The sequence below is a fragment of the Lonchura striata genome, chromosome 6, assembly GCF_046129695.1.
Source record: "Lonchura striata isolate bLonStr1 chromosome 6, bLonStr1.mat, whole genome shotgun sequence".
Taxonomy (NCBI): domain Eukaryota; kingdom Metazoa; phylum Chordata; class Aves; order Passeriformes; family Estrildidae; genus Lonchura; species Lonchura striata.
Genome location: NC_134608.1, coordinates 22,710,382 through 22,768,915, shown reverse-complemented (window position 1 = coordinate 22,768,915; position 58,534 = coordinate 22,710,382). Strand labels below are relative to the sequence as shown.

Genomic DNA, 58,534 nt, shown 5'->3' with positions numbered 1-58,534 from the left:
CTCCTCCAAAGTACCAGGTTGTCTTAACTCACCCCAGCTCCCTTTGCATCTGATCTAGATGTCTCTGTTCTGATATACTGGAAATGAGCAAGAGAGATGCCCTTCGCAGTCAGGAAAGTGTCATGCATGCCTGTTACAAGATAGAAATAGTAATTGTTATAGGAGCTCACTATATATGAAGCAAAAGGAAATGTACTGCCATTGTTTTTCTCAAAAAGTCTTGAATTTGATCCTCAGGACCTTATTTATCACTTGGAAATCCTGTTAGGATTTCATTAGAAAACTTGCAAATGCCCCAAGTTTTCTGAATTCTCACAGAGGAGGCTCTTCTGTCTTAGGTGTAAGTTGTTCTGTTGTTCTGTGCCTTGTGTTTGCCCTCTAAACAGGGAAGAGAAATGTTCAGTGCAAGTGTCCCATGCAACCATCAGAAAGCTGCATTTGTGCTGTGTGGGGAAGTGTGGTGGGATGCAGAGGGGGGCTCACCACACAGGCTGTCTCCACCTGCCACTTGTTCTTGTTTGGGTCCGAGGTGCTCCTCAGTCTGAATGTACCTCTGCAGCCTGCTGTACTGTCTGAATTGCCACCAATGAAGTATGCAGGGAAGGAGAAAATGAGGTTGTGCCAACTCTCTCTGCATACACACCTTATCAGAAACCCTGCCAACTCCTGGAAATCTGAGTGCTTTTGTACCTCCAAACTTAAACGTGTGCTTCTCACTCTGTGGGCAGCTGCTGCCAAATGCCCAGTTCATGTTTTGTTTTATGAATCCCTTGCTTCTATGAGGCTTTATTATTATTATTCTTTGAGCTAAAATAGATCCATGACCTTGTGGGACAAGGACATCAGCCTGGCTGGCAGTGTACATGCTTTCTTGTGCTTGCACTCTCCCTCCCCTCCACAATTACTCTTCATGCAGCACAGAAAATAAAGCACTCCAGCAAAATATGACTGCCCCTCTCAATGGGAGGTCACCAAGGCTTGGGCTAGCACAAGAAGAAAGCCCAGGGAAAGAGCTGCTGCTTTTCGATTTATGTGCTGGCTGGGCAAAAGGAGAGACTGCTGAGCGAAAGGAAGGTACTACAGCAGCTGCTAATTGTAATCACAGCTCAGAGCTGTGTAGAAGGTGGCAGGAGCAGCAAGAGAGACCTTCTCTCCTGGCTGGCAGGAGTCCTTGATTTCTCTTCTTGCCATGGGTTTGAGAGGAACAGGACAGGTCTATGTGTCTGGTTTGTGACATTGCATAGCACAGTTGCTGTGCCTCTGCCATAGCCAAGGCTGCCCCTGCATTTGCCTCTTTTCCTTGTATTTCTTTTCAAGCCTTTCTCATACCTGGACAGTTTTATGCACTAGTTGTATACCTGAATAAACAAACACTTTTCTTGTCTCTGTGTCCAGCTCTTGGTGCAAAGAGTTGGGAAGTTGAAGAACTTGCCTACTCCTTGTGCTGGGCATGGGATGCTCATCATGAGAATCCCCTTATGCACACTCCACCATCCTTTCTGTTCACATCTGGACATCGGGGTTTTTGAAGCTGAATTCAGTTTCCTGCAGCCGAGTGCAAGATGCTGCAGTTCCCAGGGTTGTGCAAGGGGGATATGACATTTCCTGGTATGGCTGAGCTCAGACAGGGACCTGCTGTTCCTTGCTCCTGCTTCTGTCCGCTCTGAGCTGGCAGCCACAGAAGATCCTGCCTGAATGTGAATTTCAGGCACATGTTCCACATTGCCACTGAGGTGAACATAATTTCTCAGCACTGGTAATGATCCATTCCCTACATGCTGAATCATATGCTTGATCCCAGGACCATGCTGGAGCTCAGATACTCCAGATAGGAACTTGAGAGGCGGGGTGTGGGCAAGACCTGAACCCATGCCTTTGTCAGTTTTTCTGAACTCCACAAGTCTGGCATAGATTCCCCCGAATCCGAATACCACTCCTCCACCTCTTCCATGGATGAGCAGATATTACTATGATAAGCCTATGTTTTTCTCATACTCAGAAGGAAGGCTATTACTGCACTAGTCATAGCAATCAAGTATGTTTCTGGCTGAGAGGGAGGACAGGCAGAGTCCCTCCAGCATCACTAGAGGTCTCTCTTTATCTGTATGTGCTTGTGTGTAGGCCAATGGGAGAAAAATACACTTGCTCAGAATAATTTCTTTATCTGCTTCTTCACGTGTCACAGCCCTGTAGAACATGCGAGCCCAGGAAGTCCTTGGTTCAGTTTCTCTGGAGAGTGTCTCTGTGATCAGTCTTCTGTTGATCAGCTCTCCCAAGCCCTCATCTTCTCCCATTTCCCTTCTCAGCACTTCAGGGCTCTTGAGCTGGGTGACATTGATAACCTTTTGCCCTCGGTCAGTCCACCCAGGCTCAAGAAGTGACTTGCCAGAACCATGGTCTGAGCTTTCCAGGGTCTAGTGAAGAGCTGGTCTCTCCTGACTCCTCATCCTCTGGACAGGCTGTCAGCAGTGTCCCAGCTTGCCCTTCTGTTCCCATGCCTCTGCAACTCCTGTGTGCTTGATGGATGCTGCACAGTCCTCTAGCATCCCAGCAAAAAGCACCAGTAGCAAAATATTATATTGTTTGGAGTTGACAGCAATGGAAGGAGGGAAACTGTGACAGATCAGGTGTTCTGAATGCTGGAATCCTCTAAGTGTATGAAGCCTGATGGTGATTGTGATATGGAAACCTGCCTTAATGCACTGAAGAGGGAGAGAAATTATGCAATAGCTGTGCACTGCTCCTCTGTGCTTCTTTTTGGAAGGGTGAGATGCAGTGGACCAGATTTGGTCTTGCTGGGTCTCTGCAGCCCAGAGAACTGCTCTGAATTAGGAGCAGAGTGGATGCTGGGATGTGCTACTGTAATTTGTCTTTCTGATAGATTTTTCCCTTGGATAATCTCTGTTTGAGGGAGCTCAAAAGGAGAAAAATTGTTCCTAGGGCAGCTTTTCTTCTGCATACATGTAGCCTCACTCAGGTCAACATTGGGCACATTTACAGAATCAGCCAGCTTAGTAAAGGCTAAGAACATAAACTAGATCTGCAGAGGAGGGGGGTGCTTTGGTTTCCCAGGCAAGAATTCTTGCACAGAGGCCACTGTGTAAAAGTCAGTCCAAACATACCTCCAGAAGAACCTCTGGCAAAACGTTATGTCAGATGGTATTCTTCAATGTCCTGTGGATTCCAAACTCGATGTTTTGCACAGTGAAAGAAAGGAAAGAGAGCTTGAAATACAAATATCATCTGAATTTGTTGCTTGGGAAGTGGACAACTTCCCAAAGAGGGATAAACTGGTACATTAACTGAGATCCAAGACCCAGAAAGGGTGGACACAAGGGATGTGCCAGATCAGTTCTTTTTAATATGGTGCACTGGTATGTAAAATTTGGATATATTTATCCTGTAGCCTCTCATCCACCAGGGAACTGGAGAAATTGCCAAATATATTGTGAGCTGGAGAAAGGATTGTCACCCACAGACCAGGCGCTTGTCTGTCTTTATTTGCTTTCCGTGCAGCGTGGTTTAGGCACAAGTGTATTAATATACCTGTTATGTATGAGAGAAGCAAAAAGAGTGACACCAGCTGCTACTGCTGGTTTCAGTGGGATTTGGAAAGCCTAAAAGCCTGGCTGTAGATCTATTTAACCCTACTCTGCTGTGTCCTTGTGTCTCAGAGATCACTGTACGTGTTTGCAGGCACACAGGCAATTATCTGCCTGCATTTCACTGTATGCTCATGTGTTGGTAGCATCTCTATGCACCCAAGTCTCTGCCTGGGGGTACAGTACAGTGCTGTAACCAGGAATGTCCTGGAGCCTGTAGTAATTACAGCAGATAAACTGCTCTGCTTGAGGGTTGCTGTCCACACCAGACTGCAAGGCAGGCAGCCTGGCTTTACCAGTGAAGTCTATTCATTTTAATAAGAGGGACACCCTGTGTTATTAAGAAGAGTGTTTATTACTGTCGCAGCACGCTGACAGCAGCTTCCATCATCGTTAAAAGGCAGATGCAGGGGAGGAGGGTAGGAAGCGATGTGCTCCTGCCTCAGAGGGTAGGACCCAGCTGGCGAGGAGGCTGAGGGCTTCAGGGCTTTCCCCTTGGCCCAAAAGGAAGTTGCCAGTGGAGAAGAAACCTTCATGGAGGATGGAGAGGGAAGTGTGGGGTTCTGCTCAGTCTAATGCTCAGGTTCCAGCCTAAATAAAGTCTGTTCTGTGTGTGAGAGAGCCTTACCTGCCTGATGCTGTGCAGGGACTGGGAGGCTGCAAGTAGTGGTAGGGAAACTGAGGAGGGCAGCAGCACTGGGTACTTGCTGGGAGAGGAGGGTGTAGGATGTGTGTAGGATGCTGATGTGGCTGCTTGGTCCAGGAAAGAAGTCTCAGCACCTCTCTTCTCTCTCTTATTTAGTGGTGGCACCAGCATTGAGCTGTGTGGTTTGTACAACCCTGTCTGGGCCCCTCACCTGTGACATGTGAGAGGACATCTTAGTGTACAAAAGCAGGCTCTGACTCAGGGAGTGGCACAAGCAGACCTTCACCCATCACTGTCTGGACACACCTCTCATTTTAGCAATTGTCTTATAAATGAGATATCTGGCATAATGCTGGAGTTTGTAGGTCTCAGGGAAGAGTAGGAGGAGTTAGTCAAGAGGTGGTGCTTATGCACAGGGTGAACAGCCAACATTAGTAGATGGCTTTGTTGAAGTTTTCACTATGCAAATTAAACCTGAATTTTAGAGGAGCCACTGCCAGTGCAGAACTGGAGACTTTGCACCAATATAAAAGGTCTGCACACTACATTCTCACTCTGCCCCCAATGCTTTCACATTTCTGAGCACCTGAGACATGGTAGTTCTCAGATACAGATGCTTATGGAGCCAAATCTCTCCTGGTTACTGGGACTCACCTTTCTTATGTTCAGTCAGAAAAAAACTGCACCCAAAGCTGGAAAGGGACTTCATTACTCTGTTCCATGATGCACAAAGGAAAGTCATCAAAGTTTTTGGCTTTCAGCTGAAGAGCTATAATTTCAGATACTACCTTCAGTTTTCAAACAAAAGAAAGAAAATATACTTAAGATTTTCCTGTATTCCTCCCAAATGTTACCTTCTTCCTAATTTCTTCTCCAGTATATTCTAAAACTCCCCTAGTCCTTCTCTCTGGGCTTCCTTCCCATTACTACTCCTTCTGGGTTAAAATTCCTGACTTCTCTTCTAGGTTAAGTACTAGAAGAGTTATAGCACTACTGGGAACATCAGCCATGCCACTTTTCTTCCTGAGGAGTACATGGATGAGGGGAACAAGATGACCTGGGTAGTGACTGTCATAGGACAGAGTTGATGATCCAGATGGATCTTCCTGGTGCCCTTCATCTACTGCAGCACCTGTCATAGGTGTTAGTGGAAAAACACACTCCCTCCTGTGCCCCCTATAAAAGTTAAAGGTCTCTGCAACCCCAAGAAGAGCAATTCTGTCCCAGCAGACGTGTGATGGACCAATCCTTGGTGGAAACTCCAGATGTCCTGTAACTTCATAATGAAAGCAACTGACTGATGTGCCAGTGATTTCATCCTACCAAGCAAGAGGTGAGTGCGAGGGAGTAGATGGAAAAGAGAGGTATGACAGGGCAGTCTGCAGGGGAACAGAAGGCTGGTGGGAAGCTTGGAGGAATATGTCAGTTAGGGAGAAGCCTGCATCCTGAGCCAATGGTGTGTGCTCTGATGTGCACCTCCTGCTGCAGCTGTGCACAGTAGAGATGAAGAAGGGTTCTTGTTCTGTGTGACTTAGTGCCTTGCTGACTGCAGAAGCTTTTGCTGGTCAGATGCCTCTGGTGGCTGGGGACAGCTCTGGCTGCTCCCCTGGCCCTCGCCCACCTCATTGAGGCTCTCCAGCCATGTGTGACATTAAGGCTCCTCTAGGTCTCGGCAGGTTTTGCAAGGTTGATTGGGACCAGCGCGTGTCACTCTCGGCCACTTCCTCATCACCATAACTCTGGGCTGAATAACAAGAGGCCGAGAATCTGCTAACGCAGGCCCCGGCAGAATGCCCCATCACTCTCTTTTATTCCTACTGGAGATTTATGCTGCCTATCTCCCTTCCCTTTGTCCACCAGCCGGGCCCTATAAGTCATGTTCCTGGGCTGACAGGTCACGTGTGCGGTGCTGCTGCCCTGTCACAGTGACTGATGCCAGGGGGTGATTAAAAGAGAGGAGGGGTGAGAGGTCAGCAGCAGGCGGCATGATGCGAGCGGGGGGATGTAATTATCACTCCTGTGACATACTGCTGAGGGCTTTCATGGATCGTCACCCGGGCTGGAGGTGGGGAGGGCGGTGCTGGAGAAGGGAGGGGGAGTGGATGGACACAAGGCAAGAGTGGGCAGTAGGATTATGGGAGGCAGGGACTTTCTGCAACTAGAGCAACCAGAAAGTGTCAAGCTCTGGCTGCTCCCCAAACCGAAAACTTTTGCCATGCAGAAAGACAGAAAGGGCGTTTGGAAAGTTTCTGGGATCAGGAAGCAGCCCTCTGTTTGGAGAGGCTTTTGGCCACTTAAAAATGTTTTAAGTTCCCTCCACTGCTGCATCCCAACCCTTACAACATACCATACACAAGAGTGCCTTCAGACATCCAAAAATCAGATGCATGTGTGCTCTCCCTGGTATAATTTGATGGAGAAACTGGCAGCCTCAGTAACCCAGTGCCTTGTGCTGGCATTGCTCATTTCCTTCTGCAACTCCCCTGTCTGGAGCCTTTTATGGACAAGATGAGACTTTCTGGGTAAATAGTCTCCCAGATACACCATGCAGTCTATATCTTTGGATGTTCCCTTGGAGCCCTGAGGTAGAGTTGGGATCTTCAGCAGAGCAAATAATAAAGAAAAAGTAGTTGAAAACAGACTGAAATGTAAATATCTCTGTCCTGGAAAAGAGGAGTTTAGATGGAACAGGAGAAAACCATTCATAAAGCCATATAAATGAGAGAAATATTTTAGATTCTGACAATAGGAAGATTAAGAATGCTAGCTGGCAGACATGGGCTGGAGAGTCTAAAATGATGCTGAGGATTTTCTTAGCAGTGAGCATAGTTCTGAGTATGGTTAAACTGCAGCACTGCTGAGCTTTGGGGCAAGAGTGAGAAGAGAGTTCACTGTTTCTGTCTCTAGTCTGACTTAGGTAATTCCAGGGTACTAAAATTTTGCTATGGATTGTGTTTGTGCCTTCAAAGGTTTCATTGCTTAAACTTGAATTTCTAATTTGGTCTTGTAACTGGGAACCACTTCATCAAGGTGTTTCCTAAGCTAGGATTTAGATACTCTCAGCCTCTAAGAATATACATGAGACCACTTCCAGTTCCCATGGTTTCAGTGACTCAAACTGTCTCGGTAAGCCACAGACTAGCACAGGTATCTCCCGTTATAAGCCTGAAGTTTAGCATTAGGCTCTTGGACTGTGCCTGGGAAGGTGGTGAAGAACATAGAGTGCTCTCGTGCCCTCAGAATTGTGAGACACAGGAATGCCTCTGTAGGATAGGCAAAGGTGGTTCATCTAGGCCCACAGCCACCCTGTAACAGGAGCTGTCATCTGGGAGTCACAGCAAGATTCATGAGACAGGAAGATGTGCCCCATCACTAAAGTGTTCCCCTAAACTTCTGTAGGTGGATGATGGTGACATGGAAAGCTGTACCTGGTGCCATTTTGAGCCTTTGATTACTGTTTTTACAGTACAGAGAATGACATCTCTTCATATTCAGGAGTGAATATGCACATCAGTGCTGCTCTGGTTGTCTCTCAGAGGTAGAGATTGAACTTTTTTGTGAAATTCCATTGGCCAGAAATAATTTATGTTTAGAGGAAAAATATCACTGAATCAGCTAGGGTAAATATTATTCATGCAGCCTGAATTAAAAGATAAGTATATTCTAAACACTGTCTTTCTCACCAGTTCTGGACAGAATTACTGTCACACCTCATTGAAGCTCAGAACTTAATTTATCATTAAATTACCCACTGCAAATATTGCTGAGTTTCTCTCTAAGTTTAGGTAATCTTCAGGCTCCAAGTTGCCAGGCATCTTTGCCTTTCATGCAGAGAAATTAACATTTCCTTCAGACACATTCCCTCAGATTCTCAGCAGTATCATTGTACATGTATAGTGTATCTTCTCTCTGCTTTGTTTCCTCATAGCCATGCTGGGAGGCATAGACAGGGCTTAGTTAATGCCTCATATTATTATCATCATTCATGTGCTAGTGTGGCTCCAGTGTAGATTTTCAGATAGGTGTCCATTTCTGGAAGGGACGATGGTTATGGGTAGCCTCTGTCACATTAGCAGAATGTTGTCAACATATTTACAGATTCAGAGAAAACATAGAAGGAAAGCATGCTAAACCTTAATCTAATCCAGCCAAAGTATACTTACATTTTTCCTTCCAAATTCTTCTGTACCTTGGTCTTTAAGAAAAATTATACACTTTCGAACCTAATTATTTCTAGACTTTACTACATGTACAACTAAAAAGGTATTTGAGCTTTCTGAATCTCCCTTGATGCAGTTTAAGGCTACAATTTTTTTGTTACCTTCCAAAGGCCATGCTTCTTCAAAGCAGCCTGCTATGGATTTGAAGATTGGCATCCTGTCTCCTCCAGTCTTCTTTTCCTCTAGACTAAGCAAATCTGGTTATAGCCTTTTCTCTGCAGGCCAGGTTTTCTAGATCTTCGACCGTTATTTCTTAACTTCCCTGTGACCTTTTGGATTGTCTGCTTTTCTATTTCAAATTCAGTGAAGAGTGAGGAACAAGGAAGGGTCAAGAAGTCCAACATAGACCTTAGTAACACTAAGGACAGCACAAGGATTAGAGGAAAATATTATACTTTACTGGTAATCAGCTCAGAAGATACTGAAAATTTGAAGGGTGGGAACCAGGAACTGAAAAAGATGAACCTAACCTCATGACTAATCACCTCCTATTTATTGATGCTGGAACAGATACCTTTTTTAATGTGGCTTAAAGAAATCTTGTCACTTCAAGTAGTAGGGACTGAAACTGAATGGGCTTGGGAAATATGAGGCCAAAAGTGCAAGTGTAGAAAGTTACTTGGGTTAAAAAAACCTGTGTGACTACATCCCAGATCTTTTGCAACTCTTAACTCTAATAAAAAGTGTATTCCTTGTGTTCCTTTACTAAAAGAGTTCTAGGTAGTGACATTGACAGGACATGTTTGATGAACTGAAAATTTTAAATCAAGGAGGAGTTCCAGATGTGAAATCTGAGTATTTGTGTTGGAAACCTGGGTTGTAGGGCTGATGTAGGTTATAACAGCATATGGACTAGAAAGACCTCTTCCACACCAAACAAATAAGTTGTAATCTTGCACACTAAGTGCAAAATCCCTTTTTTCTTTAGTCTTCAAACCCAGATTCATTCCTCAAAAACATTTGATGAATTTCAAACAGGGAATACACTTGAGAGAATTCAACTGCAACAAACAAGCTGTCAGTGGAGAAATGGGCTAAATTTGGCAAATAGAGTATTTGCTGGATATTGCTCACTTAGGTTTACAGGGAACTGGAAAGGACATGCCAAAACAGCTGTTCCTAGTCTTTGCACAAAAGATGTTTCCTTGAAGAAGGCATTAGGAGTTTCTTATTCTAGAGGAGAAAAGACAAGTGAAAGCAAAAATTTACAGATGATGAGCTCTGGCAATAGTGATGGGAGGCAAAAAGATATGGTAGTTACAGAGGGACTGGATGATGATAGGCAGGGAGAATGAGAGCAACAGATAGGAGTGGGAGACACCAGAGGGGTGGGAAGCATGGGGGAGGAGGTGAGGAAGTGAGCCAGGAGAAGACAGCGTGACTGTGTCTGATCTACACTGACGAGTACCAATGTTAACTGTCACCTCTCATCTCCAAACTAAATCACGCCTGGAATTGGAGGCAGCAAGGAGCTGATAGAGTCAGCCTTAGAGAGCCGACAAGTCAATCAGAGCGGAGATGCGTGGAGAGACACCAGCTTTATAGGGCTCGGTGCCTTCATTCATCCCAGGATTTACACCTGTCAGGCTCCCGCGGGGGGAGCGCGCTGGGTCTCACTTTGGCACCACTTAAAATGGGACAACAGACACATTACTGCAATCACCCTCTGCTTTCCTGTCCTCTGGAGGGTGTGTTGTATATTACAGGGAGCTCAGCTGCCTTTGTACGTTGAGTTTGAAGATGAACACACCTCTTGCTATGCAGAAAGGGATTACCTGCATTTCAGCACCTGGGGGTCTATTCCCCATGCAAACCTGCAATGCCCCATACCAAAGAGGGAAGGAGGGCTTTGCAGGGCAGGCGGAGATGATGGGGTAACTGTTCACTAACTAAAATGCTTCAGGAGCTGTGTAAGCTGTGCAAACCTCATTACCTGAGTCTGACATAATATCTATTAGAAGAGGTCAGTGGAGAACAGAACAAGAGCTCGGCCTTCCTGTCTTCTTCCCAGCTCTTCTCAAATACCTGCAGTGCTCCATAAAGATTCTTCTCTCCTTTCAAAAGAGTGCCCAGATCAGAACTCTTCCCTGCTGGCTAAATCCTGGGTACCAAAGCTTGTGATACAGGCTTTGAGCTGCCTGATCTCTTAATCCAGCTGTGTGTATTCATTTGAAACTGAAAGCAGCTCCTTTTTGTCGTCTGCTTCTCAGCATTAACTTCTCTTTGATGTAATTCTTGCTTCCGATGCTCTCTCCCTTCATGGGGAAGATTAGTGTGAAATTGGCCTGCTTCTCCAGAGACTGCAGTGTTAAGCCTTCAACACTTGGTCCTTATTGGAAATCCTTAAACCACATCGAGAAGAGGGGGAGGGAAGGAAAGTGTAAGAGTTCCAGATTTGACTCTGCCAGAGCTCTGATGCCTCCTTTCCCTTCAATGCTTTGGGAGTGGGGAGCATGGATGTTGAAGGACTTAGGGATGTTCTCTGAATGATCCATGTATTTTAAAACAGGAACTAAGATGCCTAGCTGCTAGGCATATATACTCTCAGGTTTAGAAGTGAGGATAGCAATGCAGAGGTAATCAGAGGGAACTGTGAGCATGCAAACAGTTAAGGCCAGGTTGGTCAGAGTGACACGTTTTGGGAATTAAGCCACAACATTGTTGCTAATCTGCTTTGAGGAAGTACACTTGGAGATGGATTTCCTATGTCCATGTGGTGCAAGAGAGTGAATGTCTCTCTTCTTGGACAGATGTGGGTGCAGGGCTGCCTTAGACTTCAGTGGAGCGTTTTCCTCATGAGAAGTCTGATGGACTCAGTGGGGAGAGACTTCGGTGAGTTCCAGTCTGCATTTCCTAAGTATCTATGCCTTAGACAAGTTGCTTGTGAGTGTTTTCCCTTCCCCACAGTGACAGGACTCTTTTTACCCTGCTTCTTGCTCCTGCCTCCCCCTTATGTCTGCTTTCTGCTTGTCTTCCATCATCCCGTTATTACATGAACTTCTACTTTAACTTTACCAACCACTTCCATCAGCCCTTGGACCTGTGCCTACTCCTTCCTCCTCTGTCAGTTTCTTCTGCACCCACTGTTCCTCCTGATGGCTCTTCCCTATTCCCCACACTCTCAGGTCCTGACTTTTGTTGCATTCCTGCTCCACTATCCCCTCCTGCTTGGTCCTGCTCCATTGCCCTTCCAACAAACACATGTGCCATTATCTAAGGAAGGGCCTTGAGCACCCCTCTTGGTTTAGCCTTGTGCTTCCTCTTGCTTGGTCACCCCCCTCCCCTACCCAGGTCTGCAAATCACTCCTTCCCATGTCAGCCAGCAAATTGGTTTATCCTCCCCCCATCCCAGCTTTCATTACCTTGCCGAAATGAAGCGATATCTCCTCGGCGGAGGCTTCCCGTCGCTGCAGCCAGTACCCAAATCATGAGAGCTGGCATAATAAATGAAGACAAAGTGCCGGCGGCCCGGGCCATCTCTCCCACTGCGCCACTAGCCGCTGCCAGCTTCATTATTCGCTTAAGTTGCCGGAGAAAATTACTTAACCCTGACCCGTGTATTAGGGCCCTGTATTAATGCTGCGACAGGCGTCTCTTACAGCAAAGAACAATTTATTAGAGCCGAAACAGGCTGCTTTTCTCTGTCATTTTTCCAATCTGAGCTTTGAACACACATCATTAAACTTGTCTGACTCTCTCCCCTTCTCCATCATTCCTTTTTTATTTTTTTAAACAGAAAGTGCTGTAGAGAATAGAGATTGTTCTGAACTCACTGAGTGCTTCAGACTTTGCCCCTCCTTTCTCCCGTTATGCTCTTTCCTCCAAACATGTCTCCATCTCTCTCTGTCTAATTCACCCTTACTCTTCTCCCTTTGTAGTTGCATATCTGTTTTTCAAACTCTTCTTCCTGAAGTTCTCTCACATTCTCTGCTTGCTTACCTGCCCCTCTTTGTGTGGGTGTCACACTTTCTTTCACTCCATAACTTTAGCTAATCTCACTTTTTTCTCTGGGCCAAACTAGAATAAATATGCTGGAAAAGATATGTTCCTAATGTCAGAGTAGGGTCTGTCCCACTTTTGTTCTGGGATTTCCTGGAACAGCAGAAATCATCAGAGCATGGAGTTGCTTTATGAACTCATTTTCAGTACCACCATCCTTATCCCCTTCTCTCCAAGGACTCACCTGACCATTGTGGGGCCTCTACATCACCCCACAGTCCCCAGGCAGTGTGAGCACCAGGAAGGGTTTCAGAGGACTAGCTGGGGCAGGGGTGGGGGGAGCTTGCTAAAATATATCCAAATGCTTTGGTGGTATTCAGTTACGCTTTCTTCTTTAAATCTGACTCTAGTCATTGAATTGACAGTGCACAGCCTTTGCTGTGGATAGATTTAGTTGGATGCTACCATGCAATTTCTTCCTTTCTCTATTTTTGATGGGCTACAGTGGGAGAGAGACAGAGAGGGAGAGATGAGAAGCAGCCATACAAGCTCTTCCTCAGACTTCACTGCTGAAGCCTTGCAAACCTGGTGACAGAATACTGTCTAAGGAAGAAAACAGATAGTAGCAGAGCATTTTTCAATACTCAATCACTTTTCATTTGTGCAAGGCCTAGACTTACTCACTTGAAGAGAACCTGGACAATATGAGTGCAGAATAATAGCTCAGACTGGATATCCAAAGCTGGAGGCTACCAATTTATAGCGTTCTCAGTGGATTCTCAGCTGTGTAAGGCTTGGTGAGAGGGTATTTGGGTTCAACAGCCAGGACTGAGTGCTTAGCCCCTGCATCAGACTGCCTGTTGTGCTGTTGTAGTTTGTCTCCAGAACCCCCCTGGCCATAGGCCAGACTAGCTGAGGGGCTGGCATGAAGCCTATGTTGGCCTTATTATCAATTTTATCATTGCAGAGCTACCTCTTCATAAAGAGGAAGATTCTGTATGAATTAGTTGACTGGTGATAATAGAAATTTTAGGCTAAGGCTTCAGCATCATTAGAAAGAGACAACATGAATAACCCAGAATTTCAACACGCAAGCTATTTATGACATTCTTTTCCATTTTACTGATTTGCACAAGAAAACAGCAAGAAATGTACACTTTGTTTAAAAAAGCTAAATATACAGACTTTCATAAATCATTCTGGCTTGATAGGTTCTGACTCTGGTTCTGGACGTGCTCTTAACTGTCTGTAAATTATTTCCTCATTGCCAACAATTTTCTCATGGGAATACGTGCATGAAGAGAACCTGCCAAGGATTGAATGCATCTTGGTGATCACCATGCCCTCCAATTTGCTTTCCAAGAGACCATATATTCCTGAACACGTCCTTTATTTGTCAACAATGGAACTTGATGCTTAATGGGAGGCCTTGCCTTATGTGGAGGGTCTGCTTCTCTCTGCTTCTGTCTGGATTGCCCTGAGGAACTGGAGATTACTAGAACTCAACACATGGTCACACATAGATGGGATTAACCTAAGAAGGGGTAGGAGATCTGCCTGGTTTGGGAGTTTGGAGAGATTATTTGTGCTACTGTATGCAGAACTTTATACATGGTGACAGTGAGCACTTCTGTCTGCCTTCATGGTCTCCTGTGTGATCTAGGTGAGAAGTATTTCTAGTTTTACATCAATTTATTGTAAGTCTTATGCTGGATTGATTTTCCTGCAGTCTATAGAGTAGGGGCAATCTGCCCCTTGTCTTGAATCTAGAGGAATGGATTTGCCAAAGGAAGATGAAAGCTCAGACCCCATAGTTTTTTCAATCTGCAGCTGCTCAGTTGACATTCTGACTTCTCTGTTGCATCTTTTCTCTCCCATATAGACCTTGCCAAAGGCCCTTTGTAATCTCAAAACCAGATATTTGACAGTCTCAAGCACATTATTAGCAATAAACAATAAAAACTATACAAAAAATTATAATAACTAAAGCATTAACTATTATTAACTGTGAGAGTAATAGGTCATATTACTCTAGCAGAAGTATTATTATCTTCCTGTCCACTCAAAATTTGTCTAGGATACCAAAGTTTTATATTGAAAAAGGAATGAAAATTAAAGCGCTGGAGTTTTTTCATAGAATCGTTCACATTCAAGGTGGGAGTTCAACTTTTTATCCTAGTCTCATCGCCTAGTGCTTATGTGGGCTGGATAAATTTTCAAGGCTGCTTACCTTCACAAAAAGGGAGAAAGTTATTTCTAGCAATGTCAGGAATCAAGGGGATTCTGTAGCTATTTGTCAGGGGAGTGATTGTGAGCTGAAGGACAGGAAATTCATGAAGAAATAAACATGGTACATGAGATGGCTTGGGGGCCAGCAGGGTGGCTGGGAACTGTCCCCCGCCTGTCGCTGTGCCCAGAGCACGCGCAGAAGTTGGTGCAGAGACACAGCCAGAGTGGTGCTGAGGTGGCGGCTCACGCTACAGCAGCACCATGGCTGGCGATGGCTCCTGGCTGCCTCTGAGCATCTGCGTGCTCCTGATACTGGCCCTGCCCCTCAGCCCTTCCAGCCACCCTGAGGGGGACATGGGCACCTTGGCCTTGCTCCCTGAGGAAAGGGAGCAGCCAGCCACGAGCCCTGAGACGACCCCCTGGTGGGGGCTGGTGGGCTGTATCACAGCAGTGATACTTCTAGAATAGAGGAAACATCTCAGGAGATGCACACAGGAAGAGTGGTGCAAAAGGCTGGATCACAATACAGTATGGGGTAGTTTTCCTCCCCTTTTACATAATTTCTGTGAGTCATTCAGTCAGAGGTCCTAGTTTTTAGCCACCTGTTGAGGGATCAGCTAATGCTGGACACTGAATATCCATGCATGACCTCATCATGTAGCTGGGAGGGAGGCCAACACTTTTGCTTCTTCTTCTTTGGCCATCAGGGAAAAGCATTTAAGATGGGCTGTCAGCTGGCCCTTTAGGAGCTGAACATCTCCAGTGGGCTTTTGTTTAGAGTGTGCAGGCTCTGCCACCACATTAAGCATCTCTTCAGCCACTAAAACTGCTGATCTGTAGAACTTCATTGCTTTTTCCTGAGATGTGAGTAAGGGGTCACTGGTTCTGACATAGAGAAGAGGGGTGGAGGAGATGGCAGTGAGGGTGAGAGGGGATGGTTGGTTGGTGCAGCTGCCCTTCTGCAGAGAGTCCCTCCCGAATTCCCTGCCACTCTCCTGCTTAGCCTGATAGCTCCTCCAAGTTCTCTAATCACCTTCTTGCTGTAATGAGCCTCTCATCTCACTGATGGAAATCAGGGTATTTGGTTATGAAAGGGACACTGTTAATAACACGATCTCTCTCTTCTCCACTCCATCCCCCACTCCCCCATCAACCCCCCTTCTAGTTCTCCACACAATTCTCTCAATTAATGATAGGCAGAAATTAATTTTTCCCCTGGACTGAAACAATTGCTTGGCGGAGGATTGCCAGCTCGGTTCCAGATAGGGACCTTTCCCAGCAGAGCCCAGAGAAAGGAGGAGAGACCAAGGCGATAAGCAGGGCCCTATCAGCAGCCACAGGACGCAGTAATACAAATGTTATCCTTAGAAATGTATTTAAAGAGGATATGTTTATAATTCGAAGGGGATTGTCAGGACTGCTCCCCTCCCCCTCCCCACAGATCCATGCTGCTGTGTTCTTCCTTACCATGAACTGCTCTCAACCCTCCGAAGCTTGGCAATGTCAGCACCCCAGCTCCCCCAGCCACAGTATGAGGTAGGAGAAGGGGGTGCCTGGGTGTAGTGCTGGGAATGACTGTGGAAGGCCACAGCACCCAGCAGGCAAAAGCCAGGAAAGACAGTGAGCAGGATCTTCTCCAGAGGTAGGGACTTGCAGCAGTTCTACTTGGATTTTGAGCAACAAGAGGCAAGGAGTAGACAAATACAAATATGCAGTGCTGAAAGAAAGCAGTGGTAGAATAATGAACACTTACTTGGAGATAAGGGAGGTGAGCCCTAGCTGCAGGCTGGTCTGGAGGGCAGGGAGAGGTTAAGCACAGCCTAAGGCAGGGATGTAGTTGCTGTTGCATGTGACTCAGAAAATGCTGTCCACTTGGTTGCTTTCTAAAACTACACATTGATGGATCCCATATGTAAAAAAGCTCCATGTTTAAAAAAAAGCCATCTGGCCCAGCCCAACCTACAGATGCCAGCCAACAAGTGTGCTCCTGGTTGAAACACCAAGCCCAGTTCACACACCCATGGAATGGGACACCTTCACCTTCCCCTGAAATAAGGAATGACAATGCACTCAATATGGCCTTCTGGCAATCCCTGCCTGCCCATTTCATGCAGACTTGTGACATGCCCCACAGCTCTATATAAGACCTGCTGTTCTTCTTTGTACCAGTTGATCTCACTGAAACAAACAGGCAGATAATCACAAGGCACAAGGGCAACAGGAGAGGAATGAACAAGGGAGGCCATAGAGGACTTTCAGGAAGCAAAACCTGCAATCATTATGACTGCAAAAGACATAATTCCAGCCTCCTCGAGGCTTTACCTGTCCTTGTGGGTGATGCCCACACTTGGCTGTGCTGGGTTGCTTTGAGGTCTACAGATTTTGAAACACCACTTGTTCTTGCTGAGGGCAAGCTAGCACTCAGTTCTGCCCAACCACATTAACATCCACAATGCTCCAGCCCTCACCAGCATCACTGGTGCCACTGCTTGCTCTCTGCTGCCATGGCAAATGTACTTATTTCCTGAACATTGTAGCATCCTCAGGGGATTTAGTCAGATCCCTGCAGCTGGCTGGTAGACTGCTAAGTGCCCCTCTGGGTGTCTCTGAGGCTGCTGTTTTTACACCACCAATGACAGGTAGATAGGCACTCCAGTAAGAGCCTACATCTTTCAAGTCCTACAGAAATCCTTGATCAACTGTCAAACAAAGCAAAATTATAAAATAAAACATGCTAGATAAGAGATGACCAGACTGCATGATCAGACTTTCTGGTTGCAAGATTAAGAGGAATCCCACAATTTATTTAGTAGTTCTTTAGTTCCTGCCTTGCTAGCCCTCTGTTTCTCTTTTCATTTAGTTCTTGCTTTCAAACTACAGCATTAACATCCTTCTTGCAGTTTTCTCCATGGAAGAATCCAGGCAAAGCTAATTTCATTTTATTAATTTATTTCTGAAGGAACTCTGCATCTGTGACACCTTGTCTCTCGCCTGTCACAGTAACAATCACGTTTGTTTTATGTTGCCTCACACCTATATTTAGTGTACTCTTCACAGCAATCAGGAGTTTGGTTTGACCATATCAGCAGGTGTGGCACCTTGTCACAAGTCCTGACACTGTATCCTGCACCTGGTAATTGCTCAGCCAACTGCTAGCAGTGATGGAGTCCTCATGAATCCTCCCTGAGGAAGGATCTGCATTGCTATTCAATGCTCAGCACACAATACTGGAAGGAGGGTTCATACACACCAGGCCCCAAAAACCTTCTGGCTCTCCTCACTTCAGCTCACTCTGTCTCCACCAGGCAGACTTTGTCAATCCACTGCCACATGTCTGAAGGCAGGCACCAGTCACAGAAGGTCCAGAGCATCTACTGGGGCAGAGAGGGTGGGAGAGGATTTGGTAGACCCTACTGGCCTTCCAGTGCAGGAAAGCAGTGTTAGACCAGAGAAGATCTGTTTCTGTGAGTCTGAAGAAAAGATACATGTTTTAAAACAAACAAATTATTATTGTACAGCCTGAAAACCTCTTTCTTTTGCTGGGCACAAGTCTTTTGGCCTCATGTAGAAGTGCTGTGGTAAAACAATTATACCTAAAATCCAGACCACATTTCATGGAACTAGACTGACTCACTGCAAGATTAAAATACAACTTTTGCAGACAAGCCAGCCCCACTTTCTATATTACTTCATGTTCATAGATAGAAAGTTCTTTCAAACATCTCTGTGGAGTCTATTAGGGACATTGGAAATTAAGCACAGGCCTGTCAGAGGATGTTGAAATACAGGTCATCCCTAATCATTGGGACTATCAGGAATCCTTAAAATCTACATTAAATGTATGCCAAAGATGCTGGCAGCTGATTACATAAATGTAGACCTGAGTTTCACTGCACCCTCAAAGACACTTGGGAACCAGATCATATTAGGGAAACACCATCTGGTGCTTGTAGAACAGTAACCAGAAATAAACTGACCCTGTTTGTTCCACAACTTCTGGCAAGAGTCCTGATGCTGGGCCAAAAGCAAGAGCTTTGCCGGTAGAGAAAAAATTATTTACTGTTGTGGTCTGTAAAAGAATGCCAATGGGATATTTGCCCTGCAAATGACACCAAAGAAGACAAAACACCAATTTTTTTTTTCCCTACTGTCTCTCTCCACTTCTGCCCTTACTCCCTCAGCAGCTTGGTTTCTCCACCCATTCCTAGTGCTGCCAAACGATTGCCTCAGATCAGCACACACTGATACTGGTGGTGTTGGGGTAACCTGTGTCACAGGAGCATGTGGTGACTCATTTTTCCATGGGACTCACTTATTTGAACTGGATTTGGCTTCTTTGGCAACACTTATGAAATGACATGGGAATGTGAAGTTAGGATATGATGCACTCTGTAGGGGAAGGACACAGAACCGTCTCTGCAATCGACTGATTTGCTTGAGCATCTGCATTGAAGTTCCTGGGTTCTCTGCATGTCATTTGTTCCCTTCCCTCAGTGTTTCTCACTGTTGCCAAACTGATAATCCTCACTGATATGGTGGAGACACCTATTCTGGTGACAGTGGAATTCTTCCCCTTTTTCATCATATTTGGTAGTACTAAAATATTCTTAATTGATAGTGGCTTGCCCAGTTACTCAGAAAAGGCTACTATGAGGTCCACCACTAAAGCTATCGCTAGATCAGTTTGCATGGCCTTTACTAGCAGGAGTTTGCATGAACCCAGTGGTACAAAACACCAGGAAAAGAAGCTGAGCTCTGTGTGTTTGGATTATCCTCCCTAGCTATGTTCTTGGGGCTCATAAGCAGTGATTGTTGCCTTACACACATAGCCAGAGACTCCATGACAACCTTCTCTTCCTCCTTGCCCTTTTCTCCAAGCTTTGGTCACTGAGCTGTTCGTGCTGAGCCATCCTGGCTTCACCTCACACAAATGTCAATGTTGGTGGACTGGCACCTTCAGATGGGAGCAGTCCAAGGCAGACTGTACCAGCTCCCAGGGAGAAGTTCCTAGAAGGGTCTTTGATGTTCCCCCTCTCACACAGCCCCCTGAATAATCAGGCTAGCCCAGAGATCTGAGGCTGTGAGGGGAGGAATATCAGGAGATGGCAAAGATTTCCAAAAGAGGCTCTTACCCTGAGATATGTTGGTTCAGCTCTCTTTATTCTGTGATGTCCAAGTGGAGAGCGGGGCAAAAGAGGATGAACAGGAAATGTCAGGGGTTTATCTAGACTTTGAAAGGGTGGGCTTCCCTGGCTCTCCGCCAACCCCGTTGGGGCAGGAAGGAGGGGTCCAGGGTTATCTTGATCAGTCACAGGGTCCCGGGGAAGGGGGCACAGAGTGCCCATGAGCTCACTGTAACAGGTCTTCACATGTGCAGAGCCTCCCAGATGCCATTTCTGTCACTTTCAGGTGCTGTTTCAACTTGGACTTGGAAAAATGGGCTTTGAAGGCATCTGAGGGATTGTTCTTCCAAGACAAGTAGACACCGCTGGCTGGTTAGTCAAACCAAGATGCTGGTGAGTGTTCAGCAAAGATACACAGAGAAGTTCTCTCCCTCTGGCCAACGTGCACCTATTTCTGGTAAGGACTGGATCTCTGAGAGTGGGTACATCCTGCCACACCCACACAGCTGGACCAAATTGACGGCCCAAGATTTTCCAGTGGGCAACTTGCAACTTGACAGCCAATGTCTTCAGAAACTCCTTCCGGGTGGTGGGGCAGGAAGGAAGCGTGGCAGTACAGCCTTGTCCACTGTGCGCTTCTCCCTCCCTTGCTCCCTCCCTCCTTTTCAGCCCTGTCCTTTCTCAATACCCAGGAAAGATTAACTCCTCTTCGCACACCAGAGAAAGTTATTATCATTAATGAAGAATTAAAAGAGAGTGATTAATAAAGAGCCCTTATCTGGCCATGAGGAGGAGGCTGGACAATGGAAGGAAGATGGAGAAAATGAAAAACAATAAATATGAAGCGTAAAAGGAGGCGAGCACTGCTCCCACTTGTTAGATCGCAGCTGCATCTCCTGAGGGGGGAAGGCTCCAAATTGCTAATTACTGCCTCTGAAAAGACCTCGCTCTGATATGTTTTCTGCTGAAAGGTTCCCATTAATGAAGCAGCGATGATGCCGTTTCCCTTTGACTTGCCTTCAATTCCCTCCCTGAGCTTCCTCCCAAGCCGGGAACAATGAGGCCCTGGGAGCTGGCGGCTCCCACAGGCCTCTCGGAGACTGGGCCGGGGGCAGCCGAGTGAGGGGAGCCGAGCCGGCTGTGAAATATGGAGGGGGGAGATAAGGCAAAGACAGAGGAAAGAGGCTCACTCCCAGGAGCCCAGGGAAAATTTGCAGTTATTATGAAGGAGATGAGACAGATTAAAAGCCCTTGTGTTCTGCGCTGCCCTTTTATTTAGTGGCTTCATCTCTGAGATGAAAGAAGTTGGAAATGACTTTCTCCGCATTTTGCTGCAAGAAGCTTCACGGCACATTTTTTGACTTTATTCCTCCCTTTGTCTCTTGTCCCCTTTCTGTCTCTCTTTTTCCTTTAACCCCTGGAAGGTTTTGCTGTGAAATGTCATGGGACTAGGCAAAGCATTTGCTGGGGTAGAGCAATGACCCTGCTGCTCTCCCAATGCTACTGGGCTCTACGGCTCCCGCTGCCCACGGAGGAGGGAGCTGGGCCAAGGCACTGCCATGACAGGCAGAGAGTATCCAGCCAAGCTTCCTCTCCTGCTTGCCTCAGAAATGTCTCTCACCACTAACACACCCTGTCCTGCCCCAGGCCCAGCAGCAGTTCAGCACAGGTGACTGCAGCCTCTGGGCAGGAAAAAAATCATTCTTACAAAGCCCAGTGATGGATAAAAATCCATGTGGGGTAAGAGTGCTAAGCATTTTGTATCCCTGGAGCATTTAATGAGAAAAATTAGTGCTGAGAAGTTGGGATAGTTCCCATTCAGGCAACCCACAAAGTGCACAGAGAGTAAATAATTTGCCAGGGATGTGGGATGAAGTTGAATGCAGACAAGGATTCAAAATTAACTTTTGCTGATCCATGTCAGGGTGAACCTTGTAAGACTGGACAGAAATACCATAAGCTGCTCAAAACCAGATTATCCCAATGGCCTCATTATATTTCTTGAACTCCTATTCCAAATTTTCTAATTTTTCCCCAGACACATCAGTGCTCCTTTGTGGCACCCTTTTAGTTCTTGGGACCCTTGCAATTGCAAGAGCACTTGCATCTTGTCTGTTGCTTTTGCCCTGTCTCTCTCACAGAAAACTGACCCTGTGTGCCAGTATGTTGTCTTTACTCAGGCCAAATGCTGACATCTGCAGAAATTTGGGGTTGAGTGTTGAATGTGGAAAAAAATAATGGACAGGTAAAATAAAATTTATACCAGCTGCAAAACATTTTGTTGACCTACAGAAATGGCAGAGAACTAGTTGGGAAATGAGGGGAAAATAAGAGAAATTAGAGTAGGCATCTGCTGCCATCTCCCCAGGACATCTGAATAGAGGATTTCTTGTACACAATTGTTTGTCTGGTTTGTTATCCTGCCTGGAACAGCAGCCAGTATCGAGTGCTTGAAATGAAGGGGTAAGAAGCTCTGAAGTGATGTTTACAGAATAACCTTCCCATCAGGGGAGTTTCTCTCTAACCCAGACGTTTTGTAGCTGTTTTATATCCTGAAGCATGAAAAAGGATTGCAGCGGTGAAACAGGATTAGATTTTAGGAGGGATTTTCTCTCAGATCTGAGAGTAAAAAGAAAACCCCTGTATTAGAAATAGGAAACTGGCAGGGGAAACAAACTGCTGCTAGCAAGTAAGGTGAGTTACTGCCTCAGAAAGGGTTAACAAACCAAAAGGACAGAATTTTACAGGCAAATTGGTGCACATAAAGTAACTTTAATCAAGTCAGCTATTGGAAATGGATTTTAAAAAATCTACCTAATGACTGCTTTTCTTCTTTTAATATTTCTTTTCCAAGGAAATAATAGAGAACTACAAGGAAATGAAAATGTTAACATGAGAGCTCAGACTGGTGTAGAGGACTGGTTAGATAAACAGCATGAAGAAATTTCAGCAAAGCTAAATGAAGCTTGTCCTATTGGGGTGTAGGAATCAATGGCAAACTCAAGAATTCAGTTATTTTTGAAGTATCTTGACAAACTAGGGAGGGTGCCAGAGGACTGAGGAAGAGCAAACACAGTGCCGGTCTTTTGTGGTGGGAGCAGGGAGGCAGCAGTGGTCTTGGCAAATATCACCCTTTCAGAGCATCTTCTGTTCCTGGCAACGTGATGGAGTAAACAGAAATGGGAGAAAAAAGTAAGAATGCAAAGGATAAGAGGTCTGTGAGCAATAGGCAGCAGTATATATTTACAGGGAATAAATCACATCAAAATAAATCTGATTACTTTATTTTGGTTTAATTTAGAAAATTTGTGAAGAGAATGACTCAAATGTAATATAGATATGGACTCTGGCAAAACTTTCGATATGCCACTCTGTAAAACATTACATGAAAAATGAACTGGTATTGGCTTGAATGTGAGTGCAGCTACATCGCTTAAGTAAACCCCAAACACCCTTCTGGAAAAAAAAAAAAAAAAGAAAAAGAAAACAAACAGAAAACCAAACCAAACCCAAACAAAAACCCACTCCCAACCCCCACCCAAAACCAAACAAAAAACAAACAAAACTCACTAACAAACAATAACAATAAACCCCAAAAAACACCCGAACAAAAAAACCCAGCAAAAAAATCCCCGAAAACAAAACAAAATAAAACGACGATGAAAAAAAAACCACTCAAAACCCGCTGAAGAAACATCATGAAAGCATGAAATAAACGGAATGCTATGCAAGATTGGATGGTGACAGGTTCAGACCTAACTTTGTTCTGATGGCTGTTGGTGATGTGTAAACTGGCATGATGGGAAAGAGATGCAAGCCTTAAGGAGAGGGGAGCAGCACTGGGATGTTTAATTTAGGATGCACTTAACTAGCCTGGCAGCAACGAAGGGGAGGAGTTTGGGTACCAAGTTATTTGTTGTCTATTAAAAATAAAATACGATAACCAAGCAGCTAAAGGTTACGTATAGGCAAGGGCTGCACCGCTGGCAGGCGAGGGCTCTGCAACGGCTGCGCTGGCGGCACCAGCCACGGCGCAAGCACACGGAGCAGCAGGGAGCCCCGCGGCGGGCCGTGCCCGGGGCGGGCCGTGCCCGGGGCGGGGCGGGCCGTGCCCGCGGCGGGCCGTGCCCGGGGCGGGCCGGGCCGTGCCCGGGGCGGGCCGTGCCCGGGGCGGGGCGGGCCGTGCCCGGGGCGGGCCGTGCCCGGGGCGGGGCGGGGCGGGGCGGGCCGTGCCCGGGGCGGGCCGTGCCCGGGGCGGGGCGGGGCGGGGCGGGCCGTGCCCGGGGCGGGCCGTGCCCGGGGCGGGCCGTGCCCGGGGCGGGCCGTGCCCGGGGCGGGGCGGGGCGGGGCGGGCCGTGCCCGGGGCGGGCCGTGCCCGGGGCGGGCCGTGCCCGGGGCGGGGCGGGCCGTGCCCGGGGCGGGCCGTGCCCGCGGCGGGCCGTGCCCGGGGCGGGGCGGGCCGTGCCCGGGGCGGGCCGTGCCCGGGGCGGGGCGGCGCTGGCCCGGCCGGGCCGGCGGGGCTCGGCGGCGGCGCGGCGGCCCCGCCCGGGGCGGGGCGGGCGGAGGAAGTGGCCCGGGGAGGCCGGAAGCGGCTCCGACGCGGGGCTGGCGGAGCGGGGCGGGGCGCTGGCCGGTGAGCGGGGTCGTGGAGGGGCCCGGCGGGAGGCTGCGCGTCCGGGGTGGTGAGGGCAGATTTCCCGGCTTTTCCTGGTGAAGCTGGGGGGGGGGTCGGGCAGAAGCAGCGGCGTCTCCCTAGAGGAGGGAGTTGGTGCGGCCGGGTCGCTGAGGACTGAGGGAGGCGGCCTGCTGCGGTGGGTAGTTCAGCGGGCTGGAGGTGCGGGTGTTTCTGAGCCCAGGGGGGAGAGAAATCCCACGTCTGCAAGACACGGGTAGGGAGAGGGGTGTTGTGAGATGAGGGGTTTGGCCAGGACTTTGGGATTGACACACTGACAGGCCTGAGGTGTAGGGATGGTATTTTTCGGCAGTAGGAGTTGGAGCTTGGTCTCCTACACCCTGTTCTAAGGAGCCAGGATCCCGCGCTCCTTGCTTTACAGCTGAAGTGATGCTGGCTTGCAAACTACCTGTTTTACCATCTGTTTTACTCCCAGCTTTGCTGCTTGTCTACTTTTTGGAAGACTCAATCTGTTTGTCAAGCAGGCTGATCCTTCTCTGTTGCTTCACTGATGCCAGGTAGCAAAAACTAGTTGCCGGCTTCATACCCTTTGGGATATGTAATTAAGCATGCTGCTTCAACACAAAAGGTGAACCTTAAGGCCTTTTCAGACACAGAGCACTCAACCCAACTGCTGCAGTAGAGAGAGATCTGTGCCACCATGGCTAGAAGAGGGATTTAACCCTTGCAAAAAGAAGTGTTAGCCCAGGAAGTAGCAGTTGTTCTGCATTGGGTCCTCCCAGGTAACTTCAAAGTAAGTGTCTTAATTCCTTTAATGTTACAAAGGGTATAGCGTACTACAATCCAGAAATGTGTTGGTAGCAGTATTTATGTCTGGTGCTAATTGTTATCATTTTTAGTAGGCATTGCCGATGGATGAACTGGTGCATGACTTGGCCTCAGCTTTAGAGCAGACTTCAGAGCAGAACAAACTGGACGAGCTATGGGAAGAGATGGCCCTAAGCCCACGTCATCAGCGGCGTCAGCTTCGCAAGAGACGGGGTCGTAAACGACGCTCAGACTTCACACATCAGGCAGAACATGCCTGCTGCTACAGTGAGGCCTCAGAGTCGAGCTTGGACGAAGCTGTCAAGGATTGCCGTGAGGTGCTGACAGCAAATTTCAGTGACTCTGATGACATGACAGTGGTCAAGCGGCATCCAGCTCTTAGTGCCACCCTGAGGAGCAAGCAACACTTGTGGCATGAGTCAGACTCCTTTACAGAGAATGCACCCTGTCGACCTCTCAGGCGCCGACGGAAAGTCAAACGTGTGACATCAGAGGTAGCTGCCAGTCTCCAGCAAAAGCTCAGGGTGTCAGAGTGGAACTATGAGAGGGGCTGCAGGTTCAAGTCAGCCAAGAAACAGCGTCTTTCACGCTGGAAAGAGAATGCCCCTTGGACATCATCCAGTCATGGCCTTTGCGACTCAGGAGAGAACAGGCCCTTCCTCAGCAACGGGGGAAGGAAGGAGCGGATGGAGTGTGAAGCCGATGATCAGAAACAGGGTTCAGATGAAAACATGTCGGAATGGTGAGATCTCAGTTTCTTCCCTGTGCTAGTCAGATGGCTGCCTTGCTTGCAGCTGCTTATAAATGCTGTGCCTTAGTTTTTGAAGCTCTTAAAATTATTCAATGCTGCTCACTTTGTGAAGATGAGAAATATCTCTGAGAAATACCTCAGCTGCTTCTAAACTGTAGATTTTTTCAAAGTCTTTCCTGTCAGTATTGTATGATGACCCAGAAGGCTTCCTTGAAAAGTTGGCAAGCTGGTAGGTTTATGGCTCCTGTTACACAAAGAGTTCTCTGAAATGTCAGTGGCCTTGCAGCTACAACGTGGCATGCTTGTGGCCTATGGTTTGGGGAGCAAGCCCCCAGCTGGCACTTGTATTGCGTGATTGATACGAACTGATCTCAATTTCTTATTTTCAGCATTTACTATAAGAAGTAGTAGATAACAGATCAGATCACCCATCATTACTGCTGGCCCTCTGTGCAGGGACTGTGTGAACCTCAATCTAACCTTGCTTGTTGTTCTACATTTCTGGTCTTGATCTCATCGTCAAAGCCTAGCTATGGGGAGAATACGGTGAGACAATGAAGAAGTTGAGGGGAACTTAAGTTACTTACAGGATAAGCCTGTGCAAACAGTGGAGTCTGATGTCTTGATGTCCAGTTTTGGAGAACTTTGATGAATTTGTGGCAGAATCACATACAAGGGATTAATATGAGACATGTAAATGCCATGGTCTAAATTTGCATTGCCCTTGGGAATTTTTTCCCCAACTGTGACTTTTATTATCTCTGTCTAAGGTTTGGGATCATAAAACTGCTTCTGTCGGAAGAGATTTTTTAGGTTAGAAAAGAGGCAACTGCTGAGAATTAAATGGAGGAAATTTCTTAATGAATGGCATACAAAAAACAAATGTGATTGCTGATTTTCTAATTATTGTTGTGTAAGAACAGCAGACACTGAGAAGACATTTAAAACAAACAACAACATTAAGTCTGGAACTCTCTACTGCAGGACACTATAGAGGTCAAAATTTAAATACATTCAAAAGACAGATGTGGAGCATAGACATATCAGGGCTATTAAACATTACAGCCCAGAGGAAATACCCCGCTCAGGAAGTCCTTAAGCTGCTGGCTTCTAAAAGCTAGAGGAACATACAGAGAAGTCTGTGTTTGTCACGTTCTCGTGTTCTTTTCTGAAGCAATGTAATAGTCACTATCAGAGGAGAGTGGATTTGGAAAGTGTAACTCTTTGATACAGTATGATTGTTCATGTGTTGAGGTTCAATTAAGCTTTGTGACAGTCTAGTTCCTGCAGTTTGTCAGAGTGAACAGGTGGCACTTCATTTTTACAGCTTTGTGGATAATACCAGGAGTCGCAAATTTCTCAGTGGCGTTTTCTAGGATCCTGTGAAAAGCTTAGGTTATGTTGAGTCCTCACTGGGGCCAGGGAACCACTATTGCATTTTTAGTGGGTCAGTTGTGATTTGTAGCATGTAACTCTAACAGTGTTGTCACTTTTTCTTTTAGAAGTGGCTGTTGTTGCTAAAAAGTCGGTGTGAAGTGGGGCTTTATAAGAAACCTGTGGATAGAAACCTTTAGTTGCTAGTTGTTAAAGTATCTTCTGAGAGCTGTTTGCTAGTAGTCCAGGAAAAGAAGTGTGCTAAGTAGCTCCTGAATAGTGCATGTCAGTGGTGATGGACTGAGAGATACCCTTACTAGATGTGGCAGTGATGGACAGTGTTCCCTAAGTTGAAATTGGTTTTTTTTTTTAATACTAGTCAGAATCTGTTCCATCGTGTCAAACTTGAACTTAAACCAGCAGGCTTTCATCCAGCCTTTATTTGTGCCAGCCTTGGAAAGAGTAAATAAAGAGTTCCGTCCAGACTGTTACTTGAGGACCATGCTGGGAGATGGCTTTGTTCTGTCTCAGTTGTCCTTCGCTCTCAGACTAATTATTGTGCAAGTGTATGCATCAAATGACACTTACCATCTGCTGCCAAATCCTTGGGATTCTCTCTGGAAAGCTGGTGCTTGGAATATTTGACCTCTCCAACACCACATGTGTGATCTATGCTGTGACTCACTAGGGAGGGCCACAGTTGGAGGGAGTAATACATACAGCCCTCTTCACTGTGGAGTATCCCTCACAGCAGTGAAGGATCATGCTTTGGTCTCTGTTGCTCTAAATATAGCAGCACAGTGAAACTGGCTGTGTTTGCCTCACTCCCACTGTGCTCTAGCTGGTTTTTCTGGTACAGTAAGAGAAGTACTTTTCACAGATGTATGACAAGGGCATATCCTGAGGAAGGGAAAAGAAAATTGAATGCCTGGGAGAGCAAATGGTGTGGTTGTCATCACAAGCTGATGGGATGAAAGGTGACTGATGCTGCTTGTGGGACTTGTAAGCAATCTGTGGTGGTCTGGTGATATACAAAACTTTCATACTGAACTGTTTCCACTACTGTTCACTCCTTTAACAGTATGGAACATGACAAAACAAAATGGGTTTTCAGGCAAACTAAGTTCTGTATTCAGAATGGATTTTTTTAACCTTCATTTTCCTCTCCTAAACTGACAATTGCTTTGGTTTGTTAAGCAGGAATGAATCTGTAAATGCTAAAATATTCCATATTTTCTCTGCTTTCTAGAAGGTTTCTTATTCAAAGTCAGGTCAAAGACCTGTTTATTCAGTTGATAAACTCCCATTCATTGAAAAAGTCTCAGTAATGGGTTTTTTTCTAGTTTGCTTGTCGGACTATGCCCAGTCCTTTCCTGGAGGAAGATGAGCTACAGTATTGTGATTCAGGTGTGCATATAATTAAATCTTTGAAATTGTTTGCCAAACATGGCAAAAGGTGAACATAAATTGAGAGAAGGATGGATGTGGAGGAACACGATAAGAAAATGATGATGGTTTTAAATTGGGTAATGACACAACCCAGTGTCTGATCTATAAATACCTGTGGAAACAACAAAGGAAACAAGTGGTTGTAGTTTAAGCAGTCATTTGTATATTTGTACAAAGGTGACAGCTGCTAAGACTGTTAGAAGTAATATGCCTTTCTGCCCCTAAATGTTTTGAGATTCCCTGCAGCCATAATAAAACAAGGCAAATTATACATTGAGTGTTGAAATTTTTTCTCTTTAGCTCTAAACTGAGTACTTCCAGAATGGTCTCGGTTTGGTTTGAAGGCAGAACAAATCGTAGTACAGGAGCTGTCTAGAAATCACTTTGAGTAGTGTGTTTACTTGTGAAAAATATGCAGTTGGTCTCATCTGTTTTCAAGTACCAAAACTCTTACTGTGACTTTTTCAAACCTGGGATTCTACTGACCTGCCAATACTATGAGATTTCACTGGCTTAATGCTGATGTGTTTGTTGTGGTTTAATCTGGGTAGGCAGCTCAACTCCGATAAAGCCCCCTGCTCACTCCCCTGCAGGGATGAAGGAGAAAAATGGAAGAGTAAAATGAGAAAAATCTCAGCTTTAGGTAAAGTTGGTTTAGTAGGTAAAGCAAAAGCTATGTGTGCAAGCAAAGCAAAATAAGGAATTCACGACTTCCTATCAGTAAGCAGGTGTTCAACCATCTTCAGGAATGCAGAACTCCCATCATTTGTAACATTGTTTGGGAACACAAACATCACAACTCCAAATGTCCCTGGCTTCATTCTTCTTTTTCCTAGCTTATATTGCTAAGCATGACATTATATGATGTAGAATATCACTGTGGTCAGCCAGGGTCAGTTGTCCACCCTGTGTACTCTCCCAGCTTCTTGTGCATCTCCAGCCTAATCGCTGGCAGGACAGTGTGAGAAAGCCTTGGCACCGTGTAAGCACTGCTCAGCAATAACTAAAACATCCCTGTGCTATCAAACTGGTCACAAATCCAGAACACAGAACCAAAGTGCTACTATGAGAAAAATTTAACTCTGTGCCAGCCAAAACCAGTACAATGTTCTGGCCTGAGAATGTGAGCATCGCTCATCCTGAATGTTCAGTTAAGTTGCTTTACCCTTTAGAAGGGAGCTGCTTTGATGACAGTCTGCAACTGTATTCATGAGTCTGGCTAAACTGATGAATTGGAGGCCAGTATCTCCATTGAAAAAAAAATATATATTCCTCTCTTGGAAGGAAAGTGACAAAGACAGAGTGTTCTGCTTCCCCTCCTTCTCCAGCCCAGCCTGACCTTCTGCAGCCCCTCGGTGCCTCTTGTTTTCTTATTTTTATAGAAAATCAATATCCCTCCTGACACAAACAATAGCTCAGGCAAAAGAATAAATGGGGGAAACCTGAGATCTCTGTCCATCACCTCTCAGTTTAACTCCCCCAAACTATTTAATTATAAGCATGCTTTGCTTCAGGTGTTTGCAACAGTGAAATTGCTAAATGAGAACCATTTTAACCAAAGATTGGGTGATCAATAACACTCTATAGCAGTAGCTTGTTGGATCAATAGCATTCATTATTTCATGGTTAAGGTAAGTAGCCTCCTTTGCAAGTGGAGGTCATTAATCAGTGCTTACTGGACCTGCAGAAAGGCCTGCATAGAAGTCTAGTTTTTGTTCAGCCCTGAGTGTAAAAGGGGTACTGAAGAGGGTGAAATCCCTGAAAGTTTGTTCCTGTAAAAGCACTAGCAGTGATACTTATCTGTAAGGAACTAAAGAGCTCTAAGTACAACAGAATGCTTAAAGTACTGTTAATATCACCTGGATGCTTGTCAATGCTTTTTCCTTTCTCAGGCACCTTTCTCTGAGGATGTTAAAAACCTTATGAAGCAGTCACTCAGTCCTCACATCTGCAGCTTGTGAGGATTGTTTATCCAAGCTATCAAAAGGGAAAGCAAGCACGCTAGGAGATTGGCCCAGGGTCATACAGTCTGTTGGTAGGAGAGTTTGGGATGAAACAATTAATTCATGCTTCTCAGTCCTTGGCCTTAATTGCTGTGGTATATATGTGGGAGGATGAATGCATGGCCAAGCTTTGTAATGGATTAATTTGGAATTTGATATTAACTTGCATGCTGGAAGGTGAGAATGCTAGGTACAGATTGTTTATCCTTTAAGTATAAATGGCCTTCATACAATGATGAAGATGCAGCATTTTAGATATCCAGCATGATGAGTTGACTTGGCTGTACTTTAGAGTGCATTTTCTAAGAACAACAATATACTCACAAAATAGAGTTTTATTCTGTGCCTGCAGTTCTTTGGAGTGACATATTTTGTAGTCTCTCATTATTCAGCCTTGTAAATCAAGGGGTTTCCAGTATCATCCGGTTTCCTTGGAAAAGAGGCATCCAGAGATACTTGGAAACAGCCTTCCCTGACTGATTCTAGTGCTGACTCACACTTGATGTTCACATCTAAGGTCTTTGTGTTCAGGGAGTAGGCAGTAAGTAGTTTTTGCATGTCCTAGTATCTCATAGCTAAATCGGAGGAAGTACTGCCTGAAGTGTCCGAGGAAGGAGTTCAAGTCAGCATTAAAGCCTTCAGATGCTTGGGACTGACATGAGCATGTACTTCTGCTACAAATATTCGTCTAGCTTTGCAAGTCAATTAATGGCTTTCTACACATTAATTTCTAGCTCTATTATTTTGTTCAAGAATTAAATCTTTAACTACTTCAGTAAAGGCAAAGCATGCTATGGCAAAGTTGCATTTAGCAGCAGCAAGTCATGCTATGCTAAGGTATTTAGCTGGAGACTTGTAAATGTCACAGTTGCTCTTTACTCCACATAAAATAAAAGTTGTGGGAGGAGAAGGCTGTTTGTGTGACAGTGTTACAGTTTTGAGGAAAAGGAATCTGAAATAGAAAACTTAGGAGGGTTTTCAGTTAAGTGACCCAAGGACAGCATTTTTAACTGTTTAATTTCCTGGTGAGTATTCCAGATGATGCCATAGTTAGGTTATTAATTCTAGTACCTGAGGCAAATGCTGTTTTATTAATTACTTCTTGATAACTTAGAACTAAACTAGGTACAGGATTCTACCTTTTTTCAAGTGATGCAGCACTGATAAGATTTAATGGAAAGCAGTTAAGTTCTGTTCTAGCGTCAGTCATGTATCTGAAATTCTGTGAGACATGTAAAGCATTTTGGTCTTGCAGAAGCTAGTAAAATGTAGTAGAATGGTTTCTGTATTGTACCTGTTGCAATTGTAACCATATTTTTTCTCTGTTTTTGTTCCAGTGAAACCAGCAGTGTTTGCAGCAGCAGTGATACTGGCCTGTTTACCAATGATGAAGGCCGCCAAGGTAACAGGTGTCCTGTGTTTTCCTCATATGCTGCTAGGGAGTTCCTTACTTTCTTTACAAATGCGAAGAAAGATCTATGTTTGAAGAGAGACAGGGAATTGTTTGAGGAAAAAACAGTGGCAGGGAGCATCTAGAAGTTAAACGAGATGAGGGCTACAAATGTATGATTTTCATAGCACTACACTTTTTCTGATTAAATACTTTGTGTATCAGATCCATAATATTTGCAATATAAGAAGCTATTATTGTGCAAAGGCACAGACATACAAGACAAATTTGAGAGCTCTTCACAATGAAAAAGCAGGTTATGATTTGTTTCTCTAGGTGTTTTAAGGGTTGTCTACATACCATTAGTGTCTGAAATCTGTTAGTTGTTTTCTCTATGGGGAGGAAGAGAAGATGAGAAAAAATTTACTTAATACTGACAAGTTACCTAATAGACTGTGCTAAGAAGATGATGGTAATATGTGATGGGTTTTATTTCTTTAAATATGTGTTCCTTCCTTGCTCTTCTGTGCATTAGTTGAATGTTGTATTTTCAATGTCTGTTGTAGAAATGGTATCTTAGAAGTTTTGAGTGTGAAGTGTAATCTGGTCTTGTTTATCAGCCACAGCACAGTGTTCAGTTGATGTGGGCAGAAATAAGTGTGAAATAGGTTGTAGTAGGCACACAGGCATTGAGAAGTATTACATTTGGAGCATGTGGAATGTGACCCTAGAGACCTGCAATTCTGTGCACTCTGATTCTGTCACATTTCACAAGCTAAGATTTGGACGAGATCTCTTCTGGGAATATATGAGTGCTAAAGGAAGTAGCACCAGTAGCTCAATAGGATATGCTGTTTTCACTAGCTTGTTGATGGCTCAGGTACCTGTGTGAAGCAACACAATGATAGCAAACATGCTTATGTGTTTTCTGATGGTATTTTAGGCTATAGGACAAATTTGTGATCTTAGGGGAGTATAATACTTTGCTTAAGAGTAGGGATTCCAAATATCAGCTTTGACCTTTGCTGAAAAATAACTATTTTCAGACTCTGGTTTTTCAAAGGCAACAGAAAAGTAGAATCTTTTGCCCTCTCTTTTTACTGATAGATTGTTCAGGGGGAGCTGAAATTAGTGAGCACTTGTATATTAGATGATGAAGCAGAATGGTGACTGAAATGTTTTACTTCATCACCTGAGATAAGATTAATGGAGACTGGGTAGTGTATATATATACTTGTCTATATGCTTGCCCTATATACTTGCCCTGATTTTATACCCTCTTTTAGACATTAATTTTTGGCTGCTACTAGAAGTAGGATGCTCAGTATACGGGAACATGTAGAAGTATGACTTAGATAAATTAATAAAGTCCTATTACAGCCTTCCCTGTCTAGGTAAGAGAGGAGGTTTGTCATCCTTGTCATCAGGTTCAAACAGTTGCTACTGTGTTCAAACAGTTGATACTGTGATAGCTTTCTGGCCAAGATGTTTTAGCTTAGATTTCGTTTAAAGGGTTAAAAATATTGTTGCACTTCTAGACTAAATAAAAATACCTTCTTTTTTTTTCTTGACAATTACTTAGTCATAAAGTAAATAAAAAAAACCAACAGCTTTCCATGTCAGTGAGATAGAGAGAGCATAACATTTTGTTTTGTTTTTTTTTGTTGTCACAAATCATCACCTTATAGTTTTCCAGCACAATTACAGGCTGAATAATGGGAAATTTAAGCTGGCATCATTCTTCAGTAAATGCAATTTTTTCCCCTCCTTCTTTTGAGGTTGCATCATGTAATATTTGTGCTGTTGTTAATTAAATAAATTGTCTTTGCAATGGCACATACCAGCACAGTTTTGTGAGCAGAGAATGATCGTGGTTCATAATTTGGTTGTAAGGTGAGTTTTTTTGGTTTTATGTTTGTTACGTTCATTGGAATCTCTTACAGTGGAAATTACTGAATATTAGTATATGATGCTGATTGTTAAAATTTGTCTTGTGAAAACAGCGATTTGAGGTATGGCAGGGCACCATGCCCAAATTTCTAGGAGTAGTTTTGCACGAATTATGATGTCTTAGGAGAACTATCCAACGTTACTTAGCTTTAATTTACTATGAAGTGGAGATGGGATTTTTATACTTTAAGATATAACTGGTAGGTCAACTTGATGCATGACAGAAATAACTATATCAGAGCTTTGGGATAAAGTGTTCTGGCTGTCCTACCTGTTACTGATCAGAGTTGGTTTTGTGTGTTGCTTCTTCTGTTATGTGCAAGATTGCAGCATTCTTACTAGGATGAGTTTTTTTTTTTACTTTCTTGTGTTCTTTTTGTTCTTTTATTTCTTCCTTTTTCCTTTTTTTTTTTTTTTTTTTCCCAGCAAGATGTGTAAGTAGGTATAATAGACTTTGGTCAGAAATAATGAAAGTCAATGAGGAAAGGAGAGTAATAGGGATGCTTGAGATGAGACTTATTGGTAGGCAAATGAGAATTTTCCCTAAGATAGGTATGTTAGTTTTTTAGGGCAAGATGAAGCACCTTGCAATTACATGGGACTGTTTGTGAGTTAGCCTACTGAAATACTACGTGTGTCAGGTTCTTTGCTCTCCTCCTGTTTTTTTTTCATACACTGCTCATGTGCTACTGCTCTCAGGGAATTTCTGGCCAGACGGATTTACTGTGAACAGTGTCTGATGCAGTTCAGTTTTAGACTGCAACTGCATTAACTATATCAACCCAGCTCCATGGAGACTTTGGTCATGACTTCTGTTGCTGCTGCTTTAGTTTTCCAAAGGGTTTGTAGTTCTTAGAGATTCTAAGAAGCTGATGAGAGCAACTCACAGCATGATTAGTACTTAGTGACCATTTCTGATAGTAACATGTTTTTGTCTTAGCTGATGTCTTAGGAGACTAGGGGTCTTTCTCATTGGTATGTTTCTTTTGCTTTTACACTGTGAGCCTCTTGTAAAGTTTCTCCTGTGACAGCCTGTAACACATGCCAAATGATTGGCCTCTACCAGTGTCACAGTAATTACTTCAGAAAAAGAGTTCTGCATCAGGCATCACACAACATTGAACTAAGGTTGATGAGATGCAGTAGCAACAGAGTGCTAAACCTGCCCTAGGCAGGTCTATAAAGAGGCTTTGTTCTGCAGGGAAATTCTGGAGACTGATGAGTTGGATAGTTTAAAGCGTTTAGTGAGGCCCCATAGTTACTGAGGATCATTGAAGCAGAATACAAATATAAGGCTCTTCAAGAACGAATTCCTAATGAGACTTCAGCTGTTTCACATTCACATATGCCTACTTGTAGTATTTTGAGGGACTGTCCCAGGGTACCTTGATGTTATTTGTGGTTAATTCCATCCTATTTCTTTAGGAGATGATGAGCAGAGTGATTGGTTTTATGAAGGAGAGTGTGTTCCAGGATTCACTGTCCCAAACCTTCTTCCCAAGTGGGGAGCTGATCACCGATCTGAAGTGGAGAGGATTGACTCAGGCCTGGACAAGCTCTCTGTTTCCACCTTCCTTTTGCCCTCACAGCCAGCCCAGAGAGGTGAGGTCCATAAGGAATTGTGTTTGAAAAATTGTGATATGAGGGCAAGAGTAGATTCTTTTCATAGGTGTTGCATTTAAACTGGTATTGGTGATCTATTTGGGATTTTTTTAAAGATCCAGTTAAGGAAAAGCTGCACTATTGGTGAGTTTACTGAAACAGTCATACCAGCTGCCCACTGGCAGTCTTCTTTTTTTAAATGTAAGGATTTAATTTGATTTGTGAATAAACTGGCATATCTGCATCTTCAAGACTGAAAAACAAGAGACAGACGATCTGATTTCATTACTGAACTAAGGAGTTTTCCTGGTAGCTTTGTCAGGAGAAATCTTCTGTGTTCATTGCTCAGTTTTTCTGCATTTGGTTTTCAGGATTTCATGCTCGCCTGAATCGCCTTCCAGGAGCTGCTGCCCGTTGTCTCCGTAAAGGTCGGAGAAGGCTTGTTGGCAAGGTATGCCCTTTTGAAAGATGGTAATTTTGTATTTCAAATTCTGGTCAGTCCTGAAGTACTATTCTAAGATGCCACGTAAATTGTTTTCTGCAGAAAGTGGTCCTCTAAATTTTTTTTGTTTCATGTATTGTTTGATTTGTTTAACTGCTTTGACTGTCAGAAGATGATTGAGTGACTAAGTGGATTTTAAGGCACATTTGAAGTGGCAAAGACAGCTGATCAGTGCTGAAAGCAGTGTGAAAGGAGGCCTGAAGAAGAATGTCAGGGAGCGTAAATATCAAGAAGATTTAGACAGAATGTAGGGGAAAATGATGATGGCATGAGACTTGTGCATGCTCATTGGAGACTACAATGGCAGAGAGGTGCTTCAAAGGTGAAGGAAGGCCAAATTTTATATAGGGAAGAAGACTGATATGAATGGCAGCAAAGGAAGGTGGTTTTAGCAGTTGCATTTTTAGTGGGAAGACAGGAGAGTAAAAAGGTATATGTAGTAAAGGCAGACAAAACTGTCCAAAGCTATTGACTAGTTTTATTATATGTAGGGCAAGCACCAAACAACATACCAGTCCTTTTGCTAATAGAACAAACAGTACTTTGCAGATGTCTTTCTAGAACAGAGGGGTATACCTGGTTAGCTCTGCATTCTGGAGTATTGAGCACTGCTGTTCATTGTAAAAGATGATTCTGAGAAGGAAGGTGTTGGCTGTGTTTGGCTTTTGTTTTTATTGTGATGTGCTCTGTGCTTTTGAAAACATTGGCATAAGTTCTGAGCTGGCTGGCTGTAGTCTGCTAACAAGGCGTGTTAGGGGGGCCTGGAGTCTAGAGGAGTGTGACAGCTGCCTTTTCTTCAGTCATACTTGAAAGATCCTTGTCTGCCCCTTTTTCTTCCACTCACCTTGCTTAATTGTAACCGGCATTCAAAATATGATCCTCAGCTGGCAAGAAACTGACTTTACATAGGGTTCCTGAGGCCACCTGCGAGTGACTGGGCCTGGTGGCACACCTCTAATGATCCAAACGAGAAGGATAATATTTACTTGTTTAATTCATCTTCATCACCTTAAAGGGATCTTTGTCATTTGCAGTGGAGGTCACTGCTCCCCCTTCCCCATCTCTCTCAAAATTGTAATCATAAATAATGAGTTTCATTCAGAGCTCCCCGTCAGCGAGCTGCTAATTACCAAAAGTACGGCTGGTAATTTACACAGTAATAAACTGTAAATTTAAACATTATGGCACTTTAAGTTAATAATTTTCCTCCTGTAACAAATAGCCCATCTTTCACCCTTGCTGCTACAGCTGCCCCCAAATTTTGAGTGTGTTTTGCCTATGTACCTCACACAAGTGAACCTTACCTGTGGAAGACTTTTGCCCTCATCTTCTGCCCCTTGCTGGAAAGTATACTTCTTTCTTGGAGGCAGTTGCTATGCAGATGTGAACAGCTGGTGCTTCAGGCTGTGCATGTACGTGTATGCCAGCATCGAGCATATACACAAGGCAGCATCTTGCAGGAAGCAGCATGCTCCCAGAGCAATCCATTTCTCTCAGGATCTGCCTTTTCTTTAGTTGCTGGAGGTCCTGCTGCTGAATTGCTACTTTCAGAAAGGGCAAAAGCATCTTGCTTCATTCCTTAATAAATACTCATTGGTGGTTGGTGAATCTCCACTGTTAATGGAACAGTGTAGTGTCCTATCTCAGCCTGTTTATAGCCCATCTGACCCCAGTAACATGGAAAGAAGCACATCCTAGCTGTCTCCCCTGCTCTCATGCATCCTTGTGCTGCATACCTTTTTCTAGTCCAGTTTATGGTGTGCCCTGCGCAAGCAAATATCATCACTGAAAATAAAAAACAAGCCTCATAAATAAAATTGAATTATTTTCTGCCATTCTAATAAGTTAAGTCATCTCAGGTGAAGTTCTAAAAGGAAGGAGTAAGCATGTTTAGCTGAGAGTGGGCTGGTAAGGAAAGGATGTGACCCAGGGGAGTAAGATTTATTCTTACTGGTAGCAGCAAACTGTTTTCTGTTCACTGTATGAGTTTGCAACGTTTTGCCTGTCTTTGTGTTTCAGGAGACCTCCATGAGCACTCTGGGCACCGAGAGGCTAGGTCATATTGTCAGTGATCCGCGCCAGAAAGAGTAAGGCCCTTAACAATTGTTGTATAGAACTTTGGGAAGGGAAGAAGAGCTGTAGGATCCTCTTCCCTTCTGGGGGTGAAGAACATGAAAAACTGGGTGGACACTTAAGCATAATCTGTGGAATGGGAGACAGTATTCTACTGATGGCTTCTCTGTTTTGTTACTTGTAATTGCTGACTTCCCCTTTGTTACATGTTTATATAAGGCTGCCCCAGTGTGTGGATGCTACTCAAATACTCTTTTTTTACAGTCAGCTTTTCTTTTTTTCATCCTCCCTTATAATGTGCCATTGCGTTAACTGCATGTCTTTTGGATATTAAGAGGAGACAGCCCCCTATGTTCATTTTTTAAAATGCTTCTTCGTGGAGCTGTACTATGGGCACATACCCAGACTGCAGAAATGGTGCTGACAAGGCAGCTGTGAAATTACTTTTTCTTTCTTTTTTGTTATGTCTCCTTCTACAATTAGTGTATTTAAATTGTAGTCAGCACTGGAAATAGTCTTGGTGCTTATCCTTTGGCATCTCCCTAATGCTGTTCTGGGGAATGGATAGGTAAGGATGGTATGTCTTGACTGTAGTGTGGTGGGTCCAGTCTTCACCAGCTGTTGATACCTAATTTTCTTCCTTAAGTCTGAAATTTGTTGTTTTTAATATGACTCCTGATGATGTTTAATCTTTTTCCTTCTTCCTTCATCTTTGTTCTTCCTTTTTTCTTCTTTTCTTATCCCCAACCCTCCTTTTTTTCCCCACCATGTTCGTTCCTTGGCATTGCGCCCACCTGTCCTTTCGACTCTGCCTCCTTCCAGTTTTTGGTTACCATCCATGGGGAAGAGAGATCGCAACCAGGTAAGGTGACTCTGCTTTTCCTTTTTTATTTTCTTGGTTTCCTTCTCTCTAGAAAGAACACAATGCCTGCTTCTGATTTCGCACACACTGTGTCCTGTGCACTTGAGGTAAGGCAGTCCTGTCCCTTCTCATTTTGTTAACTGATGTCTTCTGGACTTTGAACACAACCCGTTTTCTGTGCGTTGTATTGTCTATTTAAACTGAATAGCTTAGGAACTCCTTTTATTTATCTCCCTGTTTCAGGTTAGTGTTTGCCATCCTTTCTGACAGTGAGTGGAAGGGAAAATGCCTTTTGACAGGAGGAGCTTTGGCCTCTCAAAATTCCATAAGAATTGGAACATTTTTCTCTTTTTAAATGCTTTGTTTTGCCATGTTTGGCTCAGGCTTCTACCTGAATAGTCTCATCCACAGAGAAGGGAAAAAAATTGTGAGCTTAAATTATGTAGTTAAATAGCTGTAACAGGAAAATGTAAGAGGTGATAAGCAAGAGAAATAGGCATTCTTGTAACTGAAACTCTTGTGTGTGCACTTTTATATTCTCCAGTAAGTCTTTCTTAGCTTCAGTGCTAGGAGGTTTTTTGTTTTTGTTTTAAGATATAAAAGCTCAGGTTCTTAATAGCAAAGAGAAAAAAAAACTATTCTTCCATTTGAGCGGTCATGTTGTAACATGGCCATGCACACTCTTTTCTGTTCCTATGTGAGTTATTTTATGGTTGGTGAGCAGTAGGACTGAATTTTTTTAACTTTCAGGTGACTAAAAAATGCATAATTTTCAAGCCTTTGTGCAATTGTGTATTTACTATAATAATACTCTTGTCTAAAGATACGTGTAACTACATAAGCTTTAAAATGACCAAAAGTAAATAACTTTTATTTTTCTTAAATGAACTTGAATTAGCCATTCCAGTAACAGAGGGTTCCTGGTGACTCTCCCTATTGTGCAGTGGCAGTGTTACTGACAGTAAATGAGCAGTCCCACTTAAGGAGGAGCTCCCTGATAGCAGCAGCTTTGTGGTGCATCTTCTTTCTCAGAAAGGTGGAGCGTAAAGGCCTAGTACTGACTTCTGAAGTTGCAGACAGCTTGTATGAGGAGTCCAGCTACAGGTGTGGATTGTTCCTTTGTCCTTATTTAAAAATGCAAGAAAAGTGTTCTGGAGATCGGTGTAGTACTTTGCAAAGCAGATGGAAATTCATTTTGTGCTTGAGGTGTGAATTATAAATAAAGAGGAAATGCCAAATGGAAGTATAAAGCAGGTAGCCTAGAGAAACTACCAGTCTAAAGCTTCTATTTACATATTGAGCAAAGTTTGTTCCATGCATTGATTGACCAGATTCTTCCATTTCTGTCCTGACCATTAAAAATCCTGACCACTGCATTTTGTACAGCAAGCTGTCTTGCACAAGTTTGATGTCCTCAAGATTTGTCTAGTGTATGTCTGAGCATCTTAGACTAGCCTGACCATACATTGTTTCAAAAGTTTGTTTTAAGCAGTTTGCAAAGACAGCTTGTGAGGTTGGAGAGGAGTGAAGGGGCAGCTTACTTGGCACTGGAATGAATTGGGTACTCATTGTGAGCTTAACTTGGTGGACCTGTGTCTTCTAGAGGTCTGTTTCAGTGATATACACAGCCCTTGGGAATACAGGAACTGCCCTGTGCTTGCACTATTCATAACAGTGACTTTTTTCTCTACAATGTGAAGGTAGACAAGAGGCTTTCTGAAAGAGAAGCAGATTTTTTTCTCATGGCATGCAGCAATAGAGCACTTACGCTCTTAGTCAATCAGCATTTTTAATAATGCAGGTTGGAAGAAGAGTGTGCTGAGGCTGTCTGTTGTGAGAAGGTGGTTATGAGATTTGCTGTTCCACCCTTTGTGCTAGCCTTTTGTCTGAACTGAGAGTCTGTTCTCATCTAGTCTTACCCCTTGATGTGCCAGAAAGGTCTCCTTATACTATGTGAACCGCTGAAAGTCTCCTTATACTGTGTGAACAGAACAGATCTGAGGAGCTTTACCTGGACACTGTTTCTTTCAACGCTTTGCTTAAATAAAATCTCTTGACTTTCCAGTTCAATCCATTATCTCCTCTGTACTCTCTGGATGTGCTTGCTGATGCTTCCCACCGAAGATGCTCACCAGCACACTGCACTGCCAGGTAACTCCCTTGCTCTGCTTTCTTGGGGGTGTCTCACTTCCCTCTCCTGGATGTTTTCAGTAGTACTGTGTGATCTGAACAGGAGTGGACCTGTAACTTAACACACTTTCCCCTGGGAAGTCCATGTCCGAACTTAGCACAAAACGTAGCAATGCAGTTTATTTGAGAATTTCAATGAACTAAGTGCTTGCAGTATATGAAAGTGTATGACAGACAGGCAGAACATACTGTTCCTTTAGAAGTAACTGCAATGGATTCGGAAATGTGCAATGAGTTGCTGCAAGGCTTTTTTTATAGGTACAAATGGACATAGTATCATTGCCCACTATTAAAATTGGAACAAGATGAGAGGGAAAATGCTGACAAACTGGTGTGGGTGACATGCTGAAGCATTTTGCTATCTTAGGTGTCTAAAATAGACCCTCTGAGCAGATTAAAAACTCACCTGAGGTGACCTCTAATAGCTTGATACCACTCTATAGCAATAGCTGAAATTTAGATCTGGTTTGGCCAGATGTTAGGTATATTTGAGTCTGCATAGTTCGGGTTAATATACTATTCAGGCACCTTCTGCTGACTAATCCTAAATTAAATACAAATGCTGGCCTTAGAGGTGACTCCTGGTTTTGTGCTGCAGGTGACTGTCTAAAGGTAAGGTGCCCTTGAGCACTTTTGCTGTGCAGGTAGACAAGGCCTTACTTTGGACACAGTTCTGCTTATGTGCTTGTTCAGGGACCCAGTCTTAAAGAAATGTCTGGACTTTGAGCTTCATGGCTTTCTTTCCCTTGTTAATTAGCAAATAGAGCATGAAAAATGTACGAAGGTTGTATGTGTCTGAACAGAAGCTTGGCACCCACCCAGCAAAGCCTCTCTTCCCACTGGCTTCTGCAGGGAATTTTGCGATGTCGCACCATGACCTCATGCTGCTGTAAGCCAGCATGTTAAAACTGGAAAAGGGGAGGGAAGAAGAAGTCAGCTCTTAAATGTTTAACTGGATGAGAGCAAAAAGAATTCAGAAGATTGTGCATCAGCAAATTGATTTCCTTTCTGTGCTTTTGCCCCACTCTGGGGATGTTTTCTGCCTGTGAAGCAAGAAGACTGAATGGTCTCTGCATTTTCAGCTAGGATAACATTTCTTTTGCCTCCAGTGTTTTACTTGGTGCTTTATAGAAGTTTGTCTTCCAGAAAGGTGAGCTGGACAAATCCTGCTTGCAAATTCAAGCTGGGCAAAATCTCTATCTTTATGATGGTCAGTGAAGGCCCTTTGCAAAGCCAAGCTCTTTTCAAGGGATTTCTAAACCTGGAGGGATTGTGTTTGCCAGGTTTTTCTGGGTGTCTAGTTAACCATTTAATATATATGTTTGGTTCTCTCTTCTAATGAACAGATGGCTGGTGTTCTGACAAACATAATCACTGATGAGTTGTTACTGAGTTGACAGAGAAATTGTACCATCCCAGATGCAATACTGTTTTTAAATGCCTGGAGTTTGAGAAAATAGTTCCTATTTTAGTGTGAAATGTGCTCAAGAACCTTTATAGGAGAAAGAAAGAATGAGTGTGTTTTGTGGCCCCAAAACACATTGGGGCCACAATGTGGCAAAAGTTGAACTCTGGTAAAAGGAGCTTCCTTTACATAAAGATGCTGCTAAGGGCACAGAAGGAGATTGTTCCTTCAGAGAAACATCTTCTTGATAGTAATTATTCTTCAGCTTTATATGCCAAGCATACTCATTAGTAGTCCATTTTCTTACAGGAGGTTCATCTGTAAGTTCAGATAAGCTATTGCCCCAGTTAACATCTCCTGCTTTTGCCATGTAAGGAATCAATTTCAGTAGTTTGTGCTTCAGGAAGCTTCTAACAGCTTGCACCTCATCCTGGAGAAATTCTGCTCTGAAATTTGCCAGGATGGGATGTGTGTGTGGGAAGCAAATCCTCTCAAATAATATGAAACATATTGGAAAATAAATGGTCTTGATCTTGTGGCCATCCAGTTTCTTCAATCTGATGCCTGCTGTGCCATGCAAAATCTCCTTTCTCTGCTTTGTTTCTGCTCTGATAGAGTGTGTCCAATGGAGTATATTTACCAAATGGAGTCTTTTCTCTGCTATGGAACTGTTTTCTTTGTCTCACTGGTGGATTTTGGTGCAGTTTATCTGGAAGACTGGTAACCCAGTACTTTTGTTTAAGCCGAGCTGAAGGCCAGAATACTGAGTGCAGCTGAGGACTGAGAAGGAACCTCCTCCTTGACACTGACATGCCTATGTGGAAGGTTCCTTGGGAAGTCTTGTTTGAAAAGCAGTATAAATCATACACTACCTTTCTTGATTTATGTCTGTGATGAGAAGAGCTTTCATTCAAAGTGTATGCACAGCACTGGGAATTTCACACCCATCATTAGAAGCAGTTTTGTGTGTGTGGTGACTGTTATCATTAGTGCTGTAATTTTATTTTGTGAAGCAAGGAGAGTTTTCTGCTTTCTTGCAGTCTTCCCAAGGGATGGCTGTTGTATTAATTTGCTGTATTGCCTCCTGGCTGTTCCCAGACTGTTTTTCCTCTTCATCATGGAATTTTTAATGGCCCTGCTGCCTCTCGGGAGGCATGCAAGGAAGAGTACCTCAGGGATCTCTTCTTTTTTCACATGCCTATAATTACTCTCCTTTAAGAGCACAAAACGTTTGCTAATCATGTCTTGTCTGTTAAGGTTTTGACTTCACGATGCAGACTGCTAAAAGCAAGCAAGTAGAGACTAACACGGGCAACTCAAGGAATCCTTCCCTCTTTCCCCTTTGCCTGTTTGCCTCTCTGGGTGGAGTGGTCTGAACATAATTTTGTTTTTGAGCTTCTACTTAAGAGGATTTTGTATAGGCTGAAGTTGAATATTTTTTTAGATGTTGGTTATTCAATATCCTATAGCTGAGAAGATGTTGTAGGTTGTTAGTTGATGGAATGCTATTCCTTTGAGGCAGGATAAGAGGCAGGAGAAGAGCCTAGAACCAATGTTCCCTTTGATTTGAATAGTAGGCAGAATAAGAGAGGAAGGTAGAAGATATATTGTCCCTAATGCCATATATTATTTTCCTAGCTTAGAAAATAGGATTAGGAGTGAAAAAAAGCAATTAAATGTTCCTGCTGGAGGTCATAGGAAAAGTGGACCTTGGATGGCAGGCAGATGTTGAAGGTGGAGACTTGAAGAATTGTATTAGACTTTTGAACAACATAGATAAAGACAATTGCTCTGCAATGTTAATACTAACTGTAAATCTAGAGCGTAATCTGATTTACAAGCAAGTCTGTCATCTTGTCTGGGACATGGGATAAAGATGTAGAGGCATGAGTGATCTCATTTACTGCCAGTTGCCCCATACTGTGGGTTTGGTGGTGCTGTTAAATTGAACAGACTCAAATATCTTAAATTCTAGTTCTGACTCTGGAAATACTCTTATGAAAATAAATATTGTTCTGTCATTTCTGTATCTGTAAACAGAGATCTTGATATTTCTACCTCTTACCAAGTATATGGAAGTAAAGGAGGGATTGCCTGCAATGTGAGGCCTTTTCTGAGGCAGCTGAAGGAGTGAGCAGATGTCCACAATTTCATACTTTCCTGCTTGAGCACTATCCAGTGCATTCTAGGCAACCTTTCTCCCTATTTTTTACACTTTTTCCATTTAGTTGGAGGATTTTCATGTCTTTCTTTGCTAAAGCCTGGCTAATATTCCAGTTGGGAATATAACTGAATTCTTATGACAGGCATGCAATGAACAGCAGCTATCAACCTAGTGTCACATGCAGTTGACTGGGGCTGAATATTCCCATTTTGATGAATCCTAAATCTCTGGAGTGAAAAATAAATTCCCCTTGGCTTCAGAATTTTTTTACTTGCTATTTCAAATCTGTGTACTCAGCATATCTAGCAAACAGTAGGAGTCTTTCTGACACAGTTACAGTGTGATTCAGTGTGAAAATAGGGAATATAATATATGGGATTACATCTTGGTTTGGAGTGCTTACATGGAAAACAAGAAGAAAATGCATTCACTTGAATTTGCCACATGCAGACTTTTAGGAATGAAATTGCTACATCATTATAATGCTTACTTGGGGAACAGACTGCTGCTGTTGAAGATCTATGAGATTTAGATGATTGAAGAAGTGAGCTGACCTATTAGAGATTTTGGAATCTGAAAATGTGCTCTAGAAGCCTTCCCAAGAGGCTCTGCAGGACACAGGAGACTGCTGTGCATTGGGAATATCTACACTGGGATGTGATAGCAAGAACCACTTGTGCTTGTGAGAGCTTTGCATGCAGATAGGATAAGCAACTTGTATTGATTTACACATGTTATGTGCAGATTAGACTGATGCCCAGCTGGCTCTGTAGTCAAAGGGGAGGAAGAATTCGGCTTTTACTATTAATTTTGTGAAGCCATCATCAACAGCCTCAGGTAACACCTCAGGGCTTAGAGAAAGAGCCTTTCATTTGGTTTGTGTTTGCCCTGAATAAAGCATCACAACAGCAACGGCTGGGTTGTGTGGAGTTTTAGTAGCAGTATTTTTGTTAAGAGGCAGTCTCTATTAACATTCACTTTAACATGAGGATAATAACATCTCTTGTTTTTATAGTATTAGACTAATGACTGCCTCTCACTTTCATCGTATAATCCACATGCTTTGCTTCTTCTGAGGATAGGGTTAGAATAAAGAATGTAAGCAGACAAGCTGGATGATGTGAGATGACAGCCAGAGGCATACACCCACAAGTGTGCCTCTTGCCTCCAAGGCCACAGGTTGTCACATTTAGCTCGGTATGGCCTTTTCAGAGACCTTTGTTGTGAGACTGAGCTGGTTTTTACCCTGAATTTTAAAAGAGTGGGCTTCATGCTACAGTTTAGACTTCACAGATAGTGAAGTTTTCAGGGTCCTGATGCTGTCCAGTAAGATCCTTTGTGGGCTGGTGTCTGCTTGGGCTCTGTATTGTCTCCCACAGATTATATTGCCAATCCTAATTTTCTGTTGAAATACTGTGGTAGATATAAAAAGTGGCAAGCTCCAGTGCGTGGTCTCCTCAAACTGTAGAAGTGAGATGGGAGTCCTGTGTATGCAAGTGCTGATCGTTAAAAATTATGTAAATAAAGTCATAGAATAAATACGTGGAAAAGAAATGAAAGGAAGCATTACTTCTGACACATTAGAGACTACCATGAATTTCATCTTTCTGCATAACAAAGTCTGTTTTTTCTCCAGCGTGACCTGCATACAGAATTGGGTGCCATAAATACTATTTAAAAACAAAAGACAAAAGGTATTTCCTGAGTAATTCCTTTAGTTTGTCATTACAAAAAATATTATCACTGTCAAAAAGACACTATAGACTTTTCATATTGTTGAAAGCCATTTTTCCTACACATGTGTAATTTTTCACTCACTAACTCCTGGCAGTGACTGCTGTGTGAATTGAATATATTGCAGCCAACAAAACAGTCACATTTTTGATCCTGATGTGTTTCTCTAAGTGTGTTCTGCTTTTTCTCTTCCAGGGTTAGAATTTCAGTCATCTCTAGATTGTAAACTACATTTCATGTTAGTCTCTGGTCACCTGGCAGATCCACCTGTAACTAAGCACTGCAACTTTGTTTTTTTTTCTTATGATAAACCTGTCGTAGTACAAAAGAAACCAGGAAATTATCTTCTCATTACTGTTTATGCAAAATTAAAGAAAGCATGGAGGCCTAGCAGAAGGGATTGAAGGCTAGTAAGGACAGTGTAAGTCCTATTCTACTTTGTAAGTTTAGGTCCAGATCTTTCAACTCACAAAGTTGTGTTCTCAAACTTCTTCACAGGGAGGGCTGTGACAATGCACAAATGCATTTTCTGTCAACCTTCCCTGTTCTATTCTACTTTAGAGTATTTTTTAACTGTTCAGAAGAGTTATTAAAATTTAGCTTTGGAAGGAGAACTAATTAATCATTGCAACTTGTGATATTTTTACATTTTATAATTCAGCCTATCCATTGCTATGTTGGGTACTATGCATATCCATGACTTGATTTTCCTAGGGATAGTGTTTGTAGGAGTCTATAGGAGTCTGCTGTTAAATTGGGATTCATTAGTTCTATTATTTCACTGAAATAGACCTTAATGGAAGCTAGTGATTAGAAATTTACACTGAGAAGTGTGCTATCTACCAAAAATCTCCATTTCTCATAAGTTATACTTCAGACATCCTTTCTGTCCAGGCTTTAATGAGGACTCTCATCCCTGAATGCAGTCTTCGCTCTTCTCTCTCCCAAGGTACTTACCACCTGGAGATTCCCTGCAGATTTATGGTGCCTGTAAAGTACACCAGCCACTTGAAATGACACTTTTACCACTGGGTCAGTCAGAGCCAGTGAATAATCAATAGGTTCCTGATTTACTAACTGAAGTGTGGTGATCAATAAGGGATAAACCTGGAAGAAAAACATGTTACAGAGACAATTTATGACCTCTGAGCCTTTGCATCTTAGAGGCAGGTCTACTAGATACAGCATTCTTGCTAGTAGTCTTCCACTGAACTATGATTTGCCTTGACTTTTACAAGAAGGGATTCTGAAATTCTTCTGTTTTCATCTTTCTTTTTTTTTACCCTTTTTGTAATCATCAGGTAAGGGTAGGTGTTTGAGTATGTAGCTGAGAGCCAGGAGATTTTATGCAAAATCTAGCTGTAACATTTGTGAGCTGGGAAAAATTGCATAAAGTCTCTAGGAAATGATAGTGCATAGTGATTCTCCACCAAGGATCAACTGGCTAATGTTGGTGTAAGTTCTTAAAATTAAAAAGGGAACATTTAAAAATAATTTTTGTTGTTATATTATTTAAAATTAATTTGATTACTATATACAATTATGAAGTCTTGCAGTTAGTAATCTAATACTGTGTCACTGATGCAAAATAAAAAACTGAATATTTTATTCAGGCTATGTGTGTTTAGATGTTTCAGAATACATGGTTATAGCTATGTTACAACACTATAGGCACGATTATAGTAATGTACAAAAGCAGTTTTTAGCATCCACAGAATTACTTACAAACATGAGATTTGAATGTGCATTCTGTAGATGTGCTAGTATTTTTGAAAGCTTTTTACCTCTAGGGATGGTTTCTGCCTGGGCAGTTCATTCCAATGTTTGACAGCCCTTTTCTTTGAAGAAGGTCCTACTGATATCTAACCTGAACCTCCCCTGGTGCAGCATGAACCTATGTCTTCTCATTCTTCTGCCAATTGACTGGGAGAAAAGACTGACCCTCACCTGGCTACACCTCCTTTTAGGTAGTTGTAGAAAGCAATATAATCTTCCCTGAGCTTTCTTTCCCCCAGGCTAAACAACCCCAGCTTCCTCAGCTGCTCCTCACAGGGCTTGTGCTCTGGACCCTTCACCAGCTCCATTGCCCTTCTCTGGACATGCTCCAGCACCTCAATGTCTTTCTTGTAGTGAGGGGCCAAGAACTGGACATAGGACTTGAGGTGTGGCCTCACTGAATAAAGGGGAGTGATACCTTCCCAGGTTCAACTGGCCACAATATTCATGATCCAAGCCATGATGCTACTGGCCTTGGCCACCTGGGCACACACTGGCTCATGTTCAGCCGCTGTTGATCAGCACCCCCAGGCCCGTTTCCTCTGGGCCATTTTCCAGTCACCTTTCCCCCGGCCTGCAGTGATGAATGGGGCTGTGGCCAAAGTGAAGGATCCAGCACTTGGTCTTGGTGAGTTTACTGAGAGTACACTCAATCCCCTCAGGAGAGTTCTTTGGTTGTATTCATATTTGCTCCCAGATTTGAAAAACTGGCTATCTGTGAAATGTGACACTATTTAAAATTTTTGAAACTATTCTTCAATGTCAGATTTGGAGGACAGATTTATAGACTTCTTGTAGAACTTTTGAATTTTAGTTGAGAAGACGGAACAGTAAGTATTTCCTTTTTTTTTTTGTGGTTGCACTTTTTTTTTCAGGTAAGCAGATGGACCCAGTAGCATTCAAACAGTTTATAGACTGGACTAGTATAGGAATTTCTTTGTGATCCCTGCACTGTTCTATATAGATATAATAACACGATTTGCTTTTGCATAAATACAGCATCTAAAATAATATGTATTGTAAGTATATGGGTTTGATTTTTTTTTTGTAGATTTTTGTCATGGAAATTAAAACCCAAGAAGTTTTCTTTTTGTTATATTTCAAAGGCTTTAGTATATGATAAAACTGTTTCTTAAACTTCCAGGATTTTTTAAAAAAAAGTCAAAGTAACAAGCTTTGAAGGCACTGAAGCTTTTCAGCACTTAATCATCGAAACTTATAGGGTTACGAATTTTACATCATGTAAGCTCTTCACAGTCTTTAACTGATTTTATTTGCACTGTACTGCATTTCAGATCTGATACTGCACATCAGATCTGATTATAAGAGAGACCAAGAAACTTGCCAACAGAAGTCTGTTATATTAGACAAAGAAGGGATTTGAATCCAATATCATTGCTAAATTATGCATTTATAGTCATTATGGACAGTATTTGAGGAAGTTCTCTGGTCTGCTACAAAGACTATTATTTCTGAATTAAACTTTTCTGCTTTCTACAGCTATATGATTTGGCGGAGTTCTCAACTCAAGTCAGTTCCAACAATACAGATTTCTTCTTCATTGGCAAATGGCTACTTCTTAATTGACAAATGATTAAACAGAAACAGCCATCAGTAGGCTTCAGACTTAACCGTTGATATTAACAGAACAGATCATGCTGTTCAGCCAGTTTAGAGGTGCAACAAGGCTGCCATAAGTCAGATTCAGCTGTTTGCACAGCACTTTAATAAGGAAGTAAGAATTTTAAAAATGCATGAGACAGTTTTGCATTCCTAACTTTACAAACTTAACTATTGTAATGGAAACAACATGCACGGGCATTTAGCATTATAGGTACATTCTAAGATGACTCTACAGTACCAAATAGATTGCAAAATAATCTCTGACTAAGGAGAAAATATTACACAGTTTATGTAAAGAGCAATCTTGCACACATTTGTTATTCTTGCATAGAAGTAATGGTAGGACACAGGTCATATCACTGCTTCATTACATCTTTATGTATGCAAGGAGTTTGTTTGGAGTTAATACAAAACCAGAAGGTAAAAGGCTTTAAAGGTTAAGAAATAATTATTCTTCTGAATAGTTTTTGTGTGAGCTGTTAAAGGAAATAGAAATATTGACAAAGAATGTGAGCAAAACTCCCTGAGAAACTTTTGGGTTGTGCTACTTACTTTGGGAAAGTAGGAGCTGGAGGTGACTGGTCAGTCTTACAGAAATGTGATATTGGAACTGAGTTTATCTTCTCCATAGGCAAGCAAATGTCCACCTGGGACCACCATGTTCAAGGGACATCAAGAGGAAACGAAAGCCAGCTGCAGCCTCCATATCTAGCCCAACATCAGGTAACCTGCCATAATTTTTATAGTCTTGCCCCTTTTGAGCAAAGCACCTTAGGCAAAGGTAGTGTTACTGTGGTTGGAAACTAATGAAATGTGTGAGAGGGCATATCGTATTTTTGCATAGCATCAAAAGCTGCCTACTAAACAATTCTTTGGCAGTGTAGCAATGTTAAGTTAATATAATTTGCAGTGCTTCACCTTACTGTGAATAGTTATCTGCTTCTTCATAAGGTGTTATTTCCACTGTCCTAAATTATGCAGTTAATGGTAATAGGCAGTTGATCAGTATGCACAGTGTGTTCCTTCAGTGTTGGGCTGGCATTAGCTGGTGGCTCTGATGCCTTTATCAGGGCGTTTGTAGACACTTTTAACAGGAACAAAAATCTGGCAATTTTTGCATAATCACTGGGTGAAACTACTTATCCCTTGCAGGTTGTCTTACACTTTTGGATGAAAATAGTTTTTTCTTGTTATGGGTATGTAGTCATTAAATGGCTGGTCTATTTTCATATGGCAGATTTGTGAAAAATCACTGGTTAGTCATCAGAATATGAAAAAGCTTTAATCTGGTGAACATGGTGCGTTTTAGGATGCTTCTTTCTGTCCCTTCACCTTACGCTGTCTTGCGACTATCCACTGATACATGTTCTTCCAACTAGTTTATTAATAACTGTTCTTGTAATCCAGTAACAAGGTGGTGGCTAAGATGATGGAAAAAATGGAGATGTGAAAACAGTGGGGAAGACCAAATAAACTGATGATTAATAGGAGGAAGTTGTGTTTCTTCCTTGGGCTGGTGGATAGACAGAATAATGAGGTAGGGAAGAAAGCTGAGCTTTCTCTCCAGGCCACTGATCTGGACTGCAAACTGTCAGAAAGATTCCGTACTAAAAAAAAGAAGAGAGAAGAACATTAATAATCTGTTGTTCAGCAAAAGTCTCATCTATTCTTGATTATTTATTTAGGTTATTCTTTCCTGGCTTTTGAGTATTCCATTTTGGGATATTTGAACTTCTGTAGTAAAAGGGATAGTATCTGAAACCACGGAATCTTAGCACTGGAATACTAGATTTTCTTTGTATGAATGCTAATGTCTCGCTTTCCCCTGTCACTTGTCCATTTATTTATTACTCAGAATGTATTATGTATTGGATTGCTGGTCACTTTCTATAAGGAGAGCTTCTGTTTCCATGCTTACATGTTTCAAAGTGCTATTTAAGTTGTACTTGCCTAATTAGGCAAATTGTGTACTGAACGCTTTTTGAAGAGTTGAGAGTGCATCTGGAGTGGAACTTAGCTCTGGAAATAGCATACGGGTTTGGAAAGCTTTCTTAACTATGGAAGAGGGAGAGAGGATTATTATGTATTACAAAATAAGGAAGAAATGTAGTTAGTAGAGTATGGGCAGCATGCTTATGCTGATCATCGAGAGACAAGGTCTGCAAAGTCTTTAATGGTCAGAAATGGTAAAGATCTCTTCCTGAGATCCTATTTAGAAATATCATCAGCCAAGTGAAGAGCTGTGGGCAGGACTTGCTGCAGTACTGACTTGTGGAAAGAAAACTTTTATGATTGGCTAACTGAAGTTGTGTCCTAAATAATGTTCTACTATAGACTCCCAATTATAGCTGAAGCACAACCTCGACATGTAACTTGGAAACTTCGGGAATTTGATGTTATTTCTGTCAAAGGAGATTTTGCTATGGAATTATTAATGCCTAAAAAGATACTTAGTATTATTCTGCAATGTAGAATTAATTGGACACGCTTACATTTGCTGGATATTGATGAAATTAAGATTTTTCTCCCTTGCCATGCATCTACTCACCCCCATATAAATACCATATACTGGGGTTCCCATGTGCCTGAGGAGTTGTGGCAGTCTCTGTTTTTTCACTTGTGAGGCTTTTTGTGTTCATGGTATTTTACTTTTGCAGAAGGTGAAGTGCAGGTAAATCAGAATACAGGCCCGTGCCTGTCATGCAGACACAGAGTGCTGGATTTCTTCACCTTTAAATAGCTCCTTCGCTGAGTCCAACTGCTCTCGTCTCACTTGTTGACCAGGTCCTGCTTCAGTGATCTTCTTTTTTGCAACCTGAGTGCCCCGTGGAGGTGAAGGACACAGCCTGAGCTGGCTTCATCAGTCAGCAGAACAAATGGGCTTGCTCTGCCGAACATCGGGCCATCTCGGATTCCACCTCTTTTATAGAGATGAGTGATGAAGAGGGGCTCGTTCCGCTTTGCCGCTGTATTAATACACATCAGGGGCCAGCTCCTGGCACTAAATCACGCTACTGCATACATCTGTTATCGGACTCCTCACCAGTGTGATGAACAAGACTGCAGATAGAGGCTTCCTCGTGTCATTCTTTATAGGATTTTCCTAAAAGAATAAATAGCTCAAATCTCTGCCAACACTATCCCCTGTCATTGTGATGAATTTAGCTTCTTTCTTAAACATGCAGCTACAAATCTTCCCCTGTCGCCTCACCCTTCCACCATCCACAGAAAGTTTTGAGTTGAATTTGGCTGAAATCAGAAGATGCTAATAAAAGGCAGATGAGATGTGGATGCTGTTTCCCTCCTCAGTGCAGGAATGAGAAAAGGCAGCTAGAGATAATATTTATTTGGGAACCAAGGAACTAAATTTATTCCGTGTCTTCTCACATACTTTCATGACTGTGAGTATTTCTGAGTTCTGATAAAGTATCTTTTCCCAGAGACCCTTGCATGAACATCAAAAAACTGCATTGTAGAAGTGCCTTGGGTCTCTATTGTATTGCTATAGTATTAAAGTGCAAGTCTTAATCCTGCTCTTTGAGGCTAACTGGCCTAAATACCATAACTGAGCTGTTGAGAGCAACAAAAAGTGGGTAGAAAATTTAGAATTAATTTGCACTTCAGGAAATGACTTTTATCAAAATTAAGTTGGACAAACTTATGCAAATATTCAGAGAGACTGAAAATTAATGTTTTCCACACTAAGACAATCGAACAGTGTGAGCCCTAAAGCATGAGGCCTTCACTTGATAAGAACCAAAATCTGGCTGGTGTAGTTTGGCAGTAGAATAAGGAAATCTGGAGGAAGTTAAGGCTGACTGTACTGGATTAGACCAGAGATTCATCCAACTCAGTGACCAACAGCTAGTGCCTAGGGAGGAAGAAGGTCTGTGGTGGTAAAGGTCCTTTGACGTTTCAGTGATCTGAACCTTGGAAAGCTTGAATAGTGTCCTTGTGTTTAGTTACTTTCCATTGCAATCCAGTAAATTTGGAATCATATCCCCAGTGGCACAGTAGGGCTTGTCTGAGAAATACTGCATAAAATGTTATTCTCATGGAAGTTATTCTCTAGTTTGAAAGGAATCTGATGAAGGCTGTCATGTCTGTCTTCATTTTGTTAGAATAGGCCACAAGTACAGATGGTTGTGTCATAAATGGTGAACAACTACTGATCTTTACACTGATGTTTTTAATGTTTATGTGGTTCAATCCTCTATGTATGTAGCAGTGCACATGGTAACTGGCATCCTAATCAGCTATTACAGTGAGTCTGGGGTAAAAATATGCATAAATAAATTTTTGTCTGCCTTGCCATGTATTCACACTTAGCTTGTAAAAAAGGTGACAGCAGCCTGTGAGACTGCTTATTGGAGAACAGTCTGATGAGTAATAGCAATTTGGTGAACTTTCCCTCTCCTATTTCTTGCTAATTATTCACTCTGCCATGCCCAGAAACAAGAAGCCAGTTTCAGTCCTTTTCTTTTTCTCTTTTTATCAGGAAAGATGGAGAGCCTGAGTGTGGAGGCTGCTAGCAAGGAGCGCATAGTGTAGTATCGGTGGTGATTGTGAGTTTAAGGACTGATTTAGTTGTTGGTTTTTTTTTCATGTTTCATATGACCTTCAGGTGGAGGAAGATGATGGACTGGATGTAAAATTGCAAGATACTTTTGTCAGCTGTGTTGTAGCTGTATGGGAATGTGACTCACCATTTTGGATTTACAGAAGCAGCATTGTTGGGGTTCCAGATCTACTAAATGTGGAACTTCAAGCATTGAACCAGCTTTTTATTTAAACTTCAAAGCAATCTGTCCTCTAATTGAGGCTTGCTGTGGCATCTTTATCTTTCATCCACTACAGAGCAGCAGATGCAACTTGTAATTAAGACACACAAACAACTATTATCTGTTGTGAGACTACAATGAAGAAATGTATTTTCTATTGAAGTAGTTACTTATTTAAAAAAAATCTGTTTACCCTGAAGACTCCTATGGCAATTCTCTTCTTTACCTGGCACTGTTCTGCTTGTGGGGATTGAGTGATTCAGGATACTGAGAATTGGATTGAACTCTCATATCTCTAGGTTTTTGGCAATCCTTCTGGAAATTTGGGTGGCTGTTGAGTTGAGCTATGGATCTGCAAATCTCTCTGGCTATTATAGCCTGTCCTATTTTGAAGCAGTGGTTATATTGAGAAAATAAGAATGGATTTCAACCTACTTTGGAAAGTAGTTTCTTGTCATAATATGCTGATTTATCATGTTGAATATATGTGGAGGTTCGTGGTACTGCCTTTACTGGGTGAGGAGAGGTATGTTTTCCTCTTTAGATGAGCTTAGCAACCTGAAATTTGCCACACCTTCAGAGACTTTGAAAGTCTCAAGTAGAAAGCTAATTGAGTCTTTGCAAGGAGTCCAAGTTATTTTAAGCTGAATGATTGTGAATTGATTAAATATGGGACAGCTAAAACTTTTGATTTTCAACATGAACTCTGACTAAGGGAACTAGTTAGTGGACTGGGAACGTAGAGTTTTGAATGTGTGAATCATTAGAGCAAAATTGTTAATGCTGTCAAGGACCTCTATTTTAGAGGAATTTGGATGGAGAACCTTTAGGAATTCAATAAATAATATCTTCATAAATTAAATTATATATATGAGGGGTTTGTCATTAAGTCAGTTTTTCTAATTTTTTTATTGCCCTTTCTTACTGTCTTTCTCTGTTTCCCCCTTCCTGCAATTTTATATTCCAGCAACGTTATCTGTCCACATGGATGCGGCAGAATCAGAGCTACCAGCAACACCTTCCTTGAGATCCCAGAACTCTGAGTGGACTGAGAAAACACCAGCAGCTGAGAAATCTACTATTGCTGCCTCCAGTAACTTTTTTAAAATGCCGCCAGAGAAGAACCCTGGGTACAGCTAAAAGGAAGCATTGCAACTGTAAAGGCTTGCTCGATTTTGGAAGTGTTTGATTCTGGTGTTTGTCTGCACCGAACATCATGTTTGGCAGTAGTGGTATCTCCAGTATTGGTGCGTGATGCGTGCCATCATCCAGGCTGGTCTGTGTGCCTCACACACCTAATCATCTTTGTAAATCTATGTTTAAAGAAAAGGTAATCAGTGTTGGGACTGCAGTGGCTTTTAGAAATTTTCCTGCTATTACTGTATTTATTATGAATTCATCTCTTTCTCTGATTCCAGCTCATATGTAGTAGGTCATGTACAGGTTCTTCTGGGTTTTCATATCTTTCTTCACCCACTGGACATGTTGCTTGTTTATGTATTTGGCATTTTCATGGTGAAAGTCCCACTGCCATTCAAGGAGGCAGGAGTTTCCCTCTGCTTGCTTCCAGACCAGAAGGATTTCTTGGCTGGGGAATGAAGAGGGAATATTAACGCATTGAAACATGAAACCTGAATCTTGTATTAGCAGAATGTTTTCTGGGCATGTGCTGATGGATTCAAATCATGTTGCTTCTGGTAAAGCAAATATGGTGCTTGTCTATGTAGAAATTGCCATTAGGTCACTGGCAGCACTGTCCATTTGACCTTTTCCTTCTCCCTCGTTCTGAATGTCCTCAGTCTTTATTGTGTACTGCATGTTCATTCCTACTGGATAAGGATTTGGGAGAACTACTTGGACATAAATGTGCAAGCTGGTGTCCTAGATAGAAAGCTGGACCCTTGAATATTGTTGCAGTATGGTAGAAGATTATACAAAACTTACATATCTGAGTGTATAAATTAAAAAATATCCGTTAGTGTTTCTAAAGGATGCTTGTTGAAGTTGACATGCCATTGAACAAAAAAAAGCCATTTTAAGTATCATCTGAGTTCAGAATGTTACAGGTATAGATCAGACTCCTGTATCATGCTTCCTCTCCTTTCAGAAGTATTGTCTGCTGTACCGACTGGAGATGATTGCACATTATACTGCAGTGTACACTAAAGAGATTCTCTTCACAGAACTTCAACTTGGTCTGCTGTTGCCTTCTGTGTTGCAGAATATATGGACTTATCTTGGGCTGTGTTTTCAGAATATGTACCTGTATAGCATGTACAAAGGAAAGGTGGCCTCACAGCTTCTTGAGTCCTTTAAATCCTGTTTGTATGAATAGAACTTTTTCCTTTCCTCATGTGGAGCTTTCAGACAGGACTGTTTAAACTTGTAAAGTCTGTTTTGATTGTGGCAGTGCATCTAGCACTCTTAAGCAGACAGCAAAATTTGCGTGATTTTACTGATTCTGCAGTGTTCGGTTCTCTTCTGAATCAAATGACAGAGTGATAGATTTGATTGGGGGAATATGAAGCAATGATTTATATAAGCTGTGTATTAAAAGGGGAAATGATCATAATATAGACGAAACAGAAACTGAATGACTTGCTAAATCATGATTGACAAATATAGGTAGTTATAGGACATGCACACTGTGTCTGATCCCTAATACCTACTTATTCTCGGGGAGACATCCAAATTGGATTTATATTTTGCAGCACAAGCAAACTCAGATCTGTCACTATAAATCCTTCTCAAACTTTTTTTTTTTTCTTAATTTGTGTAGTACATTTTAGAAGTAATTATAACAGGGAAACCCTTTTTTACCTTAATGGAGGACTACAGAAGTCCGTTTGGATTACAGGACAAACTGTAACAATTTATAAAGGAAGAAGTGTTCCTTTTTTAAAGTTGTCATGGCTTTGTCTTATTTATAGCTATTTTGAACAATGATGCCTAAGGGGTAACACAGGATGCTTCAGCACTGGCAGGCCTGCAATCTAAAACATCTGAAGAGAAGGTAAACCTGAAAAGTGGTAGTTTGACTATCTATTACTCATGAATACAGTGAATGGGGAAGGTGATAATGTTCTCCTGACAACTTGCAGATAAAATTTAGGATTTGAAGCCTTGTAATCTAAACTGCATGCTGCTCTAATGATAATGAGTGGTGCCCTAAAAGAGGATTTGTGAAATTGGCTTGTTTTGATCATGTGGAGTATCCTCCACAACCTCTCTGAATTTGAGTCTGTTCAACAGACTTACTCAGATTACTGACCGTTCAGCTTTATACAGTAAATACAATTTATTTTATTTACATACAATTGTTAGCCATTGTATTCCCTTTTTAAAATCAATTGTGATATATCTTGCTACATTGTGAGTATTCTGAGTATTGTCCAAATAGTTTTCTCTCTTCTGTGATGTCAGGATGCTTTAAAAGCTTTTTCAAGAAAGGTGTTAGGGAATCAAGAGCCTTCATCTCATAGTGGTGGTAGAGGGGTGGGTTGCAGTGTTTCATGTGATTTTTCTCTGAGTGCAGGGAAGAATTTATCATATTTCCCTATTGAGGTCAGTAGCAGTATTATCTGGTTAAGCCCTTACTTAGGTTGTTAACTCCTAAGAGGTATTTCTTGTCTTTAAAGGCAGACTGTAACCGTGGCAGTACTGAAGTACAACTGTGGGAGTGTCT

The 58,534-nt window shown here is 42.8% G+C and overlaps 1 protein-coding gene across 6 annotated transcripts; it reads left to right on the top strand.

Annotated features, from left to right (window-relative positions):
- The first annotated feature begins 24,290 nt into the window (after positions 1 to 24,290).
- Positions 24,291 to 57,443, top strand: GPATCH2L (G-patch domain containing 2 like). Of its 6 annotated transcripts, none has more exons than XM_021542802.3 (11): positions 24,320 to 24,392; positions 25,043 to 25,185; positions 25,295 to 25,962; positions 32,135 to 32,199; positions 35,563 to 35,739; positions 36,111 to 36,190; positions 38,261 to 38,328; positions 39,137 to 39,176; positions 41,242 to 41,327; positions 50,700 to 50,791; positions 55,817 to 57,443. In XM_021542802.3, the coding sequence occupies exons 3-11, from the start codon at positions 25,304 to 25,306 to the stop codon at positions 55,987 to 55,989; spliced, it is 1,440 nt and encodes a 479-aa protein (XP_021398477.2). In that variant the 5' UTR covers positions 24,320 to 24,392; positions 25,043 to 25,185; positions 25,295 to 25,303; the 3' UTR covers positions 55,990 to 57,443. The 6 variants fall into 6 exon arrangements, with proteins under 6 accessions (XP_021398472.2, XP_021398477.2, XP_021398475.2 ...); XM_021542800.3 differs by having other exon boundaries at positions 25,292 to 25,962; XM_021542797.3 differs by lacking the exon at positions 25,043 to 25,185 and having other exon boundaries at positions 24,291 to 24,392; positions 25,292 to 25,962.
- The last annotated feature ends 1,091 nt before the right edge of the window (positions 57,444 to 58,534 follow it).

Excerpts from the sequence above, each read along its gene's own strand:
- GPATCH2L (XM_021542797.3), top strand. The coding sequence starts at position 25,304 with ATGGATGAACTGGTGCATGACTTGGCCTCAGCTTTAGAGCAGACTTCA. Across the intron at positions 25,963-32,134 it reads GATGAAAACATGTCGGAATG|TGAAACCAGCAGTGTTTGCA; the intron begins GTGAGATCTCAG and ends TTTTTGTTCCAG. Across the intron at positions 41,328-50,699 it reads CCAGCACACTGCACTGCCAG|GCAAGCAAATGTCCACCTGG; the intron begins GTAACTCCCTTG and ends TCTTCTCCATAG.